The sequence below is a fragment of the Centruroides vittatus genome, unplaced genomic scaffold, assembly GCF_030686945.1.
Source record: "Centruroides vittatus isolate TY-2023 unplaced genomic scaffold, ASM3068694v2 contig_178, whole genome shotgun sequence".
NCBI classification, from domain to species: Eukaryota; Metazoa; Arthropoda; class Arachnida; order Scorpiones; family Buthidae; genus Centruroides; species Centruroides vittatus.
In genome coordinates this window covers 329035-391962 of record NW_027121089.1, presented here as the reverse complement: position 1 = coordinate 391962, position 62928 = coordinate 329035, and the positions used below count along the sequence as shown (strand labels likewise).

At 38.1% G+C, this 62928-nt stretch overlaps 2 protein-coding genes across 4 annotated transcripts; one reads left to right on the top strand and one right to left on the bottom strand.

Moving 5' to 3' along the window:
• Nucleotides 1–1393: 1393 nt before the first annotated feature.
• Nucleotides 1394–15110, top strand: LOC136969402 (protein big brother-like). The gene is made up of 6 exons (XM_067263546.1): nt 1394–1635; nt 1728–1814; nt 2515–2610; nt 11106–11222; nt 11291–11410; nt 14424–15110. Exons 1-6 carry the CDS (start codon nt 1501–1503, stop codon nt 14478–14480), a joined length of 612 nt encoding a protein of 203 aa, XP_067119647.1. The 5' UTR covers nt 1394–1500; the 3' UTR covers nt 14481–15110.
• A 14697-nt stretch (nt 15111–29807) lies between these two features.
• LOC136969401 (katanin p80 WD40 repeat-containing subunit B1-like) lies at nt 29808–56339 on the bottom strand. Of its 3 annotated transcripts, none has more exons than XM_067263545.1 (19): nt 56052–56339; nt 48603–48733; nt 47590–47707; nt 47414–47514; nt 46434–46475; nt 46110–46193; nt 45918–46033; nt 45771–45842; nt 45192–45342; nt 44998–45125; nt 44824–44874; nt 44620–44747; nt 43327–43374; nt 42515–42957; nt 42269–42439; nt 42119–42195; nt 32763–32837; nt 30281–30397; nt 29808–30207 (listed from the first exon to the last, which is right to left on the bottom strand). In XM_067263545.1, the coding sequence occupies exons 1-19, from the start codon at nt 56080–56082 to the stop codon at nt 30075–30077; spliced, it is 2217 nt and encodes a 738-aa protein (XP_067119646.1). In that variant the 5' UTR covers nt 56083–56339; the 3' UTR covers nt 29808–30074. The 3 variants fall into 3 exon arrangements, with proteins under 3 accessions (XP_067119646.1, XP_067119644.1, XP_067119645.1); XM_067263543.1 differs by lacking the exon at nt 56052–56339 and adding an exon at nt 48832–49204; XM_067263544.1 differs by lacking the exons at nt 43327–43374; nt 56052–56339 and adding an exon at nt 48832–49206.
• Between the last annotated feature and the right edge of the window lie 6589 nt (nt 56340–62928).

Below are 62928 nucleotides of genomic sequence, written 5' to 3'. Positions count from 1 at the left end.
CAGTACGCATCCTTCTATAACTAATCGTAGATCTGTGTTAATGCTAAACTTGTTGTCTTTCTGTAAGTGTTAAGGACGTACAGGAGCCTTAAAATTAAAAAAAAATAAAGTGCCTTAATAGAGACAGGACCTTTCTGTTCCTCTAAAAGAGAGCCTTACTACTCTAGCCTTATCTTCTTTAATTAATAAATAACGCAAAGTTCCAAGAATCGAGTTCCTTAACGGGGGGGGATGCGTGCTGACTTATGTGTGATTCACTTTTATGAGGTTCATTGTACGTCAGAGAAGATTGTACGAATTATCCTGATTATCACGCTTATTAACACCGTAGCAATTTTTTATTTTATTTTATTTTTAATTTAAATTTAAATTATATAATGAGTGCGACTCTGCACGCTTTGTCAGCAGTGTATGTCATCGTTTACGTATGACAATTCAGGAAGTTTTAAGTGTGTAAAAACAGAGGAATCCGGCAAGACCGAGGATTAAAAAAAACTCGATTAAGTCTCGATCTTTCACGCTGAACCGTTAGGAAAGGGCGATTATCCTGTTTCACTTAATGATAAAATAATGCTCAGGGATTAATTTACATAATCCCCTATAACGCGCGGCGCATAAATTACGCCTGGAAAGGGGGAGGAAGAATGCACTTCCGCAAAGAAAACAATTAATTAAAATACGTTTTCTCGATTTTCCTGCCTCCAGGGGGTGCTAAACTACACTTAGGCGCGGCTTTAGGGTGACTGAGATCTTTAGGTTACCCTCTCACCCCCCCACCAAACCTGTAGTTACGTTTTCAAGCCCTAATTCTAGTGTTATTTGCTGGTAAAAACGGCGTGTTAACGTGTGATGCTATGCGCTATATAGAGGTCTGTAGGGTAGGGTAGGGTGGGGGCGCGTAACTTTTCTGTCGTCGAACTTTCGACTGCGCGGTTACGTCATTCAACAAGTCGTGCCAACAATTGGCGCGCACGTCACAACAAACGAAACAGCTGGCCTTCGTCCAGCACAGGAAGCGCAAGGACAGTATGTTGACCTTGAGGTGGCCTGCAACGTACGCTTTCGCACAGAAATAACACAACAAAACGCTAGCTGTTTTACTAGAACGTTCGATTAGAAAAGTAAATAAATAAAGCCAAAGTAAAATCGCCCTGTTATGTTAAACACCCATCGATCTGAAGGCTTTTCGGGCACCTGTATTGCACTCTCGTACGTATGACGTGTCGATGATGTCAGCCGACGTCACCGCTTCCTACCCTCCTTTAGACTTCTGGGTAAAACCGCATAATCAGCCAGTGACGTAGCTTTCGCTACACCGCCCATTTTCCCGAAGGTCCTTCCCCACTTGCCATATATGGCCATCTTCGGTTTTCGGTTTTCCGATGTGGCGGATGCGAGATCCAATGGGATGTAAAGTTGGCTAAGGCACAGCCAAGCTGCTCCGTTTTCCTTCCATCCTTGTGGCCTAGCGTGTGGCCGGACAACACACAAATTGTCACCATGCTACCGTTCGAGACGCCGAATATTTTCGACCAGTTACCACGTTTTGTATTTAAAATGCCCAAAGTGGTGCCGGACCAAAAAGGCAAGTTCGAGTCCGACGAGCTGTTTCGAAGATTGAGCCGCGAGAGCGAGGTGAGTTCCGAATCCCTTTCCTCCTCCCCTCCCTCCCCCGCGCGTGCAACCTTACCAATTCCATCTCTAACCCCTTTTATACCGTCCCTCAGGTGCGATATACGGGTTACAGGGACCGTCCACTGGAGGAACGACAGATGAGATTCCAGAACGGTTGCAGAGAAGGGCACACCGAAGTGGTAAGACCTCGATTTAATACTATTTTTAACCATATAAATCGCTTCCTAACTTCGCCTGACTTTATCGAATTTCCTGTATAACACGTCGTTAATCATACCTAAGCGTTTAATTGTATTACGACCCCGTTTTAAGGCGTCACCACCGGCTCGAGAGTTGGCCTTCCACGCAAGACACCAGTGATCTGTTGAGAAAAAGAAAAAAAAAATGGATGTCACACCTTTCGAGGAAAGGCCCGGGTTTACGTAACACACCCGCGCGTGCGATCGGGCGTTATTTTCGAGCTATGGCACCCCCCGAAAATCTGGCGTAATGTGGTAGTTCGGATCCAGATAAGTCACCTGTACGAGCCGATTGCTGCTCGAGAAACAGGATGTCACAGGTGGCAAGTTGGCAAAACGTGACTATACTCATCGTTAATGATTGTTACTCCATCACGAAGGCGCGTCACTTTACAGGTCAGCGATTTCAAGGTTTGGCCTTTACTACTTTCGATGGGCACACTCGTAAATCTGCAAATTCGTCCCTATTAGGAAGGTAACTGCTCCTTAATTACGTCGAGCATCGTCACTCTGGCACCGGCGCCATTTTGTGATGCTTGACACCCTACGGATTCTCGAGCCAGTTTAGGGTTACGTTAGCATTTTCTTTTAAAAATACGTAACTTTTACGCGTAACTCATGCAGTAACTTTACGTTGCAGGCGTTCGTGGCAACGGGTACCAACTTGCAGTTGGTTTTCAGCCCGTGCACCAATGGTTACAGCGAAGGTTGTGATTTCGACAAGGAGCAAGGAAAGGTGAGTAAATTTGTTTCTTTTTTATTAGCTTTAGGGCCTTTTAAGTGTAGTAATAAAAGGCAGAACACGAGAGACTTTTATGGCCTTTCTACGGAGGGCCGTACCGCATTTTTCTCGTGTAAAAATATCTATTTAATACCCTATGCGTCGTAAATAAAACCTTGTGTATCATTTAATGCCTGTAGGCGTGTGTAAATTATAAAAACCACATAACATGTGTTTATGTTAGAGAACGAGGAAATCGACAGTTTCTGGTGTTAGAGGCCTTATTACTCAACTGAGGCAATTTCGATTGCTACCAGCAGCTTTTCTTGAGGAAATTGCGGGTGTATTTCGGGTAATAGAGGCAATACCTTATTACGCAAGTGAGGCAGTTTCTGAGGTACAACGAGGCACGGAAGTGAAGCATTTTCGACTTTTCGGACCAATCCTTCTTGCGCCAAGTGAGATTGAAAGTCGAAGAAGCCTCACGGAGCGTATAAGATTTCATAATTAATAAACACTGTATAAGACGACCACATCCTGTTAGTCATAGATGATTAGTTTTATCAGAATTCAATGAGTCGACGGATGTGGAATTTCTCGGAAACGCACGTGACACTGAGCTTCAAATCTCTCCCCCCCTCCCCGTACCTTCCGAATAATGTATTTCTTGATTAGCGAGAAGGAATTACACACGAGAACACTTCCTAGTCTCTAAATAACTGGAACAATTATTTCGTCACACGGCATAACAACACTGATTTCTATAAGGAGCTCGCTCACTCACTCACTGACTCATAATATTTCGGGGTATTTGCCTTCGAGTCCTACGTAATGATTGTATCCTGTTAGAAAATGTCCTTGAGTGAATCGGGTCATGCTCGGGAGGGGGATACGTACTTTACCTCAATGCCTCCTTTCTAAAATTTTCAAGTGCCTTGTGACATATTAGGTGAATCGTAAGGGGGTCTCGTGCCGACAAAAGATGCCGATTAACAAAAGGCGAGTAGGCCTATCTCTAGCGTTGTCTCTAACAGATACGTGCACGTTTAACTTCGTCGTTTCCCTTTGTAATAAGGCCTGGGAAACCTTATGATTATACACTATAAATTACAGGTACATAATTTGTGGTCTAAAATTAAGCCCCCCCCTTCCTTTGTACAATGCCAAGTGGGCTTTTTAAGTGTTAATTTCGCCATATTTTTGGCTAAATAACGGCCGAATTTAAACACTAATTCTGGTGAAAAACAATGCTTTGTCTGACAGGTTAACTTGTCTTATACGGGCCACCTTTTTACCTTCAGAAAAACGAGTTTAGAGCGGCGAAATTTAGCTATTACGGAAGGTGTCCTTCGTTTAGAGGTTGAACGATAACGTTTAAGTGTAACTGCGTTAGTATACTTAGTTTATAATAGACCATTTCGTACACCTACCCGTATATATGCCTTACTACCACGATAATGGTATCATCAGGACCAATGTAAAGTCTTTATTTTCGGCATTTAAAGTATGGCCGCTCTTTATCCTGGGTGTCCCCGATGATTAATTATTATCAGGTAATCACTTGGTGTTTAAGGATAGGCCGAGCGCTCCGGGAAAGTTACCTTACAGCTGATCCCAATGACCCAACCTTGACTTAGCTAACTTAATTATATACAAGTTTTTATACCCGAGTTTAGCCTTAGGTTATGCCTAACTGTTTCATAAAGGTAGGAAGAAACAGTGTGTTTGTCTGTCTGTCTGTCTGCCTGTGTGTGTATTATATAGGAAGCGGGACGACTTCCTTGCTTCTGCTAACCTGAATTTTAAGCTTTAGGAAAAGTGTAGAACAGGTTAGAGGTTGGTATACGTTTAGAAATGTTAATGATACAACCTGGCAGTCAACCATTGTAAAGTAAATGATACCCTCCTGTGTTATATACAATATAAATTGGGAAGATGATGCTCGTCACCTGCGGTTTAGAGAAATTAAACTTTTCCGAAATGTAACACGTATATTCGGGCGAAGTATCTTTCTGTATGAAGAAGTTAATAGTTGCGTCTAGTATCGAGCGCCTTAAGGCTAAATCTAATGAGTGCCTGTTCGTTGAATTGCACTTTATCGTTAATTTAAAGAAAGAAAATGGTCATTTTCATGCGATGAAAGTCATTTCCACAAACGAAATGATCGTCTACTGGAATTAGAAATTGGCGTAACAATACTTCCATTGCCTGTGTTTCTTTCTCTTTTTTGTTTCGCCGGATTTGCATCTTTAATCCGGCGAAACAAAGGACTTTTACAGTAGAAATCGAGTTTTGTACTGTTTATTTTACCGAGACAAAGGGTAGAAATATAAAAAAAAAATAATGGGGGGGGAGAATGTAACCTGTAATTCCCGGCATTTTGAAACCAAATGTCTCCATTGTTCCCGGAAAGAAGCCTTGGATGATCGAAATAATGAGGATGAAACTTGCCCGGGTTCGTGATTCGGAATGAGAGAATGAAAACATTCGAGTTCTAAATTGGTTTAAACAGTGGAAAATTCTTCAGGGGAACTCGATTTTGGTTACGGAATTGCTGTCGTTACGCTAACGAACGTGTCTTAGTAAAGGTTACGGCTGTGTGTTATGCGACTATGCCGTGAGTTGTAGTGTTGCACTAATTTAGAGGGGATTACGCGTATGTAGTGTAGAGTAAAATCTACTTTTTAGCGGTGTGGTGTGAATAAAATAAATTAGGCAAGTGTTGAAACGTTCGTAACGTGCGAAACTACTCTACTTTACCATTGATTACGGTTATATATATACTAGATGATCTGTTACGAACGTTCTTAACTGTCGAGAACACGTATATGGACGTTCGTAACAATGTAGAGCTTCTAATCGAGAAGTCTTGGGAACGTAACACACGAAAAAGCAAATTAGTATAATTAAAGTATAAAGTAACTGTTTATACTGTCTGAAACAGAAGAATTACTGTAAAATTAATATTAAATCAATGTGTCTAGTGTGTAGACCTAAACAGAAGAAAGAAACTAACGTGAAATGTATTTTAAAAGCTGTAATTTCTTATAAAAACCGCTTAAAATGTTGACTAGACGTTGGAGGAACGATAAAAAATCTGTATTTTAACTCACTATAACCTTCTGAATTGAATATATTGTATAGGCCAAACTAAACTGTTTCGATTTAGCTGATTTATCGCAGACAGACAAACAGACGGATCGCCAGAAAGATGCTTTCGTTCGAAAAAATGTCTTTCTCGGTTGAAATTAGCAAAAATTGTTGACGGAAAAGCGTAAAGGTATTCGATTTATGCCGTTTCTGTCGCAAATTTCGTCGCCATTTTCCCTTTTTTGGCCTCGTTATTTCGCTTTCTAGGCTACAGGGGTGAAGATTCTTCGAGAATAATTGAAGAAGGGCAATTAATGAGTTGAAAGCTCCTTTGTTAATTCGATTTCTCGCTGTTATTAGCGGCCCAACTAACGTCACTGCCGCCATTTTCGGTAGGAAATACAACCAAATTGCCATTTTTTCGTTGGTCAAACTATCTTTCCCGATTATCGTTAAGGTTTTCGACACGAAACTAAGCCGTTAAAGTGCTTCAAATTGTGACTAATGTCTGCTAATCTGATGTAAAAGTAGGAATTGCCTAATGGACAATGGAAATGATTCGAGTAAATGGATGCAGTTTGGAAAATTCGTTGCAGTAAAGAACAAAAATGGAGGAGAGAGTGACGACGAGATAGTTGAGTATCTCTGTCTCTTATTGGTCAATCGATCCGTAAAAGCAAAATGGCTACCGACATTTGTTATCATCTCTAATCACCGGTACCATCCTGCAACGTTGAAAAATGGGGTTAACGACTAGTATTTTCTAAATCGTGCTTGTTCCAACGTTAGAGGGGTTACGTTTCTCTCTTAATTTTTACTTATTTATTTAATAAATGAGCCATTGGAAGAAGGGGGAGGATGGGACGAGATAAAACGAAAAGGCCAAGCTCTTCAATAAAATCAACCAACGGGAAAACAGCTGTATAATATCTATTAGAACATAAGTTTGGTTTGTCACAGTGCAGTGATTTCTCCACCCCCCATCACTTTACCTGGCCACGTGTTACCTATTGTCCCGCTCTTGTCATCGCTAAACTGATGACTCTCATTATGGATTTATTACTACTAAACTAACAAGGTAATGCTACCTACTCGTTGTACGCTCGATAGAGCACTAACGACCCGGGTGGTCCCCTTTAATTTCTATCAGAAAATACCGTTCGATGAATCTGATCTGCCCAATTTTTTTTTCTTCCTTTATATAAATATATTGCCGAATACACAGGAGTGAGCCCGCTGTATTCTGGTACACGGGGGTCGTGCAGATTTCTCGGTTGTGATCATTAAATTATGCTCGGAGCTAAGATCACGTGGCTTGGGTGCGGTGAACTACCGGGCCGGCCATTCGATGGAGGGGATTTGGTCGATGGCGGTTGCTATGGTAACGTTTCAGGTCACGATGTTGGCAGCAAGTAAGATCGAACGCTTGCAAGTCACCCTCAAGTCGTACAGTTTACAAGTAAACCATTGGATCAGTTTATCGATTGAACTGAGTGCAGATACGCGGAAACAATATCGACAATTTGAAATGTTCTTGTATTACTTCACACAATAAGATAGAATATTGCATGAAATTCGGGTGTCGTAATGAATAAATAGTCTATCGTCCCCTTAAAATTGGAATCAGTTTCAAAGAATTTACACCAGTTGTATAAGAAAAACGACCCTCTGTTTATCAACTACTGTTTATTCTACTGTATTTATAGTATTTATAAATTTCCACTGTATAAGTAGCCTAGAATCTACAGAGAAGTCAATCTATGTGCATATCACTTCTCTATCGATTCCAGGCTAAATAAAGTATTATACAATGGAAATATATAAAATACACTGGTATACACCACACTTAATAGTATAAATACTATAATGATACTACTATAAACACTGCTGTATATGTTAGATGCTATGGTATCTATAGAGAAGTCGTCTAGCAAATGGAGATGCTTGCAAGCAAATCTATGAGCACAAGTCTACTTACAAGTATTTCTCTTGGGCCCATAATAACAATAGAGAGAGATACTTGCAGGTATCTCTCTATTGTTATTATTATTCTAGTGTTAGTGTTACTGAACCTGCAAAAATGCAATTTAAAAGTGTAATTAATCACTTAAATAATTACATTTTATTCAAGATTAGGTACAGAAAACACGTCACAGTACTTAAAAATATATAATAAATCGAAGAATACAGCTGGAAAGCAACTAGGAACAATATAGAATTATTCCATCTAACAGGTATTTGCATAATATTTTAACGAAAAAAGGCGCAATTTACTGGAGAAAAAACAATATTTATGCCCAAAAATATATTCTTAAACTGGTTCCCACGAGCGTGTATACCCATATAATAATATATATTATTAGGTATAGAAGTGAACGGTGGGCTTAATGCTACCCAATGGGTCGAGTAGAGAAGCGAGGTATATTGTAGAATAATGCATCAATGGGTCTGTTCGGACGAGGTTATACAATATATAGGGCCATAGAAATAGATTTTTAGCCAGTTCTTACAAAAACCGTTGTGTATTCGAGAAGAGTAGGCCTGCAAACATAAACCATAACTGCCAATCAACTGTTTTTTTTTTTTCAATCCATAACGACTCCCTTCGTTGAAGCGTAACGAGCCCAATTAAGAACGTATTTTTTAATCGTTCTTTGCCAGTTAGATCCTCAACTGGTCCGGTGCATACTAATGCATTTGTGTGTGCATAATGCCAGATCCATCTATCAACTGTAGCGGAACCATGCATTGGCGATAATAGTTTTGTTTCGTGATTGCTACTACTTACAAATTACTTCCTGCAATAGGGATGATATACCGAATGGTCGATGATTTTTATATATATTCAAATTCCAACCCTGTTTTTTTTTATTTTTTTATTTATTTATTCGGGCATGGGTCACACGATAAGATCTTTTATTCGAAAGAGAATTTCCTGAATTGTTCTGGATCAGATAAAAATCTAGAAGCTGATTGTACAACGCTTCTGGGCTTGGATGCGCTACCTGAAAATAATAGCACAGCTTCTGTTGTAAATAGCAGGTCTTAGAAGATAATTCTGTACCTTCTGCTTCCATTTTTGCATTAATTGCCATTCGCGCACACATGATGCTATTCACCTACAAGGCAGTATAAACAGCCTTGTAGGTGTTTATACTGCCTTGTAAGTGCCTATATATATATAGTACGGTGGGTAATTACAAAGTGTTGCTGGTGTTGCAAATACTTTTAGAATCTCTTGCCCTTTCTTGGTAGAAATTCGGCATTTTAGGCTGCATAAATTTCGTTTTCTGCTTCCATTTTGTATCGCTTTCCTCTGTACAAATGCTGCTGCATTTATAACAACGTACTGTGTAATACAGTGAGTAATTACAGTCTTGCCGGTTGTGAGAACGTTTTCGAATTTCTTACAGAATTTTGAAATGAAAAATATGAAAAGGGCCTTAAAATTGGCTAAACGAAATCCTCTTTTCGTATTTTTAGAGGAATTCTGATTGGATACACCGAGGTATAAATTCAGATAACTCCACTAAAGTGAAATATAGTGTAAAGTAAACTAGATATACATCAAATCCGTACGAGATTTTCGAAAAATCTGAATTCCCTTTTTAAGTTTTATTATAAAATATTCCAAATATTTCAAATTTAAAATGAAATATTCCATTCTGCATAGAGAAATTCTATTAAAATTCGGTTTAAAAACAATTAAAATCAGCCTGAATTTTTATCCTTTATGGAAATTTTCTAATGAATCACGAGGACAATTCAATTATAAATTTCACCGAATTTTTCGTTTATCGTGGAAATTTTATTATGATTATAATTATTATGAAATTTATTACGAAATTTTCATAATAAATTATGGAAATTTCATTGGATAAATTCATGGAAACTTTTCATAATAAATCAGCACGAAAACTCATGTCTCGAGCTTTTTTGGGGTAGTTGGGGGTTGGGGGTGCCACAGTATTTTTTCTAGAGTTTCAAAGAATATTCGCGCCAATACGTTAAACGGTATAGAAGCCTAACAGACATACATACATATATACGCCTATACGGTGAAACCTGTCTAAGACGGAACCTGGATAAAACGGAAACCTGCCTAAATGAAAAAAATTCTTCTGAATGGATCGATTTTCTACGTAAAAAAAAAACCTGTCAAAACGGAGAAAACATTCCCCGATTTACACAGGTTTCACTGTGTATAAATTCCCGTGTAAGCATTTAATTCTGGAAGAAAAATGGACGATTCTGTAATTAAATTTCCATAGATAAATTCTGTAAGTGAAATTGTACAAGAGAATTTTTATATCAAAATTATTATAAATATGAATAAATTAATTTATACCAAACACGCGATTACCCCCCCCGGGGTGGTTTTTGTCTCCTCTCCCAGCTACCGAGCTTGGAAAAATGATGGAGTGTTTGTCAGAGCCTAGGAAAGTTTGGGCCTGAAGGCTGAATCGGTTGTGGTGTATGTATATATATAAAAAGAGGTGTAATTCAGGTGCAGTAGATGGTGTTGATAGGCAGCCGCTTCATTTGAAGTATCATTCCGAGATATAATTGAGTGAAAAAGGAACTGGTATTGTTGGGCGTTGTGTTTATTGTGTGTGTCATTGTACTCGTCAACTCGATCATTGTTATTTGACTCCATTACTGTTGGCAATGTGTGTTTTTCAGCAAACACTCAACCACCTACAAACGTGCATCCTATAATTACCGGGAATTGCATATATTACCCATACGATCCTGTCACAAAACTTTCAACGAGGTTGACGTTGTCCAGATGTCTTGCAGACGGTGGCAGTAACTGACCTATGAACCCCCCCTGCCGAGTTTTTTCTCCTTGCGTAATTACGTTTTAAGATGCACAAAAACTGGTCCCATTTTCGTGTATGGAAGGCATTTCCTTTACAATTTGGTCAGTAGCCGCTGGTCAGACCACACCTCTGTGCAGAAGGAAATGGAGCGAGCAAATGGTAGCCGGGAAGGTTTTGCTAATGTGTCAATGTGCATCATTAATTTCGTCAATACAAGAAAAATTCACAATTAGATTTGTCTGTCGTCAAACGGGATGCATTATTGCGTTTTTTTGCCGCCATCCACGCAATTCTTTCTGGCATTGTTTTTGCTGCCGCTTCGTGTCGCTATTATGCCTACATTAACGAAAGAAATTTGACAATGGGCTCTGAAATATTCGCTGAATTTAGTAACAGGGAAAAAATAGATTGTAATTAAATATTAAGAAAAAATAATAATAAATAATGGCCGATAGGCCTGTAGACTTGTGCTTTACGTGTTTGGCGAACGGAAGAATTGATATCGGAAAGTAATAGGACTCGGAGGAGCACTGTTTAGCAGGGTGAGGCTCCTCCCTTTTAGTGTTTATTTTAATGTATTATTGGGTTAATTTACAGGTACACGTTAAGTCAATACTCATTATGAATGGGGTGTGCGTGCGGTACAGAGGCTGGATGGATCTGGAACGCTTGGATGGAGTGGGTTGTTTAGAATACGACGAGGAGAGAGCTCAGGTGGGTAGCTCGTTGGCATACGTCACCGTGCAGTATGTAGGATATTAACTTTGGTTTTCTATGCGTAGGTCGAGGATGCGTTACTGAGAGAACAAATCGAGAGATACAATCAACGGTTGAGAGACTTTGAAGAGAAACAGAGAGCGTTCCGAGCTCAACAGGAGCGACAAGCCGAAGCCGAAGTAGAGGTGAGTGCCGATTTCTCGCTCCATTCACAGCGTAGTGCAATCAGGTGATGCTATTGCCCTCAAAGACAGATGGCAGCTACACTGTGCTCCGCTGCCAACAGGTCGTTAGTGCCTTACGCCCTCTCCCGCTTACGCCAGAAGCGCTCTTAATGGGTGAGCTACAGAGGTGCACCTGACGATGCGTGCGACTCGGAGTTTCGCCATCGCACGAAATCGTCTGAGCGAATGAGGACGCTTCTCCAATGCACCTGCTTCTGCCCAAACTACCAACTTGTATCGTCCGCCGTATGGTGCATGGGAAAAGCGTCTATTGTCCTCCTGAGCAGTCCACGTGTCTCCTCCACAAGACTTGGGAAGCCTATTGTCTACTTCATTTCTACGTTCTTCGCTTCTTCATTGTATAGCTAGTCCCTATCCAGATGGAGTTCGAGAAACGTAAATCCGAATGACTAGTACTACATTCCTATCGGTTTGATTATACTGGGGTATCCGGGATGAGATTTTCTACACCTGTCACTGCACAGACGTGAGCGACGAGCGAGAGTCGCGATTTACTGGACAAAGCTTATCTTTAGTTAGGATTTACTACACTCTACGCTCACTAGTACAGTTGTAGGAAACTGCCAGGCGGACACAATCTTCTCACACCGTACTCTTTTCTTCATAAATCCCGCAATAAATAAAATACAATTCATGAATAATTTCAATTGTGGGAAACATTCTGATCCACAGATTAAGTGGTTGCAAAAATCCAGAGTGGGCGAATGGATTTGGGGTGGAAAACCCAGAAAAATGGTCCTCTACATATGTTTTTCATACGAAATTTCGTGAATGTGGGAAAAATCCCGTAGACCAGTTATGGAGCGAAGACCGCGTGTCCTCTGTCAGGGGGCCAGACAAAGTTTGCATGGCCTCGTCACTAGAAGAAAAAAAAAGAGGGATTTACGAAGGGAGGTCGAACTAAATACGGTTTAAATCCGCCTATTCACCAGTGTTACGGGCGCAATAAGAGCACGTGGCTGCAGCTAGTTTCCAATGTCTCTTGTCAAATGTTTACATCGATAGAAAGGTGTCTCCAGTTACACAACGATGTAATTATCATGTAGAGGTAACAAGGTTAACTTGTCATAGGTCACGTGGCAACAGGTAGTGCCGCGATGGCTATCTACATCTCCCTATAATCCAATTCTTATATTTTATTCCCTACTAGCAGTAATTATGACGTTGAGAGAATTACAATTTAATTCGAATTCCATATCAGAATATTTATCTAAATCACATTTAAACAGTAAAATATAGTTTTGCACCCCTCGTTAACAGATACGTATGTGCGCTGTATTGTTAAAAATGCTTAGAAACGGGTTTCTATTAGTAAGTGCCCCTTAATTATGGATGGGTATTTGAGTGAATGGAGAAAACCAGCACAGCAGCTAAGTCTATGATGGTAAACAGTTTAAAAATAGGAAGACCATCAGCGTAGAAAATAAACCTCAATGGTAACATTTAAATTAGATGAAGTTTTTCTTACAAGTCCCACGTGCATTGCCCGGGGCCCGTCATATTCGATCGACAATGTGTGATGATAGAGGGCTTCTATTCTTTTCTATTAGGGGAGGAACGCCATTAGAGGATCAGCGGGGGTCAGCACTAGATTAAAGTCTTATCGCACATTGGAGCACAGATTACAACTGGGTAGGATAGGAAGGAAAAAAAAAGTAAAAGTGAAAGTTGTATAATTTGATTTACTTTCTCTCTCTCTCTCTCTCTTCCTCCTCTCCTCTCTCTTTTATCCTCTAGAAATTATCTTTGAAACATTCTGGTTCCACGTTTCTTTGATGCTGTTTATTTTAATTTCTTTCAATTTGTTTTAATTCTCTGTTTGTGTGACTTAAATTCAGTGACAGTAAGCTGTTTTGATATTTATTGAAAGTTTCAACATTATGTTCTTTATATTTGTTTTAATAATAAACGAAGTGCGTGTTTAATTATTTCATTTGCATACTTGTCTCTCAGATTTTCGAGTATTATTTATCTTCGGGCTTTTCTATTTACTGATTATTTTAGTCTTTCAAGTTCAGGTTTGATGCTTGTATCAAAGACTGTTCATGGCTTTACACGTGTTAATGGCTTTCATCAATTGAATATAAGGAAAACATGGCAATGTTTACAGTTCTGTACCCAAAGAGTCAATGTGCGTCTAGTGTAGTTTTGTGCATGTAGTACAGCTTTGTATGTGCAAATGTGCACCTAGTGTGGTATTGTACTGTCATTATGTACACAGTATAGAACAATACTATACTGTGCACATACTATATACTATATAGTATAGCGTTTTATTTGTCAACGTGCTGCTAGTGTGGTATATTGCATTTGTCACTGTGTACCTAATATAGTATTATACGTGGTATACTATTATACTATCATTGTGCACATAGTGTAGTAGTGTATTTCTCATTTTGCACTTAGAATAATATTTTATTTGTCAATGTGCACTCAGTATAGTATTGTACTGTCACTGGGCGTCTAGTATAGTATTGTACTATACTATAGTACTTATAATACCGTTTCGTTCGATAGTATGGTGTCTACAAATGTTATTGTGTGAGTTTCTAATATAAATATAAACACAGCAACATAACAGAAAGGTAATTGTTCAATTTTTGCAATTAGAAAGGTGCGGCAGATAGGTATACTATTTACTAAATCGTTACAAATAGATGCTAACACGTATTTTGCCTCTGAACTCCCACAGAAAGGAAAATATTTTAAAATACAAATACATTTTGTTTAAAATTTAAATAATAATAAGTTCTATGCATAAAAAAAGTAGGAATAAAAGCCGCACACCTCTAACCAGGTGGCAAAAGATAGTGAAAGAATACGAAATCCTGTTAGGTGACAAACTTAGAAATCGCATTATGCGTGAAGCAAAACAGTAGGATGGTCCTGCAGAACGTGGGAAGGACCTCCTAATGCCATTAACGCTTTTCAAAATCTTCTTATACCTTTGCAGGCCAGAAAGAAACAAGCAGAACTAAGTCCGGATCGTTCTGGCTCCGCAAGCAACTGAAAGAAAAAGAAAAAAGAAAATGGATGTCAAAAGAGAACGCGAAAAAAGAAAGGAAAAAGAAAAGGAAGGTGTTTAGTCTGTACATGTGAAAAAAAACAAACAAATATTTATAATTAATTTATCGGAGAAGGTCAGAGACGATGATGACGATAAACTTTTACAAATTTCTGTGATTTTTTCGTGAATGAAAAATGCTCATTTATGTGTACTTGTATGGAGAAAACACAAGACAATTAAGCTTTGTTTTCACCCATTCCCTCCATCCCTCCCTCATTTATGATGCAGCTATGCCTCTCCAAGTCTCAGTTTTAAAATCCATACATTCTCTTTAATCCCCTTGTCATTCTCCTCCCTTTTGAAAAATAAAAAGAAAATAAATAAATAAATAAATAAAACACACAAATAAATAAATAAATAGAATTTTAATATATGTGATTTCAATTTTCGAGACTTGTAGATGGCAAAATGCAAGCAATAATTGTGTAAAACTGTCATATTTTTTCTCTTTATGTACATTGTTGACAATGCTGATGTCTTGTTGTCTGTTACGTATTGATGTCAGAAGTGCTTATTTGTGACGTCATTTGTACAGTAATGTAGATTATTAAAATAAAATTAAAAAAAAATAAATACACGTATGTCTCCCCGTTGTACATTATCAAAAAACATAATATACCGTCTACTGTCTCATTTCTCGTGTTTTATTTTTAATACTTTTCTAAGAATTGTTTTCGAAATTATATTCTTATGAAATTTTTAATAAATAAATTGACTTTTCCCCCTTCCCTGTAAAGTAATATTTCGGTTTTTTCCTGGCGATAAGCCGGCTGCGACGTCATTAACTTACGCTGTATATTTCTGTTATTTTTAATTACTGTATTCTGACTAAAAAAAAAATGTCGGTCGTGCCGCGATAACGTCGCGTTCGCCTTCACGCGCGGTGACGTAATTATTCGTTGTGATGTCACAATGTGTTACGTTTCGGTCTTGTGATTGCTAGCGCCAATAAAAAAGAAAAAAAAATGGAGCGCGTGTTCGAATATTCTTTTCTGTCACGTGACGGATTGGCGGTGACGTGTTTTCTTAGAGGTAGACCGGTTGTGACGTCGCTGAGTAATAACCTTGTGTGAAAAGTTTCGGTTATTTCGATTCCAGTAACTTTTACTTCAATAAAAAAAAATGGAGGATCTTATCTGAAAATTCCATTTGATTTCATCACGTGACGTCAATCTCCCCCTTCCTGGTGACACTGAAACTATTGGGTTGAGTCATAAATAAGTTCCGTTAGCGAGTAAGTGTAAATGACTGTCAAATACTTGCGAAATGTTGTGTTGCTTCAACTGAGTTTTATTAGTGGCTATTAGCAAATAGTCTATAAATGTAAATTTTTACACTGAAGTGTCAATAATGTAATAAAAAATTATTTTTGAATTCATTTAAAATGGAACATTTGAAAGTGCATGTACGCCATATCATGTTGTGGGAGTTTAAAGTCGGCAATAACGCTACAGAAACAACAAAAAAGATTTGCAATGTCTACAGCAGTGGTGTAATTTCAGACAGAGCAGTTCGAAAGTGGTTTACAAAATTTCATTCTGGTGATTTCTCCTTAAAAGATGAAGAAAGACCAGGCCGCTCCTCAGACTTTGACGACGACGTTTTAAAGGTCCTGATTGAGCAGAATCCACGGCAAACGACGAGGGAGTTAGCAGAGAAACTGCACACATCCCAATCAACCATCAATCGTCACCTCCAATAACTAGGAAAAGTAAGCAAGCTGGGAGTTTGGGTTCCACATAACCTCAGTGAACGGAATAAAGCTGACAGAAGGTCGATAGCTGCTACCTTGCTTTCTTGGCAAAAAAGGAATCTTTTTTGGCTAAAATTGTTACGGGAGATGAAAAGTGGATCACATACGAAAATGTTATTCGAAAAAGACAATGGGTTGACAAAAATTATCAGCCACAACCAGACCCTAAGCCCAGTGTGCGTAGAAGGAAAATTTTGTTATGTGTATGGTGGGATTGTCGAGGAATTATCCATTTTGAGTTGTTGCCACGCAATGAAACTGTTACTGCAAATGTATACATACAACAGTTAGAGCAACTTCGGCTAAAATTTCATGAAAAGCGTCCTGCACTTGTTAACAGAAAAAAGATCACCTTATTGCATGACAATGCAAGGCCACACACAGCGAAGATTACACAAGAAAAAATTTTGGAGTTTGGCTGGTCTGTTTTGCCTCATCCACCATATTCACCGGACCTGGCACCAACAGATTTCCATCTTTTTCGGGCACTGCAGGATGCTTTACAAGGGCAATGCTTCCAAAATGATGACCAAGTCCAGGAGTTCATCCAGGAGTTTTTTTATTCGAAACCACCAGAATTTTATGCAAGGGGAATTGACAAGTTGCCCGAAAAATGGCAAGAAGTCATTAATAATGATGGTGAATATGTGTTAGATTAAAGTCTATTTTTGTACATTTTATTGGCAAATAAATTTCAGTTTAGAAAACGGAACTTATTTATGACTCAACCTAATATTTTGGTGTTGCCCTGTTTCGTAACAATGAAAAGAAAATGAATTAAGTGTTAAATATAATACAATATTTTTTAATATTGGTTCCTTTAAATAAAGGAGATAAATTATATTAAAAGTTAGGAAATTTTACAAGAAAGGCAATTTCAGGATATTCTCTGAAATTGCTTGTTTTGGGTATTCCCTGAAAGGCAAGCCTTTCTTGTATTCTTTCATTAAAAAAAATAAAAAAGGTAGGATTTTCCCATAGAAATTTATAGTTTTATCATTCCCGAAATATTTAAAATTTAAAAATAAAACTGATTTTTATACATATATTTATATTAATTTACATATCAGAGGGATCGGCAGCATCCTTTGACTCAGTTCCAAGGCGCAAAGAGGCCCTAAATTTAGTCTTTTACGGTACGAAACTAATATAAACCGCTACATTTTCTTTTAACAAATGGCAAAAAAACTGTCTGTACTTGTTTTATTGTTATTATTCTTGTTTTTGTGGGCCCTAGGGCCTCGTATCTGCAACTGATAGGTCTTATCGCATCTCTAAACGCAATATATATGTTTTTATGTGTACTTATTTTATATACAGGATTGCCAATCAGCTAGGGCCTGTCACTCGGAGGGCCTGCCCTATAAGTTAGGCGTTTATGATAATTAAATTTTTCTTTTCAAAAACTTGTGTTTTTATTTATTTAATTGAATATATTTCTATATTCTTTTACAGAGTCTGAGTGAGGTAAGTTAGGGCCTATTTATGTGGGGTTTCATTAAAAATAAGATTCTATATATGTGACTGAACTAGGCCCGTGTGTTTTTGTGTCAAGGGCCTCAAATTTATGACACATGAACAAGGAAACTCTCCTCTTTCATATAAATAAAGGCCCATATAGGCCAAAATATACTTGAATTGAAAGAGAAGACTATCAGTTTCTCTTACATGTTTTGATACTGAATTAACAGACCTTGAGTGAGGTAAAATTAGGCATAATGTGCATTTTATTTTAAATTCATTCGGGAAATTTTAATAATAAATTATCCTTAAAACTTATCAGAAATTAAATTTAAAACGACATAAAATTGTTATTTTTAAATTAAATACTTTTGAAAAAAAAAGTAAACCAAACGACATTTTTCGTTTATCAAACATTCAAATATTCAAATATTCAAATATATCGTTTGGCGTTATCCTATTGGTCGGATCGCATCGGTAACCATAGCAACGTCATTCGTTGTGGGGAAATTTCATAGACAACGGTAAACTTTTTTAGAATTAACTTTTCACTTTAATTGTTCTAATTTAATACTTTCATTCTAATTTTAATTATAAAAATTAATATTTTAAGAAAAAAAGAAGAAGAAAAAGGGGGGGAATCCAAACCAGACGACGAGAAATTTTTTTAAAGCCGTATTTTGAAATATTCAAATATATCGTTTGGCGTTATTCTATTGGTCGGATCGAGTCGGTAACCATAGCAACGTTATTAGTTATGGCAAGAAGGTAGAATTTCATTGACGTTTTTAACTTTTTTTTTTTTTAAATGAACTTTTTATTCATTTTATTACTTTAATTAAATAATTTTTAATGAAATTTTAATTATAAAAGTAAATATTGATAACTGTTAATGTAAAACTCGTACTTTTTTCTTAAATTTTATAATTTTTAGGTTAAAAACGTTGGTAAGTAGCTAGGCCTAATCATTGATACAAAATATAATTTGAATTAAATCATATAAAGACACAACTAAATTGATTATATTTATAATTATAATTAGGATCTAACAGACCCTAAACATAATCAAAGCTTGTTTTCGTTATTAGGGCCTATTATGCCCTAATAACGAAAATAATTAGTGGCTGAAAGAGAGATAAGATGAGGCGTGTTGAGTCATAAATTGGCTGAATTTAACGTCTTTTGGCTCTAAACTGTATCATATAACAGGCCCTTCCTCTTCACCGAATAAAATTAGGCTTCGGGCCTTACATTTTTATACGTGAGACCCGAATATGTAAGAGCCCGAGGCCCTTAATTGTGTTTTCAGGTGGGTAAAGCAAATAAATTCAAGAAAAAGTTACATGTTAATCAGAATTTTGACTTTTAGTTGTTTCCTTTGATAAAGGGCGTATAGGGCCTAAGAGTACTAAGTCCCTGTAAGGTTATAGGCCCCACTATGTGTCCTCTTTGTGGACAGAACACGGCCTTGGCTCATCTCTTCGAAGTTACTAAAATATTCGAACAAAATCAATACTAATGGATTTTACACCACACAGATTCGCCGGAGATGGAGAGAGGCCCTCCTGTGTCTGAGCCTGCTTGTAGATTTGTTTTGAAAATTTCCAAATGGAACTTTGGTAAGTAAATTTGTCTAATTGTTCTAACGTAAATTTAACACAACACAAAACACAAAATTATTACATACATTTAAGTTCAGGGTTTACCAAAATATGAAAGTAATCAGGGGCTGAAAGACGGATAAGATGGGGCCTGAGCGAGACACAAATGACTCAGTTTAGACGTGTTTTGGCTCTTAACTGTCATATAACTGGCCCTTTCTCTCCACCAAATACAATTATGGCTCAGGGTCTCGCATTTTTCTATGCGAGGCCTATGCTCTGTGTTCTAAATTTAAAATTATTAACAGACGTTTCAATAATTTTAAATATGAAAAATATATCTCAAAAGTTGCGAGAGGCCCTAGCTGCTTATTTTTTCGGGGCTTTTTTAATTCAAAAAAAAAGCAGATTACGGTTTAAATAATAAAATCTGACGAAAAAGAAAGGCTTTCTTTGTTATCACATCAGAAATACAATAGAAGGAATAATTTATAACAGATATCTTTTACGATCCTTGTGGATGGGCTCTCTGTCCCTATTACATTTACGGGAAGGGCCGATAAATATGAGGCCCTGTTACAGGTTTCACATTTATGGATCTTCAATACAATAGAGAAAGGGCTTCTTCTCTGATTAGGCTAAAATGTGACGCGAAGAAGACAATTACTCTGTCTGAAGAGAGTGTTCCTTTTTGCCGTGGCGCGTTATTCTATGGGAAAAAAGGGCTACTGTCTGGTGTTCCTAAACTCATTACTGTAGTAAGAATATCGAAATTTAAATTTTGCTCTCCAGAAGTCGCGTTAAAAAATGAACGAAGAATTTCCACAAAAAATTCTCCCCGAAAAGAACTGTCTGAAGACAATACTGTACGTGGGGCCCCTTAATTCAAATTTGCCCAGGCCCCAAGAAGCTATATGTGCTGTAATTCCTTTGATTATTTATATTCACGATTATAAAAAGTTTATGATTTAAAACTTTTAATGACAACAGTATAAACAGTATATTTAATAATTGGACTCACTTTTAAACTGTAGGCCCTATATTAACATACACACCCTATTGCTGAGAGGCCGCAAGGCAATTTCTTTTATTTAAGGGGGCCTCAAAGTTATTATTTATGCTACTGTTTTTCGTGTATAAATATTAGAGATCTCGAGAAAGTTAAATGGTTTGGCTTCTGTGAGGCCTTTTTAATGTATATTCAACAATAAATCTTTGCTACAAATACATTTCGCTCGACAATTGCATGCGACAACCAATCAGATTCCTATACGCTTCTCACGTGGTCGAATATAATACCATTTAGCGTGCAAATTCATTAATGCCAGACGGATTCATTACGGAGGTGTGAAGAGCGAAAAGCAATATTGAGTCGGTTCGCGTGTGTATCGAGCGCATTCTTTCTAGCTGTCTGGGACCCCTGCAGCTCCTATTTACTGCAGGCCAACAGCTGCATAGTGTGCCCAGTCAATTTTAACAAAGGGAAGATTCACAGTGTCAGATCAGCTTATTTGTCACATACAATATACCGCCCATGGAATTAGGGCACGTAACAGAAAAGGAGTATTTACTGGGATTTCGGCGCCATTACCATTATAAAAACGTGTCCACCCTCTTAACTACAACCCTATGGGTGGCCTGACGAGGTGCACATTTAGTGCAAGAAAGGAAGAAATTTTTCTCTCTCTTCTTTACCAAGATGAATAAGTTATGTTGATAAAAAGCGGGCCCTTTTGTGTGGTTTTTCTACAATAAAAATGGAGTCGAACATTTGTCATGATTGAGAGCTGAGATTGATAATGTAGTCAAGAGAAAGGCTTTTTGGTAAGCTTAGGTATAAAATTCATCAATACACAGGCGCAAGTTTTAGGTTAGTTCACCCATCCCCATCTGTGCTGTTTTAGCGTCGTACATTACGTGTTTAACATTATTTTTTATGCATCTGAAGCCATAAATTTAATCCAGAAACAAATAAAATTAATTTACAATACCTGAACACACAATAGCAGACCTTAACACCCAGACCTTAGCACATAGCAGGCCTAATCACATAGATCTTAGCACATATCAAGACCTTATCACTTAGTAAAATCCTGTTAACATTAAGTGATTTAATGGAAATGTTCTACACACGTGTACATTCGATCTCCCTTGTATTAAGCAAAGTAAGGTTCATTTTATTCTTCATATATTTTAATGTTTAAGAATTAAAATGGGTCTAACTTTGAAGAAATTACGTCTATAGAGAGGGACCTGTCTGCGGATAATTTAATTTTAAGCATTGTCCATTATGACACTCCATCTGGCGAAAGTTTTGTTCACTTCAAAAATAATCAAAACTTTATCCTAAGGTGGGGGAAAGGCCGCATGAATGGTTAAATATGGTCGAGGACGGCCCAGTGGAGCAAGCCCGGAGGTCTAAATCAGCGGAGTCAAGTCTTTCTCGCCAGGCAGCGCTACTGTCAGCGGGGTGTATTGCGACGCACGTGCAAAGTGACGCCTTCTCTCCTATAGATACTCGCTAATTGTAACTAATACAATAATAAGAGTGAAAAAGTTCACTCCACTGGAAGATTAAGGACAGTGGGGCATAAACATCGTCCACAATCAAACACACAAGGTGAACAGTAGGGGGTCGCTTCATTACTATTATGAGGCCTGTTTGCCGAGATACTGATGTACCGCATCTTTGCTTCCACCAGTTATATACGGGGGTTAGAGTGGTTCTACCCGCTTAAAACGTTGTGTCATTAACGTTATTCCGAGGAAAATACGTATCGATAACATGTTTATTTTGCTTTGTTGTAACAGATCCCGTACATCTGTACTTCTTTCAGATTGGCACGACACTCGAGTGGAGTGCAGAAAGATAAATATTTAAGAGAAATCGTAGCGGAAGGAGGGGTCACAGTGACTTTTCTGACCTCCTTTGTGTCGCTAATCCTTAAAATGTCATTGAAGAGAAAAGCATCAGCGTGCCGATTATGTGTATTCAGGCGGGATTATAAGTCTAAGACCTTCTATGGACGTTTATATACGGACCCCATCTCTCAAAACATACAGACAATAACCTCACCTGGAGAGACCCGGCCCGAAACCGTGAGAAAATAAAATTATACAGTGCATACAGGGAAAAAAACGGGGGAGGGGTTACCTAACGAACCTCTGGGTGTAAAATTTAGCCCTCTGTTTTTCTGCAGATGGTTAAGAGGACCGACAAACAAACAGTCGAACGAAAAATACAGCGTGGTATTTATCTTAAATTCCGTCATCCATGACTCCAAAAATGGCCCGGACTGGTTAAAAAGGACAAACACGGTGAATGAGTCTCGTGTCCGTTGTCCAGCTCGACCTTTTTTGTATCGGGGATGCTCCCTAGGGGGTCAGGGGTGGTTAGGGTCAGTGAAAGGGTCACGAAACGTGAGAATGGCCCCGACCCCGCTATCGTATTTTACGAAGGTCCTCCCAGAGTAGCTTGGACTCGCAGAAGTGAAATGTATCTTTATAAGGTATTGTCTGTCGTTAACTTTTGAAAAATTCCCCCTCCCCCGTGTTGAATTAGAGATTTTTCTGTGACGAACGGTTTTTGGGGCCACTGTAAGGGGGCCTTAATAGTTTATTATTTACTAAGGCTTCTGTAGCCTGTTCTGTCGAAGGTTTCAGCCCATTACTTTGCAGTATATTCTCAATTGTCAGCTAAATCTTAAGAAGATCCAACTGTTTTATAAACGAAAAAAAAACGATAAAGACCCCCCACTCCATTTAAAAACGGATTATTTACGAGAACAGACTCACTATCGCCATTTTATCTCCAGATTTTGATCCTCTTAAACAAACCTGCCTAGAGCAGGGGGGTGGGCAAACATTTTCCACGCCGATTCAATGACAACAAGCAATGATTCCTATCGGATAGACCTCATATAGCTGCAGCAAGAGTTAGGGCGAATGGACTTTTAACAATGGGTCTCAAATTACGCCAAAGGAAATCCGATTAAGGAGCAGCTGTCCTCTTCTCCCGTGAGAGGGCAGCAGTGATCGCTTACGATAGAGGGCCTCTCCCTTTCTCTTCCTCTCGATAACGGACAGTTTAGTTGACAAGAAGCTTCACCTCTCGACTTACAAACATGTCGACAGTTATCAGCACTGATAATCGGGATTGCTGCTGCGCTGCCATCCTACTGGCACGTGCCCCTGTTACCCCCGAAAAAAGGGGTGCTTTCGTTTCCAGTAATTGCTCGATTGATGCAGTAAAGAATTTAAAACAACCCCACCCCCCTTCCGGCCGCATTAACATGCCGGGTTCTTTATAATTCGGGCCCATTTCAAGGCCTTTCGTAGTAGCCTGATTAAAATAATTCCTTAGTAATTATTGTTGCAGCCTATGGTCAGACACTTTAATGTGAGACCTCGTATACTAGGGGTGTCAAACTTTAATGGATGGTGGGATACGTTAGCTGTTATGTAAACTGCCTCAGGGTGGGTTCGGAAATCGAGCTTGAAAACTTTGCTCTGTTATTAACTTATTTATTAGCATTTAACATTCCAGTTTATGAGGCTAGCGAGAACCACTAGCCGCGGTTTGTTTAGTTTTCAATTTGTTTATAAGTAAATTATTGCCCTATTTTGGTCTAAGGGGAGGCCTCATCTGAAGATTCTTAAGTTGAGGTTCGTGTTAAAACAATAAGTGATATGCGAATAGGCAGACAGGACGGTTGACGAATCGATATGCAGTGTGCCTAGATCTACCCTTCTATATAGTAAATTTTATACAGTTTACTTGCGTAAAAGCACGGTTTCCGTTTTGAACGTTTTTTTTAACGTAGAAATTCGCCCCTTTCCGCAGATGTCCGTTTTATTCAGATTCCGTTTTAGACGGGTTTTACTTTATAAATAGAAGGTCTTTACGCTACAGAATATTAAAGTGAGTTAAGTTAGGTTAGTTCCTGTTAGGTTACTGCCAAAAACAAAACATTATATACCTATTCTAAAGTCAGTTAACCACTGTGAAGACTAAATTACAACGATTTCAGTTTATGATTCGTGTTGACCAGTGTATTTGAACATTCAAAAACAGAAAAGATGACAACGCTGTTATTTTCATCCCTAACAATTGCCACTACTGTATCACCTTTACAAGTCTTCAGATTGGTTCGGGAGATATTAAGGTGATAGGGACCATATCTCCCAAACCAATGATCCTGTTTTCTTGAAAGTTTCTAGAAACATCTCCGACTGATACACGAAATTCCCTGCAAAATTTCAGAAATTTTTGACAAAAATCGCAGGAGTTATTAAACTTAACGCTTAATAACTCCTGTGAACAAAATCGTGCCTCCTCCATGCACACTAGCATTCATACATACAGAAAACCTCCCAAACGTTTTGCTTTTTTTATATTATATAACAGCCGGGAAAGTGAAATTAGTTAACTGACTTTTGGTCCACTCTGTGTTTAGACACCAAAAACAAATAAATTTTGTATTACTACTAAAATTTCGTGAATATTTTTGAAACTCGCAAAAGAACCAGCGTCTAAAATTGACATTTACGGACAATGGGCGCGTGCAAGTTTGAAAAATTCCTGTGTTCAACACCGGATTTCTAAAGATTGATCAATACTTAACTTCATCCTTATCTCTTCCTCCAATTACAAAGCGTTACGGAGATTACACGATAAGTAATTACGACAGGAATTTTTGTATAGATTTCCCTATTTACCCAAAATTCCCAAGTAACAATTAACTTCCCCCCCTTTTTAAACCCTATAAGAGAATTAATGGTGAGAGAATCAATTAATGTCAAAACATGATCAATGGATAGGAGAATGCCTGTGTCGGTAAAGCAGGTGGTCAGATGGGAGGAGGGTCACATTAATAATTCATATATCTTATTCCTGTTGACAAGACTACTGTTTGACAATTCCAGGTGTATGATGACCGCATGTTTACTCTTGACAGTTAATCTGGATTATTTCGTATAAAGGCCTCATAAAGTTTCGACTTGTTTCCATACACGTAAGGCCCACCGTCTGCTCAATATATGGACAACTATTCTTGGGTCTTTTCATGCCATTTCGAGTGCCCTTCAATTCTCAGACGGAAAGTAAAAAAATTCGCTTCACTATATACTTTCCCCCCTTCTTTCGTAAAGTGTCCTCGTGAACAAATAGAAATGTTGAAGTGCAGCCGGGGACGGGTACAACTGTACAATGACCTCATACTTCCCAGCAGTTCCAACTTTCGAGGGCCTGCACTAATTGCGTCACAGTACGGCGGGGGGTCTTTCTCTAGCTCTTTTTCTCTCCTTACTCTAAAGAACTTTCTCCCATGTCAGGAGTCTTGCTAATGACCGGCAAGACACACCAAAGTGTTTATTGGTATTGGCAGGTGATGTTTTTTCTTTTATTTTTATTTTTTTTACTTTCTTCTTCCTCCTCTTCTTCTTTCTCCCTCTGCAAACAGAGGTTACAAAAAGTAAGAGAAGTAAACTTGTTTGTGTGTTTTGTAATCGAACAAGGCTGTTTTCTTGTTATGATGATGATAAACTGGTTTTTAATTCAAATTAGCAGAAAATTTGCGGAAATCTTTTCATTATTTCTCCTGAACAGTAAGAAGCACGCGCTTGGGGCCTCCGATTGTCAGAGGCCTCTGAAAGTTAGAAGCTTCAAAAGAGATAGATGAATTCTGTGAAACTCTGACACAGATACTTTGTTTAGACATTGAGGTTTAATCAGTAAATCGTTTCTTTAAAAATAATTAGTATTAAGAAATAAGGGGGCCTCAAAATAGGATGCGCTTGAGGCCCCTCGGATGCTTGAGCCGCTGTAGTAGTAAAAAGCGTGCGCGTGGGGTCTCCGATTGTAAGAGGCCTCTAAAAGTAAGCAGCTTAAAAAAAAAAAAAAATGAAACTCGGGCAGAGATACCATCTCCGTCTAGACATTTAGAAATTTTATTTTTAAGGAAACGATTGACCGATTAGTATTTAGAACAATGGGGCCTTAAAATTAGGTTGCGCTTGGGGCTCTCCGAGTGTTTGATCCACTATTGTTTATGGAGCATTAAATGATGCTTCGTGAAATGTCTATCGATTAGAAAGCTTGGTTCATGATTCTGATGGTTGCAACTACTGTAATTACCAGAAACCTTGCCACTTTTATGTACAGTAAAACTTGTGTTAACCGGAATCGCACGGTACAGAATACCTTTTTATGTTTAGGCAGGTTTCCGTTTTGGACAGGTTTTACCGCAATCGTCATTGAAGACTGCCAAGTAGACACTGTTGAAACTTAATTCCAACAGCGTAAATAGAAATATAAGTTTATTGCACTTTAACAGGGCCTTTAAATGATGAAGAGAGGTCCAATCAATTTTGAGGCCTTGCGGTATATTAAAACCACACAAAAAACGATGTTATAAAAAAACTACACAAGGTATGCAAGAATTCACATGCCCACTAAATGCGGGCCCGCGCTGGCAACTCGTCTTTGGAATTGAACTGCAGGACTTACCATAGAAGTGGCCGGAAGGCCCCACGCGTAAGTAAAGGCGATGATAAATTTACATACGGTATCTAAACTTTTACAAATTGTAATTATAACGAGACTTGTGTAAACCGGATACGTACGGTACCGAATATTTTTTCCGGTTTAAACAGGTTTTACTGTATATTTATAAACGATCGTTAAGTGTACTAATGTGTACATAACACCAAGCCTCTTACACTGTAGAAGAGGGGGTCAGGTCCGTTAATAATTCAACCGCTTTAAGGCTACGTGCGCTTACGTGTCCATTTACTAATGTAAAAATTGGGTATACCATTGTCGACGTCACTAATTTTCTCACCGAAATGGCCAGAAATAGCCTAGGAGAAGTGAAAAAAGAACAGAGAACATCTGTCAATTGACAATAATTATCTTCTAGGATTGCCGCTCGTTTCTTTTCATAGTAATCGGACTCCATTTTTCAACACCTGGTCGTAATGGGGAGGGAACCTATTAAGTCATCAAAAAAACCGTGCGAAGAAATGGCAATCGCCATCCAGAATATCTTTTCATGAAGTGATGCGACACCTCAGTTCCTTCCGCTTGTCTACATTTGAATGTAGACCCCGCTCTTACGTCTGCACGATGACTTTCATGCCTTCCACTTCTATTGTGGTGCCAGCAGACGTGCTCCTTTGCTCATAATAGTGGGGTTTGCTAGCAAAGTTTGCACACCGTTAAACTAACTGGTAAATGCTCTTTATGTGCCACCTTACCATGGGATTGTTTACATAACGACTCTACAGTCTATTAACTACAACACTTTTTTCAAGTGCTCTACGCCCTTCTAACTCTCCCAGGCCCCGATGGAGTGAGAAATCTCGAAATTTTGTAACCTCTCGACCCATTTTTGTCCATGAAATCGGAGGAAATGATAGTTGCACATCAGTGGTATCTTTATTTTTTCCTTATTCTCTCTGGCAATCTGCAACGAGTAGATTTGCAAAGGACAAATCCCGGATGGGGGAATCAATCATCCATTCTGAACGACACGCGACAGTCAAACAAATATAGCGTATTACTAGCGAGCTTATCTAAAAAGCGGGCGAGGCATCAATGGAGAAAATATCATAGATATGCCCTTCTCCGTTGTTTAAGTCGGACAGGGATTGAGCATGGGTCACACACGTGTCACAAGGGTCAATGAGGCTATTGGACTTAATACTAGTCCCCTGCTACTAAGAGGCATATGTCTGTTCCCTCTTCCCCCCTAAACTAGTATGGATTCATTCTTGGAGGGACAATAAATCTCGTCCATTTTTGAATTTCCACCAATAGGGTACCAGTTCTCGCGCCCGGTAGGGACTTCTGCCATTCAAATCCCCTTCTAATTGGAACGACAGCAATCGATGCAGTCAACTGACGTGGGCATTTCGAGGACAATGAGTGCAAGTCATGCAATGGAAATGCGCTTACAACAGGAAAAAAAACTACACTTTATTGTTCCGGTTCGTGCCCTTTTCATTACGTTTCGGGTTAATTAAATCGCGCTAAATCAATAAATGACATATTGTTGACAAGTGCACATTTCGAGCCATTCTCTGCGCGTTAGGACGTTGATGGCTTCATCACTCACACTAGCAGAAACACACTTCAATTCGATTAGGTGTAATACAAGCGCTAAAACGAGGATCTCAACCTCACGATGGAGACTTCTCGTGCTAAGCAAGACATACACGAGAAGCGAACCCCCCCTTATTGGAAGAATATTCTGCATTTTTAAAATACGCTTGGGGATTATCAAACGAGGATTTTCGAAATTCCGCGCAAGCACCCGAAAGAAATTCAGTTTTTGAATCGTAAAAGGGGGAGCTTTTTGTTCTCATTCTTTCACCCAGTCTCATTCAGTTATAGAAGACTAAAGGAGGAGGTTGGTAGTAGTGATGGGCGGAGAAAGGGGCGGTTCTAGAGCACGTGGCCCTGTTACTCTAGCCCCTACGTGATTCATGCAGTTCCTAAATGGAACAACCAGTAAATTTGTCAATTAGAATGTCTCCACTGATTCATTCACGCTCCATTCTATCCAATCGCATCCAAGTGGATGACGATTAAAGGCTTAAGCAGCATTGATTATTATTAATCTTCCTTAAAACTTCAGTTTTAAGGAAGATTAATAATAATCGACCTTGTTGTAACTCTTTTAAACACTGAATTTCCCTGAGAAGTGACTTAAGACTCGGTGCCCTGCACTCTCACCCATTAAAAATGGCGACATTCTAGACGTGTCAGGATTAATTATCCCTTTAAGTTGTAACTAAAAGAGACCCCCCGATGGTGGAATTCAAACATGGTGGTCCCCGACGCGTTTCGCTTCACACGCACACAAGATATATTTTGGCAGATGAATAAAAATATTGAAAGTCACTAAGCCCCTATTGATCTTCTCCCAGTCTGTGACGTTGTATAGTCCAGGAAACAGTATTTATATAGGTGTATTGTGATCGAAAAGGGCTAACTCGAAGTACAGTAAGGCGAAAACGTCAATTCACTTACTCAGCTGGATATCTGCAGGGTAGCATGGGAACCAATCTGTGCGCTGTGTTGGAGTATCAAGCTATGTCACGCCTTCTTAAGCGTTATCTAACATTATCTTCTGGTGTCCTATTCATCACCGGCAGTTAACAGCTCAATTGCTTGCGTTGACAGCAACCTACCCGAATGTTTCGTATCTGCTTTAAGGTAACGAATGACTTCCCTATTCATGCGACACTGACAAACTGACCGATGAGGGAAGGGAGCACACCTACAATTCTCTCCTCCTTCAGGTATGTCATCTTTTGTACGACCTTTCCTGCAGGTAAGCAATGTGTCGTACGTCTTACTTAAAACGCGATAGGGAGAAAAAAATGCTTGAATTTTTTCCTATTACAGGGCGATTGCTTGAAGTAAACACAAGACAAGCGGGACAATTTACATATATATATAAAAACGCTTTATTTCTTCTCTTCACGACGATGAAAAAGGGTCGTATAAAAAAGACAAGTAAGTGTAGGCAAAAATTTGTCACCGAGTTCAATAAATTAAGGGAAATTTCCCGTCCGGTCCGTGATTTTATTAGTGTTTCTTGTGTGTCACTCGATGCGTGGAAGACGCAACCGTGGACGGACGACGCTGATTGGACGGTCGGGCGACGTAACGCGATCGAATCCAGACGTATTAGTGTTATCACAGAGGGCCCAGTGTCATTCTAAACACTGCATCAAGATATGGAGTTCTCTGAACGATTGTCCCAATTTGCCCTGAAGGGTTTGCCTCTTCAACAGGAACGACCGGATGGACAGCAATTGGTTATAACAGCTCATGCACTTGTTGTACCTGTGGAGAAAGGGGTGAAAGGTCATTTCACGTCCGACTGATTCAATTTTACGAATATCCGCCTAAAACTCACCTTTCTTCTCTGGTGATGTCCACGCCGACTCCGGGGGGTGCGTTGATGTTGCTCTTTATCACAGAGGCAAAATTTTTCAGGATCAGTTTTAGGGAATTGCACCCCACCGTCATGTAGCTGAAACAGAAAAAGCAATTTTAGATTTTTTTTGAATAAGTAAAGGGTGCTCAATTTGGCTTTAAATTCGGTGCCACGAAGCGGTACCGTTCCCGAAGTCACTTCCTTTGTTTCCGAAAACACTAGCCTTAAGGAAATGCCCTACCCAATCATCACGTAGGCTATAGTTATACGAAATGGATGGACCTCCCGGACCCAATGATTCGAACGGTACCACTTCGTAATCACTGTTTTCCCCGAAAAATGGGCAGAAAAAACGAGTTTGCCTTTAAAAAATCCCGTAATTCCCAAATACCCAGCGGGCACAGCGTAGGCACACTTTCAAGTTCCGGGCGTTTGGGGGGAGGAATTTCCTTCTCCAGGGAAGCGGAAAGAAACCTACCCCCTCACTTGGAAGCAGACATTCTTGAGGACAAAACGTTCGAATTTTTGGTAAACAGTTCCACCCAGAACAACTATAATTATAGAAAAGTAACGAATCGAACTTTTTCCAATGTTGGGGCACCTGGTTGTCAGAAGAGGGGCGATGCCTACTTGATTTATTGTCCACTAACAGACCCTGTTATTTGCTCAGGTAATATCAGCCATTTCGAACAACGCAAAGCGCGTTATTAGTGGGCGAGCGTAAATATGCAATTTATTGTTAAAGACCATAAGGTGAATTTACTGTCCGAGACGCAAGAAAAAAATCCGGAAATGTCGATCGTCTCGTTACGACCTAAAGGAGCACCCCCACTGAACTCTGACACTCCACTCACATAATACACCACACTTTAACGGGGTCTACAATGAATGAGTCAAAGATAAAACACTAAAACCTCTACCTCGTTACACAAATACGAGTTTAGTTTCAAGGAAACTTACTGAAAATGCGATTTAGTGGCTAATTTTTATTAATAAACACCCAAAAAAATCAAATACTACTTTCACACGGGTAGAAATATCGACTATTTTACTGTTAAAATTGGCCCTACGAGAGCATCTGTACATACGGTGTTCTATCCTGTCCGATACACGCTCGCAAGTTCCTGCGAAAAAACTGCTTGTAAAAAACACGGTTAACTGATTTTTGACCACCGTACGTACTGTCAGGATGACAATTGTTTTACGAATGCTAAATACAATGGGAAAAACGGATGCATAGTACAAATCCTTATTCATTTTCTAATTTACTGCTTTCTTACTACTGTGAAGAACCCCTCTGACATCCTGCTGAAAATGTGCAGTCCTTTCCCAACCTTACTAAAGTAAGATCCTTTATGATCTTTACAAACCTTTCATTCACACTGCGACGAAAAGGAACCAAAATATATTTTGGAAATTGAATAAAAGTTTGGATCTTTGTGACTTTTCTGTGTTTGTGAGGGAACGAATGGTACTGTATTATGAACGATTTTATGAACAATCTTTTTGTGCATGGTCTGAAAATCCTTGCATTGAGCATTGTTTACTTACACAAGGACTCCTAATTAATGACGGTTCCACTTAAGGAATGATTTCTCAAATATAGAATAGAAAAATTGCTTATTTTTGGGGGAATAACCGTGGCAGGGTGCAAGCCATTGTTCGTCCCGACATCTTAACACGGACTTCCACTACACAAAGTAATAGAAATGTAGTGCCGAGTGAGAAAAAACTCCCCGGAAGGACGGACATAAAAATCAGAAAATGCCCGGAATGCGAGATGAAAAATTAACTTCTTCACCTGACAGGTAAAGGAGGAGTCAAGCACGCATGAAATCAGTTCAAACACCCGTACAACCTCTAGTGTATAAAAATGGCAAAGCGATCGTTGTTTCGCATCATCCGAGCAAAGATTTATGATGCCAAGTGTCAACCGTCTGGGATTAAAAGTCGCGCCAAGTCCACATAACTCAAACGATGACATCTTAAAAACGGGGCGGGGGAGGACCGGTCCCGTTGCCCTTATCAATCACGTGACCACCCGCCGAGCTCACCTGCGCGACACCTGGGACCTTCACCTGTCCGAGGGATGCGAGGAAGGAGAGGAGGACCCGAGTATCGCCCAACGCTCCAACGATCCATACCATTGGCTCTCAATGGCGTTGTTTGGGTTAGGGACGGGGTAGGGAGTTAGCGAGACAATAAACAACGTCGCCCCTCGCGACAACTTCATTTGCCACGCTCAATACTACCCATTGCAAAACGTACAATGGGTTACCTCCTACCAAACTTGCCCATTGTGTAAACGCACCCTGAGCGAAACATTGAATTATAACGCATGGCATAACGATGCTGCGACATGTCACTTTTTAAAATGAAAAAATAAACAAACAAAACAAACAATACGTCTATGACGTTAAAATGTATAAATCGATAAACAAGTAAAAAAAACAATACTTACGCCTCGTACTTGCTCTGCAATAAATCATAAATGGGAGGTAGAAGGATCTGGCAAGCATCCAGGTTCCATACGGACCTAAAACGAAACGCCATCTGTGTTAATAATCCACGTCAATTAATCTGCCTCGATTTAACGCTTGCGCGTTTAATCGGGTGATACATAAAAATACCAATCGATAACTCCATTCTGTGCCAATTGAGCCATCTAGCTTGAATTTGACATTTAAATTGGACAACGAAGTATAAACTTAACTAAAATTGTCGTGGGTTCGGTTCCAGTGTGATCCAAACCCATTTCTTCTATAACACGAATGCTGTTTATATTTTAAAGGGCCAAGATTCATCGTCTTCAGCAAACAAACCATTAATTAATTCGGTGATTAAACAGATGCCATGTTAATAAAAGAGTGGGTTCGGACCCCACAGCTATCAGTCTTATTTCTTTGTAGGCTATTTTTTGTACCCTAATTTGTCTACATTATTAATCCTTTAGAAGTGTAAACTATATAACTCAAACTGTCGTGGGTTCGGTCCTAGCGTGATTCACACCATTTCTTCTATGTTCTGCTATGTTTTAATGTGCCAAATTCATCATCATCAGGGCTCATCCCATTAATTCAACCATCAAGTAGTTTGGCATGTTATCGAAGGAATGGGTTCGGACCCCACAGCTTGCATTCTACCAAAGAAATGCGACTAATATATTTTTTTACCACAATTCTGTTTATTTTTATGAAGTAGATCGTATTTCTAACGACTAAGAACAAAGAAATTTAAATCATGTTTTTCTTTACAGGTCCACCGTCGTCTAGCAGCGTTACAATCAAGGGATAACTAACTCACCTCCCAAAAAGTGACTTATCAGAAACTCGAGGTGAGAGCTTTATGTACAGCCTTTACACCTAAAAAGCCAAAAATTCTTTATTTAAAATTGCCTTTAACTGAAAAAAAAACAGAGGAGAAATTCGAATCTCGACGGAATTGCAAATGACATTAGAAAAACCAAGATTTCTTCCTCTTTACACTTGAAAAAGGTATTTGCTCTTTGCTAATCGTAAAATGTCACAAGTCTACATTTAATTCTCTCGAGAATTTTTCATTTTTCTCGTTCCCGAAATTCATAGAAACTCGAATTTCTCGCAATACCCGGAAACTGCACTTCCACGCAGCATACAGATTGATAATTGCATTTAAATGACGAATTCGTCTAAGAGCAAATTCTATTGGAAGATGAGGGTAAATCTGGTGTCTTATTGCATCACGCTTCTTCGAATAGAAACTTTCCATTCAACGAATTAATCCCGCATTCTACGAACACCACCGATGACGAAACGTCCCAACGACTGGTGTCTTAAATCCACGAATTGGGGGATTTCTTTTACCATATTCATGCCCGCCTTTCCTCATTTTTTATGGAGAGAAGTATTTTAAAATAATTCCGCTTAATTTTGGGGGTTAAACAAGTTTAATGCGCTGCAGCAGCTTACACTTCCGTATGCAACTCGTGCCAAGTTTTTTTTGCCTATTTATATCCTTCAACACGCGGCGCCATCTATCCCTGCTAAAAGTAAATAACCTACAACTTATTCCACTAGCTTTTCGTGGCGCCCTCTGGTGACAGATTATGTAACTAATTTTGGTCTAACACACTTATTTTTTAATATTGAAATGCACGTTAGAATAGTTTAATAACATTTTAAAAAACTATTATAAAATAAATCTCGCCTATCACAGGTCGAAAATTACCATTCAACCTGTTTAATGTAGTACAAGTTACACAATAGCAATCTATATATAGAAACAACAATTCAAAAATTTTTAAAAATACCTCTTGATAAACGTAGAAATGTATTTAACATTATTATTAAAATTATTTTTAGTATACAAAACACGTGATCAAACAAACAGTAATACAATCCCCTTTGTAGGAAGGCAACCGCTTGAAGTGGTGTCCCCTCTGGAGGGCTCAAAACTTTAGTGTTTTACATTGTAATTTGGTTGTGCAACTACCACACTTACCCTATTGTTGTTACAACACTAACTAGATGTGGAGTCAGAAGCAATTTTGGAAAAGAATCAGTAAACATGTACAGACTAATGTCAGAATTTCAGTAATGGAAATGGACCCACGTGTGTTGCATAGTCCAAATTATGTTTCTTTCTCTAAGCATTCGTCTTCCATGCGCTTACACTTCTCCCATTGTTTTTGTAATGATGCCGTGCCTACAGTATAAAGTCTTAGGTGATGTTGGAGGCACTACACAACAAACTCTCCGACTTTGGAAGATTCGTAGTGTCAAAGTCGGAGGAATTTCACGTTTCCCATCTCCCAAAACTTCATTCAAAAGGATCAAACACGCAATCATTGCACGGTGACACATCCTGTATGTTGGATGATCCTAAATTTTCTAACAGTCACCTCTACCTGTGTTCTGACGCCAGCCAAAAGACAGCAATTGTCCAGGCAAATATCTATGCCAAAATGATAAAGTGTCGGCACATTGAAGACGAGTACCAAGAGAAAAACAAATTTGGAGTATTAACAAATACAAAGAAGTCGCACTGCCCTCTTATCGGCTTTAACAATTCTGACTCAACAGTGCTTGCTAGAGCTGTAATATGGGTGGGTCCAACTTTGATAAAGACAAACATCCAAGTATCAAACACAAATTCGTGTTAATAACAACCACTTGGCTTTTATTAACACGTAATTTGTGTTTGATACTTCGAAGAATAATACAACACGGTTTCACAAAAATCAACAAAAGACAAACATATTTAAGCACAAATGTGATGATTCTATGCTTGTAGAAGTTTGGTTTTCTGCTTCAGGAAGTCTGACCATCTGCATCTGCAACCCATCAGATACTTCAATTTACCAAACACATGAAAGTTTGGAGTGAAAGGTCCAGACTAGGATAGATACTACAGAGATTCCCATTTGAAGTTCTCAACCTTGTTACGAGCCATACTGGCAGGGTGTAGTGTCAAATTATTATGCCATATGACAACAAACACCGTACTTATTCTTAACTGCTGTGTAGAGTAGTTGCAGGGTTTCACGCTAACATTCAAACCTTTCACCATGCAATTTTTGTGTTTGGAGAATTGAAGAAGCACCTGAAGGGTTACAGGTTTGTCTTGCATGCAGAGATAAAGGAGTGGTCACAGATTTTCTGACACAGAAACCAAAGTAAAATAGAAATGTATCACTACTGATGTCATGTCTTGATAGTAACATATTTATTTCCTTTATCTTTCAGGAAGATAAACTTCCTTTCATTATTGCATTTAAAACTAATTAATTTATTGCAAGGTACTACATGCTATATTCTATATTCTATACAAACTAATCTTAATTTCTCTGGTTATAGCTAAGCCAGATCTATAAAAAGTACCAGTCAGTATGGATGACAGAATGGAGACACCATCAACATAAGTCTATCATTTGTACAAGATGTCTGAAAAGTCACTGTGCTGTGGAAAAGGTTTGTTTTATTAAAAGTGAAATCTTACACATGGTATTGCAGTTTCTCCTACAGCAAATGCCAGAAATGTCCTCTAGAGGTCCCAAAACACAGGGGCTTGAAGTGTGGATACCTAGCAGGCCTTATTCCATTGGATATGATGTAAGTGGCAAAAAAATCTTTCAAAAACTGTAGTCCATAAACCAGAATGTTCATGAGCAATTGGTAACTCAATCTACTGCAAAGTGATGGTTCTCATATGCAATGCTGTATGTATAACTTACATTACAAATTTCTCACCGTGTGGCAATTTTCAGGTGCCCTGTATCATCGTTACTAAAGGTTAGCATTAATTTTAGTTAACCTAAATACAGATACTCCTCGCTTTATGACCTATCTGCTTAACGACCACTCGCACTTACGACCAATCAAGTTTCGACTTGCAATTCGGGGAATTCCCATTCTCAGCTTGAGTGTCGATCAGTGGCGAATGATGACATGCGCACTAAGCATACTATAATAGGCTTGCGCGTACTATAGTTGTCTTATAGTACTATAATAGTCTTTTTATGAATAAATTTGTATAATTTTACAACGATCCTATATTCCCAGCGCAAGCTCCTTGCTTATCGACCAATTCGCTTAATGACATATTCGTCGGAACGGAACTTGGTCGTAAAGTGAGGAGTACCTGTATACACAAATGGTCTAAAAGTCAGCTAGCTAATATTTGGAGTTTATTTGGTTACGGCAATGTGATCCACGGGCGATCTGCCAAGGGAATACCTCCCGGGAGGAGTTTTATGGGAAACATTTATAACACCTGAATAGGGATTTGGGTATTAAAAAGGTAAAGAAATCCTAGAAAACACGTGGCCAGCCTGTTGGCAAGATATGAACCTACAACGAAATAGCAGTATTCACTGGTTTTATCCACTTAGCCACTGGTGGGCAGCTAACATTTGCATCACTATGCTAAGTAGTAAAGATAATTTTATAACTTTGCTGTAAACTAATTTGTTTTCCACAATAAACAGTAAATCAAACTGTAACAGTTGACTTCCTTGTTTATCTTTAATAAAATACACTAATTGAATTATAGAATATGAACATTTATAACGTAAAGCTCATTTTTAAACTATATTCATTAGAAGATAGAGAGCAGACTTAAAATGAAATAAATATTTTATATCACATGGTACCATGTGTTTCTCACATTTCAGTGTAATACACTCTTCTCAGTATCATTCTGAATATAATTTTAAATCTTAATATTTAAGTTTTTTTTTTGAAAAGTATCTTGAGAAAAATAATTAATGTTAATACAGAAGAAAACTATAACAGACCTATTTTAAAAATCGAACAATAGAGCAGAACAATTATCTATTAGAATAACTGGAATTTACAAAAAAAAACAAAGATCCCGTAAAGATTTTCTTTATAATTATGGCTCGTCAGATCATAGAAGTCAAAAATATTCGATTAAGGTTTCAGATTTCTACTTTATTGTTCTACATACTTAAACTTGAAAACAAAGAATAATTACATAAATAATATTTATATTAAATCTGTTTAGTCATTCTAGTCGAGATCAAACGACGAGACCCGAGAGACCTTAAATATTAATCGGACAAGTACTTTTAGAACGAGTAAAGCCGATTTTACACTTAGTATTTACCAAATATAGAGCAGTGTCAATGACCTACCGGTGACTAATATTGTGTATTCGTTATTTCACCTCCTTGTTGGTATATCGAGCCAAATAGGCACTATTCGGCAATTACTAAAAATGAAATGTACGGATCCGGGCCAAGGGCATAAGAATTTCCGAGTCGGGAAGTTAGAAAAGATGTTATAGTAGGACTTTGGTGGAAATTTAACATTTCATATTTTCAAATGTTATTAAAACTATAATTTTCAGTTGATGTTTTATGTTCTACAATATATTTATATATGTTAGGGTATTGACATAACAGGATATTCCATAAATAACCCATCATTTAATTAGAAGTAATTCTAATTAAATGGTAAACTTCTTCAAAATACTGTGCAGTCTACTGTGATTTATGATCTGTAGCTCTCTTTCAGTCAACTCTTGTATTATGAAAAAGCTTCTTGTCTCAAAAATTGTTGAAAGTAGACTTTCCCACATCTACTTTCCCACAGAAAGTAGACTTAAATACTACAGTAGACAGACGTATTTTGAAACCGTGCTGGTAATTTTTGTCGATTCATAAACTCCATAAGGTTTAGATACGCGGACACTTGGCAACGTTTATCGAAAAGTTCGTGTTTATCAATCGCGGAATAATATAGAATTAACTTTAACTGATTTATGTCGGTTTTAGCCTTACCAGACCTTTCGCAAGAACCCGCAGAGATCGGAGTTATGTGATAATGTAAACTGCATAGATTTCCAAGGAAAATCCTTAAAGATCCGAAGTCTTATGGTATGTTAGCATAGTTGTAAATAAGCTCTCGCACACGTAAAAATGTTTTATGTATATATTTTATTTTACGACCGATTTGTGCGTATTATGTTTCTTAGTCGGCCGAAGAGGGGCCTATGCAGCCTGAAACTTACACAAATACAGGTGTATGTACCGACCGAAATAAACTTTTTGATAAACGTTGCCAAGTGTCCACGTATCTAAACCTTATGGAGTTTATGAATTGACAAATACTACAGCAGAGATAACAGAGACTTCTGATGTTACCAGTAGTGGTGTGATAAGTCTCTGTTATCTCTACTGTAGTATGAGATTTACTTTCAACTCTTGTATTCTTTGTTTACCACCATATTTTGAAGAAAAATTCTCTTGTTGCAATCTCAACTTGTAATGAGAGAATTTGAAAAGATTTTGAAAGCATTGTCCAGGTAAAAACTACACCACTGACCAGAATGAAAGTAATCCAATGGTTCAGGATCAGCACCATAGGTAGAATGTGGGAAAGGTTTGATTGCATCTTACCTTTCGTTCTTAGCAATGTACAGTACATGATGTAGCAAAATATGCTTTTGGTTGACTAAAGCATGATATCACTTGAGTTAAAGAAGCACACCAGTTTAAATTGAGAGAAATAAAGTTCAACGGTTATCCCACAACAATTAATGATGAACTTGTAGCGTAACGGCTTTTCAAAATTTCACCAAACACATTCAAACCTACTACACTTGTTAATTGGTTTTGGCAGCCGGCCTGGATTCAACCATTGTTTTAACATGTCTGGATTTAGCAAATCTGTTTCATCACGAGTAAATCCATTTGACAAAGCAATTAATGGCACACTTCCATCCGTTTTGTGTCTGCGCCTGTGCAGAAAGCAACTGATGTAGAACTACTCCGCAGCACCTATTAACTTTCCCAAGTGCAACAAGGTAACTACACACTAAAGATTTCAAAGCTCCTATCCCATTCGATATCCCGCAAGTGCCTGCGATCAAATTAGCTTTAACAACTTGACGCACGGCTATAGAATTACGATAAATTTCAGTCCGAATAGTTTAAATTGCGAAACTAGTATTCTGTAGATTGTGAGAACACCATTAAAAAGAATAGCATTCCAACAATAACTTAGCGTGTTTTTATAATATCGTTATTACAACTTAAAAATCACACTTTTGGTGTGAAATGCAACAAGAACACATTTGTACACATTTCCTTTGTATTTTTCTTAAATATAAAGCCTTAAAGGTCGATTTAAATAAAAAGTAGTATGATAAAGCAGATTAGAATTTATCAACTGCAAGTCTTCGGACCAGAGTTGGTCTGAGAAAAAATTTCAACGATCCGCAAAAAGCTATTTGATCTTAATAATGCTTATGCAATCAATTACAGGTGACATTTAAATAGTAACATATAATTACAATACATACTTTGTTACATACACTAACTGTAGATAACCAAAAATACCTATAATTCATAGTGACATTTAATTACTGGGCTACGTAGAATTATGGATAATTTTATCAGTCCGCGATGAGAAAAAGGTCGAAAAACATTGAGTAGACTGTCAATTATCAGGGTAAATGGAAAAAATACCATCCCAGTTAATCAGTACCATTGAGAACGGGGAAATTTTCAAAAGAAACACAAAGAAAACAAAGCATATAACTATCTCACATAGTTATTCATAATAAAGCGAACACTTCAACAAAACACATTCTCCCCTGTCATCTCTTCATGCAGATTGCTCAAATACTAATAAAAAATGAAAAACCTCAATAAAATAAATAATTAATAAGACAATTTGGCACTAGAGCTTGGCGTTAGGCGCCATCTCTTACTAAACTTAATAATTATAATTAAATTAAATAAATAATTTTAATAATTTGGAACTGGAGGAAAATGTAAGTAAATAGCAAAGTTACATAAAAAATGTATTGCTAAAGTATCAAAGTTATCAGTTCTACTAAATTATATTAATAGACATGAGTCAAATGCAACTAGACACCAGTTTAAAAAAATCAAGGTGAAAGAATGAGTCAATAACGACTTGTTTCTTTCCTCTATTTTATAAGATTTTGATTCAATTTACAACTTTTATTTTGAAGTTTTGATTCTTTATAAATTAAGTAAACCGAAATTACACATTTAAAGTTGCAGTAAGCCCTTAAATTTTGAAAATTAAGACTGGTTTGTTCGTTTACGGCAATGTGACACGTGGACAATCTGCCAAGGGGAATGACTCCCAGAAAGACTTAGTGGTCCATATTTAGGTGCTACTAACTTGAAGAAAACCCGGAAAACTCCACGAGGCCAGCCCGTCGGCGAGGCACAAACCCACGACCGACTACCAGTGTTTAAAGAATGTGTACTCCAACAACCCAAGAGATGGTTCGTAAGTTTGATACCCTTTGCACTTTAACAAAGATTCATCATTGCTACTACACATCACAGTGGGGCCAAAATTAATAAATATACCACAGAGAACTTTTCAGAAAAGAGACTAACTGAAAGATTTGACAAGTTAATTAGCAACTTTGCAGTATAATGAGAGACAGAGGTACAAAAAATATAAGAACAGATACAGATTTACATTCCACACTGCAAATTTCAGACAAGCGTCGCTGGACTAGTGCCAGAAGGGCGAGATTCGATTGTCTAATCCTTTCTCCACCCTGCTACAGATGTTACGAACTTACGAAAAAACTAAACGGTTGCTACTTTCACAATTATACCGAAGAAATTTGTAATTGCTACTCCCACTATTTATCAAAATTTCTAATTTTCACCAAACGTAACCCAACAAATCAAATTTTTAATACACTCCACCTTTGTTGTATTTGGAAAATGTCATAATACTAGGGAGGAAAGTCATCTCGTGCCATACTGCCCACTTCCAAAGTGGGCAGCATGGTGTGATTTGCATGAGTCACATTTTTTTAGTGGGAAATAGTTACATTTTTAGCATTATTACTTCATCTACACATTAAGAAAATTGCTTAATTATATCTTTGTTTTATTACAGAAATAAACTATGTATTAAAAATAGTTTCCAGTTTTTATTCACGTGCCTACGTATGCCAGCTGTTGGCAAGTTGCAAACCCACAACCAACTACAAGCATTTTATCCATTTGGACACCGACGGGTACGAAACGTAGAAAAGATCGATACGATGCGGGATGCGAGCCTGCAACTTATCGGCAAATATGTCGGTAAGTTATCCACCGTCCAATCCTAGTTTCTAAACTTAAGCATCATTTGAAATCATCGCACATTCGTACAGGTTATGCAACGATCCTGCATTGGTCTGGGGCAAACTTGCATTGTAAATTATGTATTTGGCAAACAGAAATGTGCAATAATGGCACCGTTTTTAAATTATGTAGGCTTACGTGCGTGTATGTCAATCGCAAAAGTTATAATTTTAAAAATAAATACTTACGGCCTAAGCGTTATGACATTCAAGATATCTACAATTATAGACTGGTTATTCATTTGGACTGCGGACTCCAATGCTATCTAGAAAAATCAGTGTACGATTTAGCGTTTTAGAATTATTGATAAGTAATAAATCTTATATTTTTTAAATTACTTTCATATCTTTAATGTTCCACTGCGCTAAGATTATCTGGAGATTTTTATGTCGGTGGGACATCACCGCTATCATGGGCTGGTGACCGCGGATTATGCAAGACATGGCTTCCGCCTCGGACATCTCTGGCTGATTGGATCCTCCGAGCCTCAGCGTGTCTTGCAGGTGTCTCTGGAGATAGAGATAATACAAACTTTAGAGTATGCAGGCATTTACGAGCTTCCTGCTTGTTTTGAAGTTACTTACGGGTAAAAATTCTTCTAAATCTAGACCGAAAGGATGTTCTCGTTGATCTGGTACGAAATCTAAGTAGTTGATTTCTGTTCTCTGCTGTAATTCTGGGAAGACTATGGCCTGTTTAGGATGTACATCCTTCTCGGCCGGTACGATCGGCACCGGCCTCACCACCGAGACGGCCGAGGTCTCCGTACAGGAATTGTACCGGAGCATCACGCTCTTCTCCAAGGGCTTAAGTAGCGACGTGCTAGAAGACGAAGGGAGACTGGGTCGCCGGAACGGATCCGCCGGTCTGGCGTAAGTGATGCCGAGCGCAGAGACCGTGGACGGTGTGGGAAATGTCTTTCTCTCGGAGGACGTTGTCATTATTTCCACCGGAGGAAGGAACGGAGACTGGCTGCATTCTAATCTTCTGAATGTTTTCACTTTAGAATTTACATTTTTAAGTGGGTCTAATGAAATCAAAATACAAGTTTTGATAAAAAAAACATTTACATCTAGTTTTTAAGATATTTTAACATAAATATTCACCATAAATATAAAATAAATTAAGAAATTTAAGAACAAAATCTTTGTTTTCTAAGTCTTACATGCTGTATTGTGCACTACATAACATGTTTGGTTAGTTAAATCATGCAATATAAGTGATATTTGGTATGTGTGAACACAAGTTTCTATTATCTTTACACGTCTGTTTCTTCACACAACAATCGAGTATCACTCGTAAGTGCTACTTTAGACTTTACACAAACCTTTCAGCATTCATTTAAAATAAATAAAAAGGAAAAAAAATAATAAAGAAAAGAAGCTAGCATGCATACCATCGAGCGGTGCCGGAAAGGGATCCGACTTGGGAGGCGTGCGACACACTGCAACAGTAGCAAAATAAAAACTTTTTTTTTTATTTATAAAAATGACAGCATAAACAATTTCCTACTAATTAAAGTAAACTTCTTCTGTACATATGCACCCTTTTATGTCATCGCCAATCGTCTTTTTTGATCCTCAAGTCTAGTTTATGTGATACAACTACTGCTGACATTTACGACACTCGAAAATGTCGATAAGGTTCGATGTTTACCAAGCGATCTGGAACATAACTTGCGAGGTGTTCCGAGCCCATCAAGAGCATTTTCTCTCTCTGGAGAGTGCCAATAATGCAACTTAACCTGATTTGAATACCTTCACCAACTAGTTTGGCAATGCAAAGTGCAAAACCGTGCTCTTTCCGGTTTCGATTGACAAAATGTCGGCAGTAGTCGTAACAATGCATTTCATTCTTAAATTGCCAAGCTTTTATTTTCAGTTGATTGGTAAAACATTTTATAAAAAGTTTATAAAAGTACACATATATCCGAAGAAGTTTGCAACCAAATTTTTTTGTGTGTATACAGGGTGTTCCATAAGTCTAGAACAATAGGCATTATGTAATTGGGTCTCTAGGTCTTTTTTTCTCTTTATCACAATGCACCCATCCACACCAGCAACAAGTGAACAAAATGGAAACTACTTTTGATTTCGGACATAGTTTCTGGACCTCACTCACTAGTCCATGTAGTAGCTGCCGTACCGAACCGAAGGAAGAAACAACCAAATTTCTAAGCACCTTTCATGCAACATTCTTCAAAAGGGAATTTGAAGATCTTGTCTAACACTGGAGATAGTGTGTAGAGCAAAACAGTTCATACAGTGAAAAATAAATGTAAATAGAAAATCTGTTAAATTTTTAATGTATTTCTCCATCCGTGCGAGTCCAATACCCAACTACATTGTTGATCTTTGTTGTTTTGCAGGTGAAGAAGCATGATGCCAAGAAAGAAGAAATGAATTCAAGTTATTTTAATGGTGGGGACCTATAATCAGTGAGGAGTTGCCAAAGACTAACTGTTTGGATTGCCCCATTTAAACACAGTTGATTCATCATTGATTGCAAGCCCTTAACATTAAAAAACTTGAATTTGTTTCTTCTTTCCCGCCGCCATGCTTCACCCACAAAAGAATAAACAAAGATCGACATAACTCCAGTGATTCCAGACTTACGGAACATCCTGTTTATATATAGTAGGGTGTGCGACACCCTATTTAAATCTAAACATAAAATACTCCATATTTACATTCTCTTTTTGAATGGAATATTGCATTGTAATCTTTCTGATCGTTGATATCGGCAAAAGACGTCGAATCGTCCATCAGATCGTCTATCGCCATCTCCAGATCGTCTCCTATCTTCATTTGAATGTTTCTAAAGTTTATATTGTCTATTAACAATTAAGAATACCCACAATACACAAAAAACTTGAAACATAAAGAGCACATACCCGGTAGATTTATCTTTCAATGGCTCTTTCTCGAAACTCTTCCTCGGATTTCTGAAATATAAGAAATTATTAATCATCTTTTTGGGTAGAAAGGGCTAATTTATAACTTTATGTCAATGTATCAGCTTACAAAATCAATTAGAGATGTTTAATTAAACAAGCGACCTAACTTACCCTACCGAATACGGTGGCTCGGCTACATATTTTATATTAGACTGACTACAAGTGGCGGCAAACGGTTGCACCCTCTTCAGATCGACGACATATACAGAGACGTGAATGGAATTAAATGTGCCGGCAATCTAAGAAAACATTGTATAATTCAGCTTATGGCTTACTTTGCAAAATTATATATTAAGAAGACGTACCAACTGATTTTGAGATATCGTTATATCTGCGACTTTTCCCCACCCCATCACCAACGTGTCAAACGTCCTGTTTGGTTCCCAACCGTACACTTTTAGAAGATCATGAGCACCACTGAAGAGACATTCTCCGTCCGGATGGAAGTAGATACATCTAGAAATTTGAAGATAATACGATTAAAGCATTTGAGTAATACAAAATGGTCTCAAGAGTAACATTTCAAGCACAAAAGTTTGCTTGGTCACAAAAAGATTTGCAGAGTGTAGTTTGGACGATCGGATAATCGTCCTTTTAAAGTAATACACATTTTTACTTGGAGGTACGTGTGTTCTCTGTTATATACATTCATATTTGTCCACAAACTGAATCAATTTTGAGAGAGGGAGAAGTTTCTGCACCACAGTTACATTTTGTTTACATATAAACCATCAACGAATCAGCAGAGATGCTGTAACGCACGACAGAAGCAATCGTCTATGGAAATTCTATAACTTCTCTTACATCAATAAGTTACCATGGTAAAGTAAATTAAATATAAAATGATGATAAACAACTCATTTATAATAACCAGCACGACTTACCTGACGGGCCCCGAGTCACCATCGGTTGAAGATACCATTTGGAAACTCTCCAAGTCCCAAAATTTCACAGTCCTGAAATTAAAATAAGTATTAACATTGCAGCAACTATTTTACTATACACCAAAAGGTGAATGTAGGACCAGTTACCTGTCCGCACTACCCGTAGCTAGTAGAAACTCATTTGGATGAAACTCTACGTCAGTTACCGCATTCGAATGGCCCTGAAACTCTGTTAGAACCTTACCCGCGGGAAGATCCCATAGCTAGAAAGGCAAGTAGTCGGTCGTCAAGGCAATGCGAAGTCGGTATGCAATAGAGAGTATACAACTTGAAATTTACCTTTATCATGCCATCGTCTCCTCCCGATGCGATCCACCGGCCATCAGGACTGAACTGGAGGGAGTTTACAGATTTACAGTGACCCTGAAAGAAAGAGAATTGGAAAATAATCAACAAGGTCCGCTCCAATGTCACTTGATGCTAAGTGAAACTAGTTTTTCTACGTGTGGGTAACGGAACGAGGTAGCCTCGAAAGTAGAAAAATGTAGGTCGTGCACTAACCTACTTATCTAATTTATACGTATTACTTTAAAACAACAGATGTGTGTCTTATCGGAAGGAATGCGGTTATAAAATTAGTTACAAATATCACGAGCAGCTCACCTTGTAGTGATTAATGCAACCTTTCTTCCTCACGTCCCACATCTGGAAATAAATTCTTTCGTAAATTATTTTAGCAGGAAATAAATAAATTTATGATTTACCATTTCAGAGACTGCGTCTTTCCGGATAACCAATTAACGACGGTCGGATCGAGCGGAGCGAGAAGATGCGGCCGTTCTAATTACACCGCAAAAGGAGATCTGTTACAACTCGGGGATGCCAATTTTGTAATTTGAATAGACAATTTGTAGACAGGTTAATTGTTTAAGGTATGTGTGGTAAGTATTTATGTTTACATTAATATTAATTAAAAACCGAGATGGGCAACATAACGACATGACATTTGTTGTGTCCTTAAGTGTTGATGAGCCCATGCATATCGCCGAGGCCACAACTGTGCGTATTGTTTGCCAAGCCTATATGTGTTATTGAAAGGTAAGATTTAATGGGCCATAAAGTAAGGTTTGCTGGGTCTATGTGTTACAGGGCCCGTAAGGTTTGCCGAAGCATAACAATCCTTACAGCAAATCAACTTCTCCTCAACCTACAATTTTTTTAATTAGTATCATCAATTTACATAAGCACCTCCTACAAACACACAGAATAATTGAACTGCGACTGCAAAAAATAGAAACCTGTTATTGTCTGTTTATTTACAGAACTTCCTTTTCCTCATACATTGCTGGCAGGCGTTCGGTTGTCAATGCAGTAATTTCTGTACGTCGTTTCTTACCAGATAAAAAAAAGAAACAAAATCTCATCCGACAAGAATCAATTTATGCATTCTCTTGTGTGCTATTTAAAAGTGATATTTTTTTACTGGGAATTTTCTATATGTATCTAATAACCCACTTACGCTGTAACGACGGCAAACACACCGGAAAAATAAAAAGTAAAAAATTGATTTACGTGTCCAAAAGCATTTTAATTCAGAACACGAATAATGCATCGGGCACAATGTCAAAATTAAAAATGAATACCTTGATGTTGGTGTCGGAGGAGCCCGATGCAACAAAATCACCGTAGGGATGAAAGTCAAGGCACTTGATACCTCCCTTGTGACCCGATAACGTTCGGACAACTGAGAACAACAGGGAAAACAACAATTACTCGCCAATGCCGTAAAATGCATTATTTTTACAGGCACGAACCTTACTTTTGGCAGCTTCCAGGTCCCATATCTTTAACGTTCCGGATGCAGATCCGGCACACACCAAATCTTCCAACTGGCCAAATTTGACACATTCTACGGACGTCGTGTGACCGGTCAAGCTCTGAAAAGATTAATTTATCGATAAATTTTCGGTTCGGCCGGAATTAAGGCAGATTTTTAAGTCCAGTTAAGTTCCGGGAATGGCTAAATTTATCCAATTCGAGGTATCACTTCCGTAAATAGTGAAACCGCTACACATCAACAAGATAGAAAATCAATAGCAGATGTGTCATTGACCCTGAGCGAAGCGGGGAAAGAAAGATCAATACGAGCACCTTTCTGGGAATACATGCGAGAATCTCGAATAAAAATGAATAATTTCCCTTCTAACGTATTCATATCTCGCGATTTAAAAAAGCTAATCGTATAATTATGAAGTCAAGAACCTCGCGAGATACCTAGACAGATTTTTTCTTCTTTACGCAAAACGCCAGTGCAGTTACCTCGCCGGATCTCTATAATTAAGCATGCCGCAAAGGGTACAAGTTACGTAACGCTCGAAATTTTAAAAATTAAAGTCTCGCACGCGACGGCACCTCTTTTTAATTAAGGAACACGCCGGAACGTAGGCACCCGAAAGTGGTGCTCGTTCCCATTTTCGGAAAGCTCGGCGGGGAGGCATCCCAAACGGGGTTACTTTTGGACAATTTACGAATAGAGGAAACACCCAGACCGATAACCTCGTTTCTTCGGACATCCACGCGACTCCACCTTCGAAAAAAGGGGCACTTTCCCAAGCAATTACGATATAATGTGTCAACGACACTCTCCTAAACTACTTCCGGTCGGGGTCAGTGCACTTTCTCCCATCCTCTAGAGGAAATGACGTTTGGTTAACGATCGCGTCATTAGTATTCTCCACACTTTCTTCAGCAACACGTGTAGGTGCGATCACGTGACGCGCCGACAGACGTCAAAATTCCGAAACAAATCGCTAAAAAAAGCTCGACACTCACCATTATGCAATTGGGTTTGCCGACGGCCCATAGATTGACCTTGCGATCTTCTCCACCCGTGACCATAACTCTCCCCGACTTTCTTCCCAAATCTAGGCACGTGACGTTCGAAGTGTGGGCTTGAAACTCCTCTATAAAGGACACAAAAAAAGCGATGTCAGGACACAATTTCTGCATTCCCGGCTCTCTAAATGCGCGCGCTTGTATGCATATACACATATATATATACCCCATCGCACTGAATAGGTACACTCCTTCCAATTCTTCTTCAGCGATCTCCGTTTGAGACCGAAGTGAAGACTTTGCAAGCTCCTCATCGGCTTCGGACAGACAAACTGTGTGACAGGGCATCGAATATCGCGCCGCCTATCGATCGACGCGGGTAAGCACGAGGGAAATTCCACTCCTGTTTTTAGCGAATTCAAATCCCGTTTCGTGGGATAACGCTTCCACTAAAGGCGGTTTCACTAGTGTTGCAACTGTAGGCGTAACACTACACCCTATAGGCTAGAAACGAGTTACTTGTGTCGAATCACGTGTGGCTACACTTCTAAATTTATTACCAACCCCCATTTTTTTCAAATTTTCAAACATGGTTTTGAAACTTTTGACCTTCCCACGTCGTCACGCAAGTATTTAATAAAACGCAAACACTACTTTTAAATTACTCATCAAGCGTGTAACACAACTCGTTCACTTCAAATTGTATACATAAATTACCCCTTCCCCACGTGATAATTTTGGGTTGTTAGCATATATCCAGGGAGTAACAGCATGGGTTATGGATAAATAATCATTAATACGGCGTGCAACACACAAAATACAAGCGTAACACCCCACAACATGTCGTTTTAATCGAGTAAATTACACACCAATCGCTCGTCCGGCGCGTAACACAACAGTTTGAAGTGACAATGCGGATGCAAAAGGCGAAAATTACTAGTGTTGAAGGTAACACAAGTTCGATCGAAAGCATAAATCTCCCCTAGACACCTAGTAACTTGTGTTTAGAAGGAAATTTACACGCATAAAAGACACCTCTACACGTGATAACTTGGCTTCATGTAGTTACGGATCGGACTGAACACCGATTACTCATCCAACACGGTAACGTACACTTGCGTTTAGGTGTTAAGTTACGGATAAATTATTCGTCCGGAGCGTAACACGACACCGAAGTGAGGGGTATTAAGAAAAGTTCCCCTCCACACGTGTTTCGGCAGCGTGCTATACATTAATAACTCGACCGGCGCGTAACGGAACACTTTCACTTCAGCAGTTAGGCGTAACACTCCCTCGGGCACGTGTTTGTGTTGAGAGTGGGTCAACCTTGGGATTCTTTATTCGGTGTTGTTAACAGATAACGTCGACAATTGTGTCATTATATGGGGGGTTTGGATTCTTTCCAAGACAAAGAGATGTCCTTGTTGACAAAGACCAGAAAGGATGTGTACACAGAACAGTACCTATATGCTTCACCTGTTTGTACAGAACATTTTTTAAATACATTTTTCCCCCCTTCTGTCTGCCATCAATGTACAAGGCCCACTAATAGAATTTTCTATCCAAAGAAGCATCAATACGAAACTATTTTTAACATCCCGGACTGCTTTAATGGAAATCATTGCATAAATTTGCATGTAAAGATGAGAAGAACTGATTCAAAAGGTGGGATGTTTCGTGCGCTAACTTTAAAAACTTTTAAACACAATGAAGATGCAAGAATTGAAACCTGCGGTGAATTAATTTGCCTTCAAATCAATTCGAACGTTGCAAAATTCACAAATTATTACCCTTTGAGGTCGCCTTTTGTGCACCCGACTCTTAAGTTGTGCCACTGGGATTCAAGTTTTCTCCTTTCAGCTTCACTTGTATGAAAATTAATCATAAACCAAGTTCAGTACTTATAAATTTTGTGAGAAAAATGCTAACCTTTACAATGGTCGATTGACTTTTGGACTACCTTGAATAATCATCAAAACAAACAACACATAGTTATGAGTCATTAAATTAATCATCATCATCATCATCATCAAAACAATTCATAAGCAGAATTTCATCATTGTTATTAAAAGAAAAGTGTGATAAATGTATGCAATGCTATCACCTTGCACTGTACTCTACCATCATCTATTAGAATGTGATGAGGCGGCGAGCAAGAGGGAATGCCTTCCGAATGACAATGCACTGCCTTGTGCTGCACAATGGACTTTAGACTGGCTAAAAAGCACAGACAGGAAGTATCGGACCGTCCTGTGCATAGTCCGGATTTATCACCATCTGATTCTTACCTCATTGGACCTCTTAAGAAACATCTCAATGACTTACACTTCTCGGTTGAAGAAGTTAAAGATGCAGACTTTTTGCCCTCTTCTTCGTAGGAAAAAATACGCAGAGAAGATTTTCAAATGGCTAAATTAATTTTGCGATAAAAGATTGTACCCTACTTTTGGGATGTGCCCCGGTAATATTCAAAGTTAAATTTTTTAAGATAGGAAAAATACAATAAAAAAAGCCGAATGCATTAAATGAGTGTCGTTATTAAACTATTTTCTCTACATTAAACAGCAAATTTAAATTAAAATCAGGAAACAAATTAAGAACAGATAACTGAAATGACGCCAGCAAAAAGTCTAGATCAAAACAAAAAACCTGCAGTATCACTTCAGGAAAACTGTCTGTAATCCCAGTTTAAAACAAAAATAATAAATTTACTGTTACGCTTTGAAAAAAACTACTAAACCTGTCATTATACCCTTTAAAGCAAACATTAATTAAACCCACTGCTTGCCCTCTAAAGCAAATACTAAACCCACTGAATGCCCTTTAAAAGCAGACACTGAACCCACTTCATGCCCTTTAAAGCAAGCACATTAAACTCACTGTCATCCCCTTTAAAGAACATATTAAACCCATTGTTATGCTGTATACACATTCAACATACTGGCATTCCTGTAATGTATATGTAAAGGAAGGAATTAATTATAAAAACAGAGCAGATAATAAAAAAATTCTATTGAATATTTAAATGAGACAAGCAGCAGACATTAAGTTAAACTCAAAATTAAAAAAAAAAATTGAAGGAGAAATTAAATACATTGATCAATTCGCAGTAGTGCAACACTCATTACTCACCGTAACTCATTCCAGAACACCGAGGAGATTGATTTACATTATGTTGTCGTTACGCCAGTTATTAAATAACACTAGCATAAAATCAAAGTCAAAAATTGTATTAAAAACACTTCATTTTTTACTACTTGATCTATATTTCGAGAGTCGGTCGACGAATATCATTAATTATACTACGGCCGTAATGAAGTAAACTGCAATTTTACGGTTACGAAATTGTCGACGAGGATAATCCGGTTACTTAACTTTAAAAGTATGAACTTCTGGTAACCTTTCTTTGTTTATCCTGCGTGTATCAACCCACCAGAACAAGTGATCCAATGAACCATGTTAAATGAGTCACTACAGAGTTTGCTTGGCTAGAAAAAACAAAATTCATGATCCAGCAAACACACACAGCAAGATACTGCCACATGCGTTTTCCTCCTCGCTCTTTACATCATTAAATTTACGTCGTTGCAATCGGTTTCCTAATGACGGCAATATCAGTTTACACAATTAGCAAGTATTTAGCCTTTAATTTATAAAACTAACTATCCTCAATCTCTGCGCGTCACTTCCCATCCGGAATTTCGGTGCTTTACATTTTTACCAAGAAACATTAAAATTTAATCAATTAAATATAACCCTAGCAATAACTGGATCCGATAATTGTTTTTCTATCTCGCCTTTTTGAAATTTTATGCCGTAACAAGGGCGTGTCGCTTTAACGGGAAGACACCAAACTTTGCTGTATAAAAACAGTCATATTTCTGCGTTTGAAAGTGTTCTTTGCGCAGAGTCAACATATGTGTAAAGTTCTTATATGTTTTGACGAAACGACACTCGACGAGATCAATATCCCGACTGAACGATCAATCTCTATCAACGTACATTTCTACAATTCTAAATTAATCGAGAGTCTGCCACCATTAAATATTTATGAACTGCAATCGCACGGCTGTTTTCACTTTCGCGTACTTACGATGCATATAACTCGCTTGGATAATAAGTAACAACACCGTTCAAGCCGTAACGACAGACTTAAAACATAATAAAATTACCGCTCGATACTTGTATCAAAATATTCAATAATTAATTGAAGCTGTTAATTCGAAAGAAGAGAAAGACTGTATAATAAAGGGGAAAGATAAATCCTCCACTAAGCTGTCTTTATCAATATAGAAGAGATGTTAAGCTTCTGAACAGTTAAATCTGTTAACTGTCGTGACAAAATAGTACTGTTAACCTGTATAAAAAGACCAAAGCTGTTAACTGGTTTGGCTGCTAATTAAAAATTTCCTCCTACAGCATACTCTTAAGAAACATATCAAATATGCCACTAGTTTGCTAACTAGTGGCATATTGTTATTAACACATAGCAAAACACCACATTTATAAATATACAGAATTGTTTCTGTTAACTTGCAACAGAAGAATGTGCATCTTACTACAGGTTGACAGCAATCTCCTACTGCATATTAATAACTAAGTCTTGCTACAGTTTGATGAAGCTACTAACTTGCAGTGCATAAGATTGTAGTGAGTCTATATCAAAACACTGCCAAGTGTTGAAGCAGAAAACAGCCTGAAACCGTATATACAGCAAAACTCTGCCTACTGGCACAGCAGAAAACAGCATGGAACTGTATATAATGCTGCTATAACTTAACTTATCAAAGCCATCATTAATTAGAAACACACACAGACGCAAACATGTGTGAAAATGCTATATTGTGATGAGAACAAATAAATCATAACACTATTCTTCAGGAAAGAATAATTTAAAACTTTCTTATGAGTGATCCTGTACACCAAACAATAAAAACTACATCAATATGCTATTAAAATGCAGTAATAGAAACGTTACTGGAGAAAAAAATTAATCAAACCGTAAAGAAATTCAAATACTCATTCATCTTTCGAGCATAAATTTTTAAAACACTAGATACTTATCAAAGAATTATCTGATTTTAATTTAACGATTCGCGTTTTTTGCTTTCGGAAGGGCAATAAACCTCGGAAAACCGTCGACTCGACGTTTCCAGACGTCACGGAAACTTTTAAAACTATCCGTTCCCGATCTCGAAATGCAGAAGTGACATAGTTAACTTATTAAACGTACGATTTCGAATTATTTGCATAGATCACATCTCGGCAACGTTACGAGCGAAATCCGTGTCGGATGTTTAACATTGGTGGCACCCGTTCTAAATTATTGATTTTCGCCACTAACTAGGACATAATGATAATATTCTTCATAACGTGCCTATTTAGTTGATTCGGAGTATAAATTTCACTCGATTTAACTTCCGCAGCTTTACTAATTTTTTAAAAATTTGATATTTTTAAAGTTTAATCTGCGTATAATGTGCTGGTGGTACTCCAAATAGATGATTTGCCATTTGTTAACTGCAATGTGGCACAGGTGGTGTTACAAATTGCAATGTGGTGCTGTAAACTTCTGTTCAATAATCAGTTATATTTTTGACAGCCCACAGAATAAAGCAATTGTCTCCACATTTCAAATACCAACAGAACCTAACGACAGATTTTTGTAGTGTAAAGCCGTGAAATTGCAACAGTTAAATAATCATCAATAACCGTTCAATAGATTTTGACCCGTGTTAAACTTCCTACGACCCGGAATGCATCGTGCTAAACAATCAAAATACAGGATGAAGAGTCCACCCCACTCTTTTCATCTAACAGATACTAACATGGCTTTTTAACCCAACCATTGTGCATTCGGCCAAGCACACAATGAGATATAAATTGTAAACTACAGGACCCGTGAAAAATTCCAGGAGTTTTGGTCCAACCAGATTGAATCTCCCGTCTCCCTTTATCAAAATATATGCATACTACTATACAAGCTACTTCTATTCTGGATGTACTGTACAGTACAAGCTTAACACATTGTATCATTTGGCTTAGGTAAAGGTTTTCATGTATTTTTGTTCTGTCAAAAAGAATTTATATCCACATTTTTCTTATTTGTCTTACGGATGTGAATAATCTGTCGGTACACACTGGACGATAATCATCGTTATCTATATTCCGACATATCATCACTGCATGAATCGTGTCAATAAGTAGGTAGTAAACGTAGTTTCATGTGAAAGATAAGCAAGAAACATACACTTATCTTTATAAACAATGCACAGATTTATTATGCAGTAACTGCATGTGTTATGAAGGATTTTAAACACTTATCAAGATGCGCTCTACTATAGAACACTAGCAGCTTGTCTGCTTCTTTTTAGGAAGTAGTTAAAAACCTACACTAACAATAAAATCTATTATTTGGCATATCTGTTACTCCCATTTCTTGTGTTACATTCTTGCACTTATTACCAAAGTATACTACATCCAAATAATGGACGTAATGGCACTCAAATACGTCGTTAACGTAACACCGGGTCATCCCGCCTCGGTTTTACCCATCGCAGACTGATTGGATTCGCAACCAGATCGCTTGTCACGTACGAGGAATAGCAAAAACAACATTCCTACCGAATTTGGTACGCATTGTAGGAGTTAGGAAGCAGTTTGAACTCGATTCACCATGCCATAGACTAACAAAGCAGCAACTATTACTAAAAGCAGTGTTTATATAAGTTATGTGACACAATCAGATTTGAATTTCTGCTTTTTTATCACAAGTAGAGAATAGACAACCGGACAGACGGATCTAACATTTTACCATCTACAGCTTTTTTCCAGTCGCAACAACTCTGCGCATCACTTACACATCCAAAACAGCAGAGAATTAGCTTCGAATACAGAATTTTCATAGTGTCGGGGCTGCCGAAACCTTTCGAAACACCACCGTTCCATTTTTCATACTAAATTCTATACAGAAAAGTCGATTTTGGATGTTACGGTGCATGTAATAGCACAAATTTGCAGTTTACGAACGAGATTTATGCAGGCCTCGCTTCGTTTTATGCACATAAACCTGATTAAAATACACAAAAACGGTAGAACACCGCTTACGAACACCCAAATAAGCAACCCGATTAGAAATTTGGCAATTTTGTTCTCAAATTTTGCCCAAAAAACTATTAAATTACAGAAATAGGGCCGAAGTCTATTTCATAATTTGTCAACCTTACTTATTAAGGTAATTTAATCATGTAGAAAGATAAATTAAGTTTCAAAACAGGGGGTTACAACACCAAGAAAAAACGACCTTGTTTGCTGATACCCAAAATGGAATAAGGAAAACGAGCAAATATTCCATTAAATACACTAAAATTGACAACTTTACGGGCGAATTTTACGTCATTTCTCACAGTTTTAACGATAGACAGACAGTCAGACACACAAACTTACGGAGCTTCCATCCTCGCTTAATACTCGACATATTTAATAGGTCAAACGTGTTGGGCAGGTCAAGCTTCTTTATCTACACCTGAAATGCCTGTCCTGGACGCTGTACAGGTGCTCCGTACACTTTGCTTCATTAACAATCTTCTTAAACACAATCTTCATTGTTGAAACTTACATAAATACACAAAACAGTACAACGTGAATGAAAACAACAAACTTCCATCCCCTCGACCAATGACGTGTAAGTTGACTCGGCCGGTTCGTTTAACTGTAACGACCCCCGTTAGTGGTCGATTTAAATTTTTAAATGTGTTCCTTCCGCTGCTGGCAGATGGCGCTGCGTTTCGACGGATGGTAACTTCCATTCGATTGGTTGATCGGGTAGCGTGTTTTTAAATCCGACCAATCGCAAGACGTCACAGCTACATGCAAATAATAAACGCCGAAATTATTACTTTTATTTGCTTTATTTATTTAAAAAATACTCAAAGTTGTTCCGTTCAAAGCTTAAAGAGTTTGGTTATTATTTAAATAATATTTTTCGTTAATAAAAAAAACAATTGGTTGTACGTGCTGCCATCTATTAGCGAGATTAAGAACTGTGTTATTTTATTCGCCTAATACAATCGAACCTCCAATAACGGCCATTTGTAAACGGTGGACAATTTTTAAAAGACGATTTCTTTTTGAAGCGGATACAAAACAATATCCAGGTAATGGCGACCTCCGAACAACGGCCACTTTTTAAATTCGTCAAAATGTCCGTTGTTTACAGGTTTAACTTGATTCACATAGATTATAATGGTAAATATGTTCACTTTAATTTGACTTGAAATGAATACAAAATAATTTCCAAATAACTAACTTCCCAACAGCGGCCACTTTTTATATTCTCGTCAAATTGTCCGTTTTTAGAGGTTTTACTAGTAAATATAACTTGTAAAGATTGTTACTTCAACTCTTGGGATGAATACAGAATAATGACTTCTTTGCCTTTTTTTATGTCTCTTCGAAGTGTCCGTTGTTTACAGGTTTAACTGATATACATAGCTTCTAAAGGTAAGTATGTTGACTTTAATTTGACTTCAACTTTTGAAATGAATACAGGATAATGTCTTCCGCCCTACAACGGCCGCTTTTATGTTCCCGTCAAAGTGTCCGTTCTTTACAGGTTTAACCGGCGTGGCTTATAAACTTAATTATATTCACTACAATAAATATTTTTCTCACCCGAATTAAGACGAAAGCTTTCAACCAAGCGAATTCGTGATAGCGTGATTAAATCGAGAACAGTCAAAATAGGTTGAATAATTGATTTTTTGGACAGGTGCTTTACTTAACTGTCTTCCAGGGGGGGATACAACTGTCCTCTTTGTGATTAATTATTAATTTTCTCTTGTCAATGCAACGAGCAATAAATCCTTTTCTCTCTCTACAAATTTCATTTTTCAATTTTTCCATTACTTTCTCCCGCAATTTTTGTGGGGGGGTTAGGCATTGTGACGTTTCTTTCTTTTATGCCTTGCTATGCTCTGGAACAAAGAATAATTCGAATACAATAAGCGAAAAAGGCGAATAACAGGTTTAACAATGGCGAATATGTGTTGGGTTAACGTGTCACCACGAGATTTTTCTTTGTGTGTGTAATTCCAGGCACAGATTTAACGGGTTATTATCAATTAGGGGATGCTTTCTGGAGAAATTCAGTGCAAGAATATCTTTCTGGTGCACGGATTACCGCCGTAAAGCACGTATTGATCAGTTTCTTCGTGCATTATTCTCGTGTTCTTCGAGCAGTGCCAGATTTATCTTCCCTCCCTATTAATACTCTTTCCGCCCTGTGGAGACTAACAGGGCCTTTTTTAGCAAGCCCATTATAGTTTCTGCCGGGCCCACAAATGGTCAAGAATGGGACTACTCCGAAAAATTCTTAATTGCCCTCCACCTTAACTGCTTGTCTATCCGTTGTAACACGTGCCAATGGGTCCCGGGTCTCGGGAGATCCCGAAATTAAAATAAATAAAGCAATTTTACTGTTACAATTGAACAATTAGACGTTACTGGTTTATGATGTAACATTATGTAGAGCCCCCTTAATTTTCTGTGTGTAGGGGTCTCATGGTCTTAACCCACCAGTGTGCTCGAGTGTCAGAAAATTTAACACTAGTATATTATACTATTGCTGTGGTGTTTAAGGTGTCCCCAGAGCAGTAGGCTGACACCCCACGAATTTTCGAGGGTTGGTCTGTCCTCGGGTGCATACTGTCGAGTTATGTAAGTAGCAACGCGAATGAGTTGGGAGTGTCGAGTGTCACGTAATTGTTCAGCGAATGGTGTCACTGAACAAATTGGTAGCACGTGATATTCTGAAGACACAGTACGTGTTACCACTCACATAACTCGAGACTAGGAACCATGGATATGTTTTTCCTCGTCTCTCACACTCGGCTGCAACCATTGTAGATCTGGCCGAAGTCACGAAAGTCACGGGAAAGGCCCTTTTAGAGAAAACAGGTGGAAAGAGCCTCAAAAGTAGTTTAGTTATGCCTCGTAGAGAGCATTCGGTGGAAAATATTCGTTATTTTCTAGAACTTTCCATTAATTAATTCAATTGTGATCATTGGTGCAAGAATTTGTATCCAATTTCAAAAGAATTATAACGTAAGCACAGTCGAACCTTTAATAACGGCCACCTCTAAACAACGGACATTTTCCAGGAACTTATTTTTAACAAAAGTGCATACAAAATAACCACCAAACAACAGCCATTTTTAAAAATATGCCGTCAGTAGCCGCTGTACAGGTTTTCAGGCTTTTTTCACATTAGTAATACCTAAATAGGGGCCAGTTTCCCATAGAAAGGCCTCCACGAGAGGCATCCCTACTTGGCACACGTGTTGCGTTGCCTTATTCCATCCATCTCTAAAACAAAAGGCATCCTCCTTGAAATCTATAAAAATGCCCCTCTAAAGGATTAACTTAACAATTAACAAAGCTGCAAGGTGAACACGCAAATATTGTATTCCTAATTTACATATTCATCAATACGTAACATGACAGAAAATATTACGCCACAGACTATAGTCAAAGTGCAGTTACACTCAGAAAGCTCGTGATTTATCCCTGGTCTCTGAGAAAATTTAGGGTCCTATAGTGGTTTATACCTCTATAAATTAATGTTATTATTACTAACAATAAAAGAAATATATATAAGACCTCTCTACCCCAGGCCCCAAACCAAGCTGACCACGGCCCTAGTAATAATTATTAAATACCTTACACTTTATACTTTTATTTCCGGTCGTCAGATGGCGCTACGGTAAGAACTCGGATGAAGAACGTTATATCCGTAATTTATTTACGCTCAACCTCGATATAGCTCCCCACCAACGTGCAGCTTCCCGCGCCTAGCACCCATATAGGAGCCAGTTTCCCAGAGAAATTCCACCTCGAAGAACATCGCCTCACACCATCAATTCAGTCCAATCGATATAGCGCCATACCGTTCATTCGCCTTCCACACTGACACTAAATCGAAGCTGGCGTTAAATCGAATGGTATGATATCTACACGCAAGCTTGAAGCCTACGTAATTTGGTGAGAGCAACGCTAATTCGCACCCACTCTACGTGGGTGGCGCTATATCGAGGTTCGACCGTAGTTACATTGCCGTCTACCACGTGACACTACCCTACAGATCTCATCGCGGATGGCCAGCGGGGGAGATATCGCTTGTAATATTTTCCAATTATTACATGTGATACTTCGACCTTATTTTTTGCAAGTGTTGACGTTTTGTCCTTCGCTCCTACCAACTTCAACAACACGTGGTGTCTCCTACATTAATATCTTGGTTGATAACACTTATCTGATAGAAACGAGCTGAGGGAAGAATGCCGGGGTGATAAAAAAAATCTCATTAAAGTCGCCACTGACGGGTGAACGGATGGCCACTTACGAAGAGACGACATTTTTGTTTTTTTTTGGTCACAGTTGTCGTTCACGTGATACAGTGAACAGAACTTTTATTGTCTCCTCTTTACGTTGATGGCCAGGCAGATGATTTTTCCAGTGTTAGCGCTCCAGGATCGTCTTTCACTCCTCCGTGTGCAATGTGTTTTTGTCTTGTGTCGTGTCTCTTTATTACGGGGCGTTAAAAGTGAATTTAATTTGTGTGTAAGCATTTACTTCCTCTATATTGGGGTTCTATTATACGAAAACTCTCAAACTGGCACAATGGTTTAGCTTGGTTTCATGGGATTAGGCGACTAACAGGTAGGCGATGGACTTTCAACAGGAAACTGCCCCCCAATTAGTGTTAGAATACACGGAAAATTCCACTGCCAACTCGTTGGTCAGGTTCGAACCCACAACCACTTCTTCAAGAGCAACGTGTTTTTTCCCCGTATTTATGAAGATAATGGCAGGAAACTTTCACATATATCATTATTTGATGGAGAGGAAAGGCCTGTTATATATTATAGCTTAGGGCCGTGACAATTCCAGGCATATTTTCTGCCATTATCTTCGTAAATATGATAAAAGAAAAGAAAACACGTTGCTCTTGAAGAACCTTGAAGTTGATTCGAACCAACGTACAAGCGTATTGAAAACAAAAAAGAAGGGTCTCCACGTGACACTCACTTTTATACCTCTTTTCCTCACTAGTGTTGACGCTCTGGGGTTACATACAATTCTTAAATATTAAGAACTTTTACAAATTGCTTTACATTCCTTCACGTGTCTAACACTATTCTATTGTATTAAGACTGACAGACTTATCGTTGTGACCCTAAGCTATAACATATAACAGGCCCTTCCTCTCCATCAAATAATGATACATGTAAAAATGTGAAACCAAAAGCTACAGGCTCGTAATACGAGGCCCTAAAGCTACATAAAGTTTATCTTAATGTTGATTAGCTTAAATTTTGATTTTTAGGAACTACAAATACCCGAAACAAAGGAATCTCAAGAATCTGTGAATTCTGAAGGCGAAGGAATCTTGTAGCCCTTAAAAAGTGAGGAAACTCAAAAATGTGTGGCTCTTAATACCTGAAGATGGATTTCTAGCTTCCTGTAGGGGAACCTCGAGTGTCTGTGGCTCATAAAAATCAAAATGACAAGTAAAAACAACACATATACATATTCAAAAACGATTTACAATACATTTTGATTTGTAGGAACCGCAAATTTCTGGTGTTTGTATTCCTAAACCGGAGAAATTTCAAGAATTTGCGGCTCCTAAAATGAGGGCACCTCAAAACTTTACGGCTCTAAAAAAGGGGAACCACAAGAATCCTAAATTTGACCTTGATTTCTTGGACTTGTTGAGGGACGTACACGAATTCGTGGTTTCCAAATCCTAGAGAATTTAAGCGGCATGCAACCCTGAGAGAAGCCTTTATGAGTGCCAGAAACCTCTAAATGACAACCGATCCAAAGGAAAATACAAAAGCTGAAAAAAAAACCAAGGTTGTCACCATATAAATGCATAATCGAATTTCACGAGAATTCTTTTTCTCTAGAAACTCAATCTTCCTCCCATCGATAGATTAACATAAGTATCAAGTTGATCCCCTGAAAGAATTTATAATTCAATTTCTGGGATTTTGTATCTTCATCCTTGAATTCCTACGAGGGGCACATCCGTGGTAGGATGATAAGGGAGCCGTTTATGAAGATTTACATAGATTCTAGACGATTCGGATGATGGATGAGGAAGTTCATTCCACCTACATTTTCAACTTTTCATATTGAACGTTTACCAACCCCTGATCATTAAAGAAGATAATTCGGGTCAACAAACCTGGAGCAATTACTTCCTGTGTAAATAGGACCCCCACCGCCAATTAAAGTATTAGCTGCGTTTTTTGACTTATGTTGTACGCCGCAAAGGGAGTGGCAACACTAAATTTGGTTTATATGCTGGTCAGGTTGATAAATCGAGTTTTGGGTGGGTGAGAGACTCTTCTTTGTACCCCAGATGACACAGAAAGACAAGATCGGGTCTGCAGCTCGAAACCTCTATAGAAGTGCCCGCCACGTTTTATTACCAAGATTAGTGTGGTTTACCTTTTTATTACCTTGCACCCTCGCTCTATTGTCGGTCCGACTGGCTTATTGTCCAAATTGTTTTGGTACATCCTCGTGCAATCTCACCTAACGTGTTTGTTGGAAGTAGTTTTCCTCGAAATTAATCCATTTTTATCTGCTCGTGTGAAGCGCTTTCGTTCCATTTATCTGCGAGGATCACCCTCTTTGACGGGTTCTCGTAAAGTTAAAGCTCACATATTCTTACAGTATTGCAAAACCGCGTATAATTGTAAAAAGTATTCCTTCCCGTTATACTTGTGAACACCCTGCTTTGTTACTTTATAGATCCTGTTTGCACTGTTTAAGAATTTATGAGCTCGTAGACCTTGTTTAACAACTTATGTACTTATAAATTCTTACAAACATGCAACGAGAACGTATAGATGGAGTCTATAATTACAGAATTGGCTCTTCATTAAAATCATTAGAAAAGCAGGGTATATCCTCGTGCAATCTCACCTAATGTGCTTGTTGATAGTTGCTTTCCTCGAAATTAATCCATTTTTAATTTAATCATTACAAAGGACCTTCATTAAAGCCATTAAAAAGACAGGGACTTTATTAAAGACATTATAAATACTTACAAAGTGGGGTCTTCAATAAAGTACTTATAAAGTGGGGTCTTAATTAAATTACTTAAAAAGTGGGGTCTTCATTAAAGTACTTAAAAAGTGGGGTCTTCATTAAAGTACTTACAAAGTGGGGTCTTCAATAAAGTACTTATAAAGTGGGGTCTTAATTAAATTACTTAAAAAGTGGGGTCTTCATTAAAGTAATTACAAAG

Excerpts from the sequence above, each read along its gene's own strand:
- LOC136969402 (XM_067263546.1), top strand. The coding sequence starts at position 1,501 with ATGCTACCGTTCGAGACGCCGAATATTTTCGACCAGTTACCACGTTTT. Across the intron at positions 1,815-2,514 it reads GAGAAGGGCACACCGAAGTG|GCGTTCGTGGCAACGGGTAC; the intron begins GTAAGACCTCGA and ends TTTACGTTGCAG. Across the intron at positions 11,411-14,423 it reads AAGCCGAAGCCGAAGTAGAG|GCCAGAAAGAAACAAGCAGA; the intron begins GTGAGTGCCGAT and ends ATACCTTTGCAG.
- LOC136969401 (XM_067263543.1), bottom strand. The coding sequence starts at position 48,919 with ATGAGGAGCTTGCAAAGTCTTCACTTCGGTCTCAAACGGAGATCGCTG. Across the intron at positions 48,734-48,831 it reads TACCTATTCAGTGCGATGGG|AGGAGTTTCAAGCCCACACT; the intron begins GTATATATATAT and ends TGTCCTTTATAG. Across the intron at positions 45,343-45,770 it reads GGTGACTCGGGGCCCGTCAG|ATGTATCTACTTCCATCCGG; the intron begins GTAAGTCGTGCT and ends TCAAATTTCTAG.